Genomic DNA, 71,603 nt, shown 5'->3' with positions numbered 1-71,603 from the left:
TGGCGGGGATCTCTCAGGCTCCGATTTTGTGGGTGTGGCCCCTCAGGGTCCGATTTTGTGGGTGGGGCCCCTCAGGTTCCGATTTTGTGAGTGGGGCCCCTCAGGGTCCGATTTTGTGGCCGGGGCCCCTCAGGGTCTGATTTTGTGTCCGGATCCCCTCAGGGTCCAATTTTCTGGCCATGGCCTCTCAGGGTCCGATTATGTGGGTTGGGCCCCTCAGGGTCCGATTTTGTGGCCAGGGCCCCTCAGGGTCCGATTTTGTGGCCGGGGCCCCTCAGGGTCCGATTTTGTGGCCAGGGCCCCTCAGGGTCTGATTTTGTGGTTGGGACCAATCAGGGTCCGATTTTGTGGTTGGGGCCCCTCAGGGTCAGATTTGGTGGGTTGGGCTCCTTAGGGTCTGATTTTTTGGGCGGAGACCCTCTGGGTCCGATTTGGTCGGCGGGGCCACTATGGGTCCGATTTGGTTGGCGGGGCCCCACAGGGTCCGATTTAGTGGGCGGGGCCCCTCAGGGTCCGGTTTGGTGGGCGGGGCCTCTCTGGGTCCGATTTGGTGGGCGGGGCCACTCGGTAAGATTTGGTGGGCGGGGCCACTCTGGGTAAGATTTGGAGGCCGCGGTCGATGAGCTTCCGATTTGGAGGCCGAGGTCAAAGAGCCTCTGATTTGGAGGCCGGGGTGGCTCAGCCTCCGATTTGGAGGCCGGGGTGGCTCAGCCTCCGATTTGGAGGCCGGGGTGGCTCAGCCTCCGATTTGGAGGCCGGGGTGGCTCAGCCTCCCATTTGGAGGCCGGGGTGGCTCAGCCTCCCATTTGGAGGCCGGGGTGGCTCAGCCTCCCATTTGGAGGCCGGGGTCGATCAGCCTCCGATTTGGAGGCAGGGGTGGCTCAGCCTCCGATTTGGAGGCCGGGGTGGATCAGCCTCCGATTTGGAGGCCGGGGTGGCTCAGCCTCCGATTTGGAGGCCGGGGTGGCTCAGCCTCCGATTTGGAGGCCGGGGGGTCGATCAGCCTCCCATTTGGAGCCTGTGGTCACTCAGCTTTCGATTTGGCGTGTTGGCCCTTTAAGACTCATTTCGGTGCGCCGGCCCTTTAACAGTCACTTTTGCACTTCGGCCCTTTAAGAGCCAGTTTGGCTCACTGGGCTTCTAAATACACTTTGGCGCACATTCTCTCTCAGGGGCATGTGTCATGTGATGAAGCTAGATTTGCATTTGTGCTGTGGGTTTCGCTTTAAGAGCTGATATTATGTGGCAGAAGCTCTGTTCTGGAGATGTCATGTGACGTTCGTAGGCGTTGGCATAGTAACTGGTTCTGCCTGCGCATATCAATGAGCTCAACTGCCATTTCAATCGCCTCAGGGCACGTTTTGCCATTTCCCCATTCAAATGCATTGGAGACAGTGCATTCCAATGATGGGAAAAAAAATTTTCGAACGCAAATTGCGCAAAAACTACAAATCTGATCGACACGAAAAATACTTAGCACACCTCTCATGGGCGCTGGCTTCGAAACGACACCTCAACGGAGTCTGTGCGTGTAGCGGTTCGGGCTGTATTAATTGTGGAAATCAACTTAATAATAATAATAAGAAGAAGAATAAGTTAGCAGCGTTCGGATTACAATATAGTGGTTTTTTCAAACCACTATAATAAGAAGAATAAGTTAGCAGCATTCGGATTACAATATAGTGGTTTTTTCAAACCACAATAATAATAAGAAGAATAAGTTAGCAGCGTTCGGATTACAATATAGTGGTTTTTTCAAACCACTATAACTAGATGTGTATTTCCTGAAGGAAGTACAGATAGTGGTTTGAAATGGTGCCCGGGCTGCCCCTTTAAGAGAGACTTGCCTGCTGCCCCTGCAAGACTTTCAACTCAGGATCCGTTTTAACTGTGAGTGCCTCTCAGGGGCCACTTTGGCCTCAGGGTCTGATTTGGTGGGTGGGCCCCTCAGGATCTGATTCTTTGGCCTGGGCTCCTCAGGGCTTGAATTGTTGGTGGGGATCCCAGATTTTGTGGGTGTGGCCCCTCAGGCTCCGATTTTGTGGGTGTGGCCCCTCAGGGTCCGATTTTGTGTGTGAGGCCCCTCTAGGCCCGATTTTGTGGCCGGGGCCCCGCAGGGTCTGATTTTGTGGCAGTATCCCCTCAGGGTCCGATTTTGTGGGTGGTGCCCCTCAGGGTCCGATTTTGTGGTTGGGGCCCCTCTGGGTCCGATTTTGTGGGTGGGGCCAAACTGGGTCCGATTTGGTGGGTGGGGCCACTCTGGGTCCGTTTTGTTGGGCGGGGCTACTCAGGGTCCGATTTGGTGGGCGGGGCCCGTCAGGGTCCGATTTGGCGGGCGGGTCCCCTCAGGGTCCGATTTGGTGGGCGGGGCCCCTCAGAGTCCAATTTGGTGGGCGGGGCCCCTCAGAGTCTGATTTGGTGGGCGGGGCCCCTCAGGGTCCGATTTTCTGGCCGGGGCCCCTCAGGGTCCGATTTTGTGGGTTGGGCCCCTCAGGGTCCGATTTTGTGGCCGGGGCCCCTCAGGGTCCGATTTTGTGGCCGGGGCCCATCAGGGTCCGATTTTGTAACTGGGGTCGATCAGGGTCCGACTTTGTGGCCGAGGCCTCTCAGGGTCCGATTTTGTTGGGGCGCCTCAGGGTCTGATTTTGTGGCAGGGGCCCCTCAGGGTCCGATTTTGTGGGTGGGGCCCCTCTGGGTCCAATTTGCTGGGCGGGACCACTCTGGGTCCGATTTGGTGGGCGGGACCACTCTGGGTCCGATTTGGTGGGCGGGACCACTCTGGGTCCAATTTGGTGGGTGGGGCCTCTCAGGGTCCGATTTGGTGGGTGGGGCCACTCTGGGTCCGATTTAGTAGGCGGGGCACCACAGGGTCCGATTTGGTGGGCGGGGCCCCTCAGGGTCCGGTTTGGTGGGCAGGGGTCGATCAGCCTCCGATTTGGAGGACGGCTTGGCTCAGCCTCCGATTTGGAGGCCGGGGTGGCTCAGCCTCCGATTTGGAGGCCGGGGTGGCTCAGTCTCCGATTTGGAGGCCGGGGTGGCTCAGTCTCCGATTTGGAGGCCGGGGTGGCTCAGTCTCCGATTTGGAGGCCGGGGTGTCTCGGCCTCCAACTTGGAGGCCGGGGTCGATCGGCCTCCGATTTGGAGGCCGGGGTGGATCAGCCTCCGATTTGGAGGCCAGGTTGGATCAGCCTCCGTTTTGGAGGCCGGGGTGGATCAGCCTCCGATTTGGAGGCCGGGGTGGCTCAGACTCCGATTTGGAGGCCGGGGTCGATCAGCCTCCGATTTGGAGGCCAGGGTGGCTCAGCCTCTGATTTGGAGGCCAGGGTGGATCAGCCTCCGATTTGGACGCCGGGGTGGCTCAGTCTCCGATTTGGAGGCCGGGGTGGCTCAGCCTCCGATTTGGAGGCCGGGGTGGCTCAGTCTCCGATTTGGAGGCCGGGGTCGATCAGCCTCCGATTTGGAGGCCAGGGTGGCTCAGCCTCCGATTTGGAGGCCAGGGTGGATCAGCCTCCGATTTGGAGGCCGGGGTGGCTCAGCCTCCTATTTGGAGGCCGGGGTGGCTCAGTCTCCGATTTGGATGCCGGGGTGGATCAGCCTCCGATTTGGAGGCCGGGGGTGGATCAGCCTCCGATTTGGAGGCCAGGGTGGCTCAGCCTCCGATTTGGAGGCCAGGGTGGATCAGTCTCCGATTTGGAGGCCGGGGTGGCTCAGTCTCCGATTTGGAGGCCGGGGTGGCTCAGCCTCCTATTTGGAGGCCGGGGTGGCTCAGCCTCCTATTTGGAGGCCGGGGTCGATCAGCCTCCGATTTGGAGGCCGGGGTCGATCAGCCTCCGATTTGGAGGCCGGGGTCGATCAGCCTCCGATTTGGAGGCCGGGGTGGCTCAGCCTCCGATTTGGAGGCCGGGGTGGCTCAGCCTCCGATTTGGAGGCCGGGGTGGCTCAGCCTCCGATTTGGAGGCCGGGGTGGCTCAGCCTCCGATTTGGAGGCCGGGGTGGCTCAGCCTCCGATATGGAGGCCGGGGTGGCTCAGCCTCCGATTTGGTGTGTCGGCCCTTTAAGACTCATTTGGGTGCGCTGGCCCTTTAACAATCACTTTGGCGCGTTGGCCCTTTAAGAGCTAGTTTGGCTCACTGGGCTTCTTTTAAATCCACTTTGGCGCACACATTCTCTCTCAGGGGCATGTGTCATGTGATAAAGCTAGATTTGCATTTGTTCTGTGAGTTTCGCTTTAAGAGCTGATATTATGTGGCAGAGGCTCTGTGCTGGGGTTCAAGTGAAGTTCGTAGGCGTTGGCATAGTAACTGGGTCTGCCTGCGCATATCAATTAGCTCAACTGTCATTTCAATCGCCTCAGGGCACGTTTTGCCATTTCCTATTGAAATGCATTGGAGACAGTGCATTCCAATGACGGGAAAAAAAATTTTCAAACGCAAATTGCGCAAAAACTACAAATCCGATCGACACGAAAAATACTTAGCACACCTCTCATGGACGCTGGCTTCGAAACGACACCTCAACGGAGTCTGTGCGTGAAGCGGTTCGGGCCACATTAATTGCGGAAATCAACTTAATAATAATAATAATAATAAGAAGAAGAAGAATAAGTTAGCAGCGTTCGGATTACAATATAGTGTTTTTTTCAAACCACTATAACTAGATGTGTATTTCCTGAAGGAAGTACAGATAGTGGTTTGAAATGGTGCCCGGGCTGCGACTTTAAGAGAGACTTGCCTGCTGCCCCTGCACGACTTTCAACTCAGTTTTACCTGTGGGTGCCTCTCAGGGGCCACTTTGGCCTGTGGGGCCCCTCAGGGTCTGATTTGGTGGGTGGGGCCCCTCAGGATCCGATTCAGCCCATCCTCAGGGCTTGAATTGGTGGGCCGATTTGGTGGGCGAGACCCCTCAGGGTCCGGTTTGGTGGGCACGGCCCCTCAGGGTCTGATTTGGCGGGTGGGACCCCTCTGGGTCCGATTTGGTGGGCGGGGCCCCTCAGAGTTCGATTTGGTGGGTGGGGCACCACAGGGTCCGATTTGATGGGCGGGGCACCACAGGGTCTGATTTGGTGGGTGGGGCCCCTCTGGGTCCAATTTGGTGGGCGGGGCCCCTCTGGGTCTATATTTGGTGGGCGGGGCCCCTCTGGGTCCGATTTTCTGGCCGAGGCCTCTCAGGGTCCGATTTTGTTGGGGCCCCTCAGGGTCTGATTTTGTGGCAGGGGCCCCTCAGAGTCCGATTTTGTGGGTGGGACTCCTTAGGGTCTGATTTGGTGGGCGGGGCCCCTCAGGGTCCGATTTGGTGGGCGGGGGCCCTCAGGGTCTGATTTGGTGGGCGGCGGCCCTCAGGGTCCAATTTGGTGGGTGGGGCCCCTCAGGGTCCGATTTGGTGGGCGGGGCCCTTCAGGGTCTGATTTGGTGGGCGGGGCCCCTCAGGGTCCGATTTGGTGGGCGGGGCCACTCTGGGTCCGATTTGGTGGACGGGGCCACTCTGGGTCTGATTTGGTGGGCGGGGCCACTCTGGGTCCAATCTGGTGGGCGGGGTACTTCAGAGTCCAATTTGGAGGGCGGGGACACTGAGTCTGATTTTGTGGGTTGGGCCCCTCAAGGTCCGATTTTGTGGCCGGGGCCCCTCAGGGTCTGATTTTGTGTCCGGGGCCCCTCAGGGTCCGATTTTGTGGCCGGTGCCTCTCAGGGTCCGATTTTGTGGTTGGGGCCCCTCAGGGTCCGATTTTGTGGGTTGGGCCCCTCAGGGTCCAATTTTGTGGCCGGGGCCCCTCAGGGTCCGATTTTGTGGTTGGGGCCCCTCAGGATCCGATTTTGTGGCCGGAGCCCCTCAGGGTCCGAATTTGTGGCCGGGGCCCCTCAGGTCCAATTTTGTGGGTGGGGCCCCTCAGGGTCCAGTTTTTTGGCCGGGGCCCCTCAGGGTCCAATTTTGTGGGTGGGGCCCCTCAGGGTCCAATTTTGTGGGTGGGGCCCCTTAGGGTTCGATTTTGTGGTTGGGGCCCCTCAGGGTTCGATTTTGTGGTTGGGGCCCCTCAGGATCCAATTTTGTGACCGGGGCCCTCAGGGTCTGATTTTGTGGGTGGGGCCCCTCAGGGTCCGATATTGTGGTTGGGGCCCCTCAGGATGCGATTTTGTGGGTGGGGCCCCTCAGGGTTCAATTTTGTAGGCGGGGCCCCTCAGGGTCCGATTTTGTGGCCGGGGCCCCTCAGGGTCCGATTTTGTGGATGGAGCCCCTCAGGGTCCGATGTTGTGGCCGGGGCCCCTCAGGGTCTGATTTTGTGGCCGGATCCCCTCAGGGTCCGATTTTGTGGCCGGGGCCCGTGAGGGTCCGATTTTGTGGCCGGGGCCCCTCAGGGTCCAATTTTGTGGTTGGGGCCCCTCAGGGTCCGATTTTGTGGGTGGGGCCCCTCAGGGTCCGATGTTGTGGCCGGGGCCCCTCAGGGTCTGATTTTGTGGCCGGATCCCCTCAGGGTCCGATTTTGTGGCTGGGGCCCCTCAGGGTCCGATTTTGTGGCCGAGGCCCCTCAGGGTCCGATTTTGTGGGTGGGGCCCCTCAGGGTCCGATTTGGTGGGTGGGGCCACTCTGGGTCTGATTTGGTGGGCGGGGCCACTCTGGGTCCGATTTGGTGGGCGGGGCCATTCTGGGTCCAATTTGGATGCCAGGGTGGCTCAGCCTCCTTTTTGTAGGCCAGGGTCTATCAGCCTCCGATTTGGAGCCTTGGGTCACTCAGCTTTCGATTTGGCGCGCCGGCCCTTTAAGACTCATTTTGGTGCGCCGGCTCTTTAAGAATCACTTTGGCGCGTCAGCCCTTTAAGAGCCAGGGTGGCTCACTGGGCTTCTAAATCCACTTTGGCGCACATTCTCTCTCAGGGGCATGTGTCATGTGATGAAGCTAGATTTGCATTTGTGCTGTGGGTTTTGCTTTAAGAGCTGATATTATGTGGCAGAAGCTCTGTCTTGGAGAGGTCATGTGACGTTCGTAGGCGTTGGCATAGTAACTGGGTCTGCCTGCGCATATCAATGAGCTTAACTGCCATTTCAATCGCCTCAGGGCATGTTTTGTCTATAGCAAAATTTCCCCATTCAAATGCATTGGAGACAGTGCATTCCAATGATGGGAAAAAAAATTTTCGAACGCAAATTGCGCAAAAACTACAAATCCGATCGACACGAAAAATACTTAGCACACCTCTCATGGACGCTGTCTTCGAAACGACACCTCAACGGAGTCTGTGCGTGTAGCGGTTCGGGCCGCATTAATTGCGGAAATCAACTGAATAATAATAAGAAGAATAAGTTAGCAGCGTTCGGATTACAATATAGTGGTTTTTTCAAACCACTATAATAAGAAGAAGAATAAGTTAGCAGCGTTCGGATTACAATATAGTGGTTTTTTTCAAACCACTATAATAAGTTAGCACTGCAGCGTTCGGATTACAATATAGTGGTTTATTGAAAGCACTATAAATACTAGATGTGTATTTCCTGAAGGAAGTACAGATAGTGGTTTGAAATGGTGCCCAGGCTGCCCCTTTAAGAGAGACTTGCCTGATGCCCCTGCAAGACTTTCAACTCAGGATCCGTTTTAACTGTGGGTGCCTCTCAGGGGCCACTTTGGCCCCAGGGTCCGATTTTGTGGCTGGGGCCCCTCAGGGTCCGATTTTGTTGGTTGGGCCCCTCAGGATCCGATTTTGAGTGTGGGGCCCCTCAGGGTCCGATTTTGTGGCCGGGGCCCCTCAGGGTCCGATTTTGTAGTTGGGGCCCCTCAGGGTCTGATTTTGTGGCCGGGGCCCCTCAGGGTCCGATTTTGTAGTTGGGGCCCCTCAGGGTGCGATTTTGTGGGTGGGGCCCCTCAGGGTCCGATTTTGTGGCCGGGGCCCCTCAGGGTCCGATTTTGTGGGTGGGGCCCCTCAGGGTCCAATTTGGTGGGTGGGGCCACTCTGGGTCTGATTTGGTGGGCAGGGCCACTCTGGGTCTGATTTGATGGGCGGGGCCACTCTGGGTCCAATTTGGATGCCAGGGTTGCTCAGCCTCCTTTTTGTAGGCCATGGTCTATCAGCCTCCGATTTGGAGCCTTGGGTCACTCAGCTTTCGATTTGGCGCGCCGGCCCTTTAAGACTCATTTTGGTGCGCCGGCTCTTTAAGAATCACTTTGGCGCATCGGCCCTTTAAGAGCCAGTGTGGCTCACTGGGCTTCTAAATCCACTTTGGCGCACATTCTCTCTCAGGGGCATGTGTCATGTGATGAAGCTAGATTTGCATTTGTGCTGTGGGTTTTGCTTTAAGAGCTGATATTATGTGGCAGAAGCTCTGTCTTGGAGAGGTCATGTGACGTTCGTAGGCGTTGGCATAGTAACTGGGTCTGCCTGCGCATATCAATGAGCTTAACTGCCATTTCAATCGCCTCAGGGCATGTTTTGCCATTTCCCATTGAAAAGCATTGGAGACAGTGCATTCCAATGACGGGAAAAAAAATTTTCCTACGCAAATTGCGCAAAAACTACAAATCTGATCGACACGAAAATACTTAGCACACCTCTCATTTACGCTGGCTTCGAAACGACACCTCAACGGAGTCTGTGCGTGTAGCGGTTCGGGCCGCATTAATTGCGGACATCAACTGGAAAATAATAATAAGAATAAGTTAGCAGCGTTCGGATTACAATATAGTGGTTTTTTCAAACCACTATAATAAGAAATTGGATTACAATATGTTGCTTGAACCTAGAGGTTCAAGCACCATAAATATTGATAATAGTAAATTATTGATTTCCTCCAGGTAGGATAAAATTAGTATTAGAGACCTCAATCTAGGGAAAGGGAAGGCGTCAGCATGGGCTCGAAACGCAGAATGCTGTATTTTAGTCCCAGTCCATCCCAAGTCACAATATCCAGAAAAAGGAAATGTTTACAGAAGTGAAGAACATTTAGCGTCCAAACTCTGTTTAACATATTTTATGGGGAAAAGACAGATGTAAAAGCCTGCTTCACTGATCAAACCCATGAATCTTCCCTCCTGGCCTGAGTTTGGAACTGATGCTCAGCCTATGATGTGGCCACGTTATTGCTAGGCAATTTCCTTTTATGGTGAGATGCCCCTTTAAGATTCCATCCTCGGATTCCATTATGACATCACTGATGACATGTTAACATTCCACCACAAGATTCCATTATGACATCATAATGCACCGCCACTACTTAACCAAGTGCTTACTGCCTAGGTGTCATTATTGTCAGTGATTGGCTGCAAAGCTGGTGATATACTGACTGCGCTTGGATTTGTTGGAAATGCCTGGCATTTCTTCACATAAACGTGAAGTGTTAGCACTACTCCAGGGGATTCTTACCACCCATGCCCCTGACGATGTGCTACCACTACCCGATGGCGTCCTCAGCTTCACTTACCGGCTGGTTATGAAGCTAGTGAGCGACTGCCTGACCAAATACCAACAAGGTCGTATAAGCTCAGAATATCTTGAGCATTTACTGATGAACATCAGGACATTAGTACAACAGGTAAGTAACAGACAATCTGGGCAAAGCATATAAAACAATAATGGATAATATTCATAAAATACAAGCTGGGGAGGGGGGCGGTGATAGCGTGGGCCTGCGTGCTCTACAATGCCAGGGCTGAATCTTACTCTCAGTCCACCCTGGTCACAATATGCAAAAAAAAAAAGTAAATGTTTACACATGTAAAGAATATTTAGCATCCAAAACCTGGTTAAAATAATTTTGGGTGGGAAAGACAGATATAAAAGCCTTATCAGAAGAGCAAAGCCATGGCTTTCCCTCTTTCCCTGATTCTGGTTCTGATGCTTATCCCATAATGTTGCCAACCTAATTGTTCTTAGAATGTTGCTAGGCAACTTCCCGTTATGGTGAGATGCCCCTTTAACCCCTTCACCACCTTGCGATTTTCCGTTTTTGTGCTTTGGTCTTTTTGCTCCCCTTCTTCTCAGAGCCAGAACATTTTTTACCATCAATATAGCCGATGAGGGCTTGTTTTTTGCAGGCCGAGTTGTAGTTTTTAATGACACCATAGATTACATATATTGTTCTTGAAAACGGGAAAAAAAATTCAAATGCGGTGAAATTGCAAAAAAGTGCAATTCCACAATATTTATTTATTTATTTTTTAAATATTCACTAAATGCTAAAACTGACCTGGTAATATGATTCTACAGGACAGTACGAGAATGCAGATACCAAACATGTATAGGTCCTTTTTTTTTTTTAAACTTAAGTGGTGGAAAAAAAATCTGAACGCCGGCCATGAGTCGGTGTTCATAAAAGATGATCAATGGACAGGCACACTCGTCTTCTGCAGACCCCAGGCTGTCATGACAACCCATCGCAACCCCCAGAATCATGTGACAAGGGCTCTGATGAGCGAGACTTGAGACACTGTTTCGGTCCGAATGTCTTAAATGCCGTTGTTAGTGATTGACAGCAGCATTTAAGTGGTTGACAGCCAAAATCCATCTGCATCTATTTGCGGGACATGACAGCTGATCACACCATCAACTGTCATGTGTGGGTAGAGATGCAGGCTCTATCGCTGCCTAAAAAGACAGGCACATGACCATGGACGTACCTATACTTTCAAAGTTGTAAATGAGTTAAGATTCCGTCCCTGATTCCATGATGACATCACTGATAACATGCTAACATTCCACCACAAGATTCCACTATGACATCATAATGCACCGCCACTACCTACCCAAGTGCTTACTGCCAATCACTGTCATTGTTGTCAGTGATTGGCTGCGAAGCTGGTGATATACTGACTGTGCTTGGATTTGTTTGAAATGTCTGGAATTTCTTCAGATAAACTTGAGGAGTTGGCACTACTCCAGGGGATTCTTACCACCTATGCCCCTGACAATGTGCTACCAATACCTGATGGCGTCCTCAGCTTCACTTACCGGCTGGTTGTGAAGCTAGTGAGCGACTGCCTGACCAAATACGACCAAGGTCGTATAAGCTCAGAATATCTTGAGCATTTACAGAAGAACATCAGGACATTAGTACAACAGATAACAGACAATCTGGGCAAAGCATAAAACAATAATAATGAATAATATTCACAGCACATGAAACAATAATGAATAATATTTATAAAATGCAAGTTTCTTTACATGAAATATATATCTTGGCCAATAGCAATATAATTTATAGCTTATAAGAAATATCCATATATGTATTAATTGTAGCTGTAGAGTGCAGGAGTAAAATGGTGACATAAATAGCATCCTATATTCTCTACTTTCTCTCATGATTTTGCTTTTTTGTTTATTTCCATTTTTATAGGCTGAAGAAAGATCCCAATATGGAGATTTGGCCTTTTTTAAACAATTGGCCCAAGAGGTCCTGTATGTACTAGAGTTTATTGCCCGCCCACTGAAGCATTTGGTAAGAATCCGTCATCTTCTATATCTCAGGTCTTTCTTGTCTGATCTTCTCCAGATTACTAGTCATATATCAGATTGTCATATTTCTCATTTTAGAAGCCCCCTGTCCGCTCCAGGCAGATACAGGATCTTTTATGGCAGCCTGCCTCTGCTCCATCCTCTGTGGTGACAGTCTGTACTGTGCTCAGTGGTGCGGACATTTCATATCACATCGGTCTCGCTTTATCTTCACAATCTTCCTTCTTGTAAATGCTGCAGTTCTGGTAATAGATGTTATTGGAGAACTGTTGTATATACAAGCTCCTTATATATTAATGAGGATTTACTGGACGGAGCCGTCGTGTATATTCCCCGCCATTATGTAAATCCAGGTTTAGCCCATCCTGTCTTTTGTGTACTGTAATTTAGTATTTGTGAATTGTTATATTAATTGCACATATTATATCCATCAGGAAACACCGGCCGGTGACTCCAAAGAGGGGCAACACCAAAATATCGCTGACCCCAATACCAGTGAGCCAGGGCAAAAAAGCGATCTGATTGAAGGTAAGCTGATCATCTCGTATTCCTACAAATATTAATATTATGGAGACACCAGAGTATATATAAATTTACTCCTCTGTATGAGGCCGGTGACGGCTCCTGAACCTCCTATAGAATGTAATGGAGAGGGCTCATGCAATTCTGAAAACCCCTCTGGTTCTCTCTTCTGGGATCTTCTCAGCCGGAAAATACACAAAGAACCTCACAGGGTCCCCATCCAAGTCCTTGTCAGATCCCGAACAATCACACATTTATGGTAGAGTATATCTATCTATGGATGTGCCATAAGTATATACAGTATGTGCAGAATATTCATATAACTAGTATTATATCATTTACTTGTCTTTCCTTCCTTATATCGATGTGTTATATATTAAGTACTGATATCGTCTAATACATGATATCTCATTATTTTATCATTATATTAGAGACAACTGAGCCGGCAACTGCTGATGGTGGAATATCTGAGACACCAGAGATCCCCGAATCTGCCAGTGTAAGTATCAGAGAAAACATCTGTATATCATCAGATAACGGGGTATGAATTACACATCACATGTTACACCCCAGAGTACAGTGGGTTATCTCTATTCTTAATGTAGAGTGGACCTATTATTATTATTCCTGTCTCCTCTGTGTGATGTCCCTTACCATCCCCTCCATACAATGATATATGTGTATGGAGGATATCCCTATAATATAATAGTGTCTGGGGAGCGTCCTGCTGCTATCATGTCCTCTACATCTGCTGCAGGGTAATCAGCGGGGACAGAATGTGGAGAAGTTCCTGCATCTGCAGCTTTTATCTTCCTGCAACTTTTATGTCTTATTGTCATTTCTTATTCTTCTAGGCCATGCTCAGATCATTGACCCCTAAGAGAAAACCAAGTAAGAGCGACTATACCCAGATCAAAGAGATCGGCAGTGGATCTTTTGGGTGAGCGTTATGTATAATCTACATTTTTCCCAAACTCCTTATGATGATGCCTCTGTCTATATGTCCTGCCTTATGGAAATTCCTGTATCTGAGTCCATGTCTAAATGTTACTGTATTCCAAGATCTGTAACATTTTTATTTTCTCATCCCATAGAGCTTTGTAAGGACTTGTTTTTTGTGTGTCAAGCTGTTGTTATCGGTACCACTGTGCTCTAGATCTAATCTACATCTAGTCATCTAGTCCACATCTATTTGTCACGATTCAGCTCAGTTATCATGTGATATGGATGAAAACCTCCCATAAGTGATCATTTATGCTGAGTTATTTTGTGTATTTCCAGACATTGATTTCTAGTGACGGCCATACATCTAGTATTAACTATTAGTGATGAGCGACTATACTCGTTACTCGAGATTTCCAAGCATGCTCGGGTGTTCTCCGAGTATTGGATGTGCTTGGAGATTTAGTTTGTGTCACCGCAGCTGCATGATTTGTGGCTGCTAGACAGCCTGAATACATGTGGGGATTTCCTAACAAACACACAATCCTCCTCACATGTATTCAGGCTGTCCAGCAGCCACAAATCATGCAGCTGCGGTGACACAAACTAAATTTCCAAGCACGACCAAAGTATTCGGAGACCACCCGAGCATGCTCAGAAATCTCGAGTAACGAGCATACTCGCTCATCACTATTAATCACTATTAACTACTAGGACAGAAGATCATTTGACATATAGACAGTTAGTAAGAATTCTGTATAAATTATGGATTTTTCTCCTCTACAGGGCCATCAACTTAGTGCGTCATAAAGACACAAACAAGGTATTTGCCATGAAGAAACAAGACCGGAGTAACCTGGAACTTCCAAAGTATCTTGAAATGGCCTATCTGGAAAGGGACATCGCAATATTCGCTGATTGTCCCTTTGTTGTCTCCACGCTTTGTTCCTTCCCAACTAAACAACATCTTAGTATGGTCATGGACTTTGAAGCAGGTAAGACATATCCATTGTATATATATTCAGCCCATTTCTGCTTAAATATATAAAGGTACCAATGTATTTATATGTCATTAATCTACATGCTCATAAGAACGGTTTAGGAAGGTTGCCTCTTTCTGACAGATAATAATTTTCATTGCTTCTTATTGCATTTTTTTCTGATGTTGGGCGATCAAAAACACTGCAATTCCATCTGAGTTTATTTGTTTTTTTAATATTTATTTTGAATGGAGAAAAAGTGATTTTTATATTTATTTTCTTTCCCCAAATATTTTTATTAATATTTTATTTTTTAGTCTCCATAAGGGACCTGAACTTGCGATTATATAATCGTAATTACTATGTACTGCAATATGGGCATTGCAGAATATGGTGAAAATCTTGGTCCCCTATGAAGCCAAGTGACACACTGAGCTTCACAGAAGTACCATAATAGCAAGGATAGTAGTCTTCCGCAGACACTCAGCAGCCATAGCAAACCACTGACATGGAATGGGGGCGATGAGTGCTTAGAGCAGCTTACCTCCAGGTCACCTGCTGTAAATGCCGCTATCAGAGATTGACAGTGTCATGTAAGGGTTTACCAGCAGGGGGCACATCTCAGCTCTCTTTTTGTATAGGATTACTCTGCAGTATACAGTATATGCTCTACATCACACAGTGTATCTCTATGATTGACTCCCTGCCCCAGTGTCTCAGCTTATTTCTCATTCACACTCTTCATGTGTAATTTACATTGTAACAAACCCTCACCTGTCATATTTGCTTTCTGCTCTAGGAGGAGACTGTCACAGTCTCATTGATATATATGGTCGTTTACCCCTCGCCTTGACCCGCTTGTACATTGCAGAAACAGTTCTTGCTGTGGAATATCTGCACAGCTTTGGTGTGGTTCACCGAGACCTGAAGCCTGGAAAGTAAGTGAATGCCGCAGTATAAAAAAGGGAGAGACAGTTATAGTTTGGTATACAGTCTATGGGTTATTACTTAGGGCTGACAATATCTTTTCTTTCACAGCCTCATAATATCATCATCTGGACATATCAAAGTCACCGATTTTGGGCTTTCAAAACTCGGACTCATGAGACCAACATCAGACATTTACAAGGCTCAAACTAAAGACATCGCCAGAGAGTTCCGTGATAAAGAGGTTAGCTATAGATTGAAAACTTATTCTTTACAGATCTGATCTATTTCTGCTTCTCTCATATTTTTTCACATAGAAAACTTTTCCTCTGATATTATTTGTCACAGTAATTTTCATTGATCATCTTCTCATTGTTCTGTTGATTTCCAGAGGATAGGCACCTTGCAATATATGGCCCCAGAAGTCATCTTACAGAAGGGCTATGGAAGGCCTATTGACTGGTGGTCAATAGGGATCATCACATTTGAATTTCTTACCGGCTATTTGCCATTTAACGGAAGCTGCCAAAAAGAGATTTTGCGCAGAATTAAAAAGGGTAAGTAAAATAATCTGAATGCTGTGTGATGCCATAGTAATTTGGTTCAGTTGTTAGGTTCATACTTTGGTTTAGTTACTTGTTGTTTTTGATAGTTTTTTTAAATGATAGTAAATGTAGAGACTTTCTTTTCTGTAACATTTACTTTTTATATAACAGAAGACATCACTTTGAAATTTAAAAATCTTGCTGTTCATCCTGATGCTCAAAACTTCATTACTCAGCTGCTCAGAAAAGATCCAACACATAGACTCGGGACAGGTAATGTATATAGTAGTATTAATAATGACTTATAACTCCTCTGTGACCTGACAAATAGATAATTTCCATGAGGATCAGCACTGAGGTCTCTGCGTTACCTCCTTGTCTATTTCCCATTCTTCATGCCATGACTTACAGTATATTTTGGCTCTGCTCTGTCTTCAGTTTAGATTACCATAAAATGTACAGTCTTCCTAACATTGTCTGGATCACTTTTTTCTTGTCTTCCGTTTCCAGGAGGAGCAAATGAAATCAAGAGTCATCCATTCCTGAGTGAGTTAGATTTTGAGAATCTTGAAAATCAGGAGCCAGAGTTTAGGCCAATTCTTAGGTCAGAGGAGGACACCCACTACTTTCCCAGTAAGTAGAATGAGACATCATCTGGTTAAAGCTGCCGTTTGTCTTATCTTTTATTTTATGTGACAATATGTTTCCATCATTATTAGTAATAACATGGTGACTGTCTGTGATTATATTAATAATCTCTGATAATACTTGTATTTTGTAGCTGGCATTCAGAGACCCAAACATATGGATTCAGATGAGTGTGACACAAGTGAGGAGGTCAGTGATTGGCCAGAAAGCCTAAACTATGTGTCATCTTCTCAAAGACTTTCTAAGGTAAGTATGTGATCTGTAAATACACAAAACTATAACTAAAATAGTATGAAAATATTATATGTATATATATTTATATTTAATTTTACTCTGTGTATTTTAGCTATATGCAACCAATACCAGGATGATGAGCAATGAAGATAATGAGCCATCTCCAGATTGTTCTCTAGAGACCAGCACAAAACACTCAGATGTGTGAGTAGATTATTATTATGGGGTATAGTACTGACTTATCTTCAGAATACCAAATAGAAGACGCATATGACACAATACTAAATCCAGAACCTACCGCCCCATGATTGATCATCACTGTAATGTCTGGCTTGTCATAACGCTGGAGATAACAGCTGATCATTGTGACCAGCCTTTCATTTCCATTTCATTAAAGCCCTTTATTACTAGTTATTCTTCTCTCTTGCTGACAGAAGGCAGTCCTGTGCAAGGTATACCCTTCATTTTGTCCAAGTGTCCTAATTGCCCATAAAAAACGAGTCTTTTTATTTTTAATTGCTTTCACTTGTAATTTATTTATTTTTCTTCTACCAAACAGGCAGAAAGAATCTTCTCCTACTAGAAATGATGGTGATAATCAGTGTTTCATTACTGAAAACAACAAGTCACCCTCTCCCATATTGTCAGGTATGTGCAGGTCTATAGGACATCTTGTTGTCGTCACTGATCAAAAGGTGTAATGTAAATGTTACATGAGGGCTCAGAAAATCACTGCTTTTTTGTGCCTTTAAAATAAACAACAATCCAACACGTTAGTGTATAAAATTCTCACTCTTTTGTGCTGTGCATTAAAGGTAGAAGGGGCCATACAGTCTGGTGCCTGATACTGATCATGAATAATCTGCCCATGGCTCGATCAGGCCCCAAACTAACCCTATATATACCCTTAATGTGCCACAGATGTTTTAACCCCTTAACCCCCAAAGCTTTTTTCGGTTTTGCGTTTTCGTTTTTCGCTCCCCTTCTTTCCAGAGTCAAGGTCAATATGGCCGTGTGAAGGCTTATTTTTTGTGGGACGAGTTGTACTTTTGAACAATACCATTGGCTTTACGAAGTCGTGTAGCAGAAAATGGGAAAAAAATTCCAAGTGCTGTAAAATTGCAAAAAAAGTGCAATCCCGCGCTTAATTTTTGATTGGCTTCATTGCTAGGTTCACTAAATGCTAAAACTGACCTGCAATTTTGATTCTCCAAGTCATTACAAGTTTGTCTAGGTTCTTTTTTATCTAAGTGGTGAAGAAAAATTCCAAACTTTGCAAAAAAAATTGCGCCCTTTTCTGAGACCCGTAGCGTCTCCATTTTTCGTGATCTCTGGTTGGTTGAGGGCTTATTTTTTGCACGCCGAGCTGACGTTTTTAATGATAACACTTTTGTGCAGATACGTTCTTTTGATCGCCAGTTATTGCATTTTAATGCAATGTCGCGGCGACCAAAAAAACACAATTCTGGCATTTCGATTTGCTTTCTCGCTCAGTCATTTAGCGATCGGGTTAATCCTTTTTTTATTGATAGATCGGGTGATTCTGAACATGGTAATATCAAATATGTGTAAGATTTATTATTTTTTATTGTTTAATTTTGGATGGGGCAAAACAGGGGTGATTTAAACTCTTGCTTTTTTAATTTTTTTTTATTTTTAAAAACATTTTTTTTAATTTTGGCATGCATCAATAGCCTCCATAGGAGGCTAGAAACTGCCATAACTCGATTGCCTCTGCTACATAGAGGAGATGCATAGATCATCTCTATGTAGCAGAATTACAGGTGTGCTATGAACGCCGACCACAGGGTTGCGCTCATTGCAATCCGGCATCAGCAACTATAAAGATATGACTCTAATCTTATGACTTGATATGAATCTAATCTTATAGGAGTTTATCATTGACTTGTTTTTCTTACCTTTTTATATGATTTTCCAGTTGAGAACAAAAATAAATCTGCATTAAACCTGGGAGAAGAGAAAAACCCAGAAATAGCAGCAGAGACAGAACCTAGCAGAGGTAAGTGTAACAATAAGGTCTATGTTGTGTGATGTCGGCGACAGAGAATAATTCATGAGGAGGAGATGTTATATGTCAGTGGTGGATTGTCTCATCTATGACTGACAATGATCATTGACTTGTTTTTCTTTTTTTTATATGAATTTCCAGTTGAGATGAAAATTACATCTGCATTAAAACTGGGAGAAGAGCAAGACCCAGAAATTGTAGCAGAGACAGAATCTAGCAGAGGTAAGTGTGACAATAAGGTCTATTTTGTCTGATGTCGGTGACAGAATAATTCACGAGGAGGATATATTATATGTAGTGATGAGCAAGTGTGCTCTTTACTCGAGTTCTCCGAACATGTTTGGGTGTTCTCTGAGTAGTTTGGGCGTGCTCAGAAATCAAGTTTTAGTCCCCGCAGCTGCATCATTTGAGACTGCTAGACAGCCTGAATTCATGTGAGGATTTCCGAAGAAACGAGCAGTCATCCCCGCATGTATTCAGGCTGTCTAGCAGCTGCAAACCATGCAGCTGCGGGGACTAAAATTTAATTTCAGAGCACGCCCAAAATACTCGGAGAACACCCAGAGAACACCTGGGCATGCTTGGAAAATTCAAGTAACGAGCATACTTGCTCATCACTACATATAATATATCCTCCTCGGGAATTATTCTCAGTTGCCGACATCAAACAGTCAGTCCCTGCAGCTGCATGATTTGCGGCTGACAGCCTGAATACATGTGGGGAATTCCCGTTCTTTAGCAAAAATCCCCACATGTATTCAGGCGTTCCAGCAGCCACAAATCATGCAGCTGCAAGGACTAAAACTTAATTCACGAGTACGCTCAAAATACATGGAGAACACCCGAGCATGCTCGGAAAACTCCAGTAACGAGCACACTCGCTCATCACTATTAGTCAATGGTGGGATTTTCACATCTATGACTGACAATGATCATTGACTTGTTTTTCTTACTTTTTTATATGTATTTCCAGTTGAGACAAATACATCTGTATTAAAACTGGGAGAAGATCAAGACCCAGAAATAGTAGTAGAGACAGAGCCTAGCAGAGGTAAGTGTGACAATAAGGTCTTTGTTGTCTGATGTTGGCGACAGAATAATTCACGAGGATGATATATTATGTGTCAATGGTGGGATTTTCACATCTATAACTGACAATGATCATTGACTTGTTTCTCTTACTTTTTTACATGAATTTCCAGTTGAGACAAATACATCTGCATTAAAACTGGGAGACGATCAAGACCCAGAAATAGTAGTAGAGACAGAACCTAGTAGAGGTAAGTGTGACAATAAGGTCTATGTTGTCTGATGTCGGCGACTGAGAATAATTCACGAGGATGATATATTATATGTCAATGGTGGGATTTTCACATCTATAACTGACAATGATCATTGACTTGTTTTTCTTACTTTTTTACGTGGATTTCCAGTTGAGACAAATACATCTGTATTAAAACTGGGAGAAGAGCAAGTCCCAGTAATAGTAGTAGAGACAGAACCTAGCAGAGGTAAGTGTGACAATAAGGTCTATGTTGTCTGATGTCGGCGACAGAATAATTCACGAGGATGATATATTATATGTCAATGGTGGGATTTTCACATCTATGACTGACAATGATCATTGACTTGTTTTTCTTACTTTTTTACATGGATTTCCAGTTGAGACAAATACACCTGCATTAAAACTGGGAGAAGATCAAGACCCAGAAATAATTGTAGAGACAGAGCCTAGCAGAGGTAAGTGTGACAATAAGGTCTTTGCTGTCTGATGTCAGCGACAGAATAATTCATGAGGATGATATATTATATGTCAATAGTGGGATTTTCACATCTATGACTGACAATAATCATTGACTTGTTTTTCTTACTTTTTTACATGAATTTCCAGTTGAGAAGAAAAATACATCTGCAATGAAACTGGGAGACGATCAAGACCCAGAAATAGCAGCAGAGACAGAGCCTAGCAGAGGTAAGTGTAGCAATAAGGTCTATGTGGTCTGACGTTGGCGATTGAGAATTATTCACGAGGAGGAGATGTTGACTCCCAGTTATACGATTGCCACATGTATTATGATTGACAATGATCACTGACTTGTTTTTTTTTTTTACTTTTTATATGAATTTCTAGTTGAGAAGAAAAATAACTCTGCAATAATACTGGTAGAAGAGCAAAATTCCCAAATAGTAGAAGAGCGAAAACCTAGAAGATGTAAGTGTGATAATAAAGTCTATATTGTTTGATGTTGGCCAGTGAGAATAATTCATGTGGAGAAGATGCTATCTGTCAGTGGTGGGATTGTCACATGTATGATGACTGACAATGATCCTGTTCCTCTGCACGGATAAGATTTCTCTACCGTCCTGCCACAATGACACCAAAGCAGTATCCTCTAATATGGAGTTCCATTACTTACATTAGTTTTATATCTCTTCTCCTAGGTTCCATCTTCCGCCGAATTATATCATCCTGCCGGCGAGGATTATCCAGGGCCGCTCGCAGCATCAGAAGATGCATTTGTCCAATCTGTCATTAGGGCACCATATACATCTAGTACAGCAAGTCCATCATCAAAGCTGTACTTGGGCAGCACGGTGGCTCAGTGGTTAGCACTGTTGCTTTGCAGCACTGGGATCCTGGGTTTAAATGTCACTAAGGAAAACATCTGCAAGGAGTTTGTATGTTCTCCCCGTGTTTGCGTGGGTTTCCTCCGGGTACTCCGGTTTCCTCCCACACACCAAAGACATACTGATAGGGAATTCCTAATTTAAAAAAATAAAATAAAAATAATGTTCCTTTGTAATAGAATATTTCTGAAATATATGGCATACCAATACTGTACGTCGTACATGTTTGAAGCACCCTCATGAAGTTTTGTTTTTTCACTAAACGTGTATGTATTGTAGTGTGATGGGGTAATATACTTCCCTACTGCCGTCTTCTCTGGGATCAAGTTCTGTCTGGCTCCACTTTTGTGTGATGTCATAGCTACATAGTTACATACATAGGTTGAAAAAAGACCTAGGTCCATCAAGTTTAACCTTTCTCCACCAATTGTAAATTTTGTCACTAAATTAAATATAACTCACAATGTTATGTGTATTGAGGAAATCATCCAGCCCTTTTTAAAAGCTGCTGCAGTGTCTGCAATTACTAGTTCTTGTGGTCGGCATTCCACAGTGGGACTGCTCTAACTGTAAATAACCCTTTCCTATTTAGCTGTCGGAATCGCCTGTCATCGCTCTTTAGCTCACTGTATACTCTTGGTGTGAGCGAGAAGTTTCTTCTATAATGCAAGCCTATGGCGCCTTGTTCTGATGCTCCATAGGCTAACATTGTTAAAGGGAATCTGTCACCTCGTTTTTCAGCTATAAGCTGCGGCCACTGCCTTTCGGGGCTTATCTACAGCATTCTAGAAAGCTGTAGAAAGGCAGTGGCCGCAGCTTATAGTTGAAAAACGAGGAGACAGGTTCCCTTTACTCACTACATACTTGCCAATGTGGGAGATGATGTGACCTGGTCATCATCTAGCCGTGACAATTATTCCCTTATAAAAGCTAATAATAATATTTGTGGCCCATTATACTGTATACAGTAATATATGGGGCTCATTATACCGTATGAAGTAATATATGGGGCTCATTATACTGTATGAAGTAATATATGGTGCCCATTATGCTGTATATAGTAATATATGGGGCCCATTATGCTGTATGAAGTAACATATGGGGCCCATTATACTGTATGAAGTAATATATGGTGCCCATTATACTGTATGAAGTAATATATGGTGCCCATTATGCTGTATGAAGTAATATATGGGGCCCATTATACTGTATGAAGTAATATATGGGGCCCATTATACTGCATGCAGTAATATATGGTGCCCATTATGCTGTACGAAGTAATATATAGTGCCTATTATGCTGTATGAAGTATTATATGGGGCCCATTATACTGTATGAAGTAATATATGGTGCCCATTATACTGTATGCAGTAATATATGGTGCCCATTATGCTGTATGAAGTAATATATGGTGCCTATTATACTGTATGCAGTAATATATGGTGCTCATAATAGTGTACTAAGTAATATATGGGGCCCATTTTACTGTATGAAGTAATATATGGTGCCTATTATACTGTATGAAGTCATATATGGGGCCCATTATACTGTATGAAGTAATATATGGGGCCCATTATACTGTATGAAGTAATATATGGGGCCCATTATACTGTATGCAGTAATATATGGGGCCCATTATACTGTATGAAGTAATATATGGGGCCAATTATACTGTATGAAGTAATATATGGGGCCCATTATACTGTATGAAGTAATATATTGGGCCCATTATGCTGTATGATGTCATATATGGGGCCCATTATACTGTATGAAGTAATATATGGGGCCCATTATACTGTATGAAGCAATATATTGGGCCCATTATACTGTGTGAAGTCATATATGGGGCCCATTATACTGTATGAAGTAATATATGGGGCCCATTATACTGTATGAAGTAGTATATTGGGCCCATTATACTGTATGAAGTCATATATGGGACCTATTATACTATATGAAGTAATATATTGGGCCCATTATACTGTGTGAAGTCATATATGGGGCCCATTATACTGTGTGAAGTAATATATTGGGCCCATTATACTGTATGAAGTAATATATTGGGCCCATTATACTGTATGAAGTAATATATTGGGCCCATTATACTGTGTGGAGTCATATATGGGGCCCATTATGCTGTATGAAGTAGTATATGGTGCCCATTATACTGTATGCAGTAATATATTGGGCCCATAATACTGTATGGAGCATTATGTGGATACTAGATTAAGGCACGATGCTATCGCATCGGGAGGATAGTGATGTAGCGTTGACAATGTGTTGTGCGGCACTGTGAGTAGCACACCTTGAAAAGATGTGGTGAACAGCCATCCCGCCCATCTCTTTAGCTGTTCACAAAAACCCAGCCCTGTTAAAAGAGGAAATAACATATCTCAGCAGCAAATATGATGCTGGACCTTGACATCCGGGTTTATATCACCAAATGAAAGAATTTTGATGATATGCATCTCCCTTTTATACTTAATGTGTGTTGCAGTAATATTGAGAATTATGTGTAAATGTATCACACCTATGTTTTTATGTGGATAGGATATTTACATAGTGAGCCTCAAGAGGGACAGTATTACTGACGTATGTAAAGTGCTATTAAAATAATATTACTCAATAAATAAATAAAAAAATAATTATTATTACCTAAGTTGTGTAGGTATGTGTTAGCTATGTAGTTGAAATCTATGTATGTGTGCCTAAATTTTTTTTGTTTTTGTATTTTTATTTATTTATTTTTTTAATCTATATATACCTATACCTATGTATGTTTTTTATGGATTTAAATATGTCTATGACATATATGTGAAAGAGATAATTAGTGTATGATATATCTATCTGCTTAGAATATCTATATATATAACATATATCAAGCTATGTATAGAAGTCTTAGAAGTCTATTATCTATATCTATTTAGAATGTAACTATCATTTATAAATCTATAAATCTATCCATTCGAGGACCAACTTAAATAGTTTAAAGTAAGACATTTTTGTAAACGACATTTCTAGTGCAGATTTTTGGGCTATTAGGTAGCAATTGTCCTTGAAGTGGTGTATCCACCACTTTGACCCTAACGTTGCTGCGTTGCTTTACTCGGGAGAATGCAACCTACAATTGTCCATGGGCAAATACAGGTTCGGGCAAAAAAATGCCAACTCGATTGAGGGTCTGTCCTTGGGATTTGTTAATGGTCATAGCAAAAGCAGGTTTTAGAGGAAACTGTCGACGTTTTAATTTAAAAGGTAACCTAGTTTCTGAAGGACACAAATCGATGCGTGGAATAAATACAATGTCTCCTTCAGCTGAGCCAGTAATCACTTTAGCCTGTATGATTTTGTGGAGTAAGGCAGTGACAATGAGGTGAGTGCCATTGCAGAGACCTTTCTTGGTGTTTAGGTTTCTTAAAAGCATCACAATGGTGCCAATTTTAAGTTTTAAGAGATGTGATGGCATTCCTGGTGGTGTCAGAGAGTTTAAAAATTCAACTGGGTAGTTTTCACATTCCTCTGCCTCATCAGCATCGACAGAATCATCGCTTGTATATACAGTATAATCACCACTGATGCGATCCATTACTTAACAGTTCAGAAAATCTACGTCATCATTTTTTGGACATAGTATAGCATGTGATGCAGCAGTGTTGAGGCTTTGTTTGTCATTAACATCAATGCAAATATGGTCTCCAAAGATCTCGGTTACTATAGAGCCAGTGCAAAGCATGTCTGGAGGAATTTCAATGACATCTCCAAGGTTATGTTCATTAGACAGCTCACCATTTCCAAGTTTAAGCAACCAAGTGCTGTATTCAGGATCAGTGGGGCGCATGTTGTTGATTAGCGGTAGTCTGGTAAAATGCTGCCAATGTTGTGAATATTTAATGCAGGAATCTACAATGTCTATTCTTGTTCCATGAGCGATGACGGGAAGACATTGTCTGAAGTCTCCTCCAAGAACAATAACTTTACCTCCAAACGGTGTTTTATGTTTTTCAGCAACATTTGTTGTCATGATGTCACGTAGAAGTCTATCTATCACATTCAATGCATGTTTTTGGACCATAGTGCACTCATCAATAATAAAAAGTTTTGTACTCTGTAAATGTTTTCCTGCATTTGTATCGTTTTTAATCCTGGAAACGGATGTTTCGTTGATTGGAATAGGTATGCCATATAGAGAGTGGATTGTTCGGCCTCCTTGTATCAAGTTAGATGCTATTCCTGTAGTCGCTGCAGGTGAGACAGTTTCTCCTTGTCCTCTTAAATGATGTGTAAGTAGATGGTATAGGTAGGTCTTTCCACTGCCACCAGGTCCGTCGAGAAAAAAGCACTTTGGTGTTAAACTGCTATTTTGTAAAGCTTCAGTAATGACATCATAGGCAAAAAGTTGCTCCTGATTAAGAGTTTCTTTCATCGCTGCAGCTTTTTTTAACTCATAATCCTTATCATATTGTTTAAGGAGGTGTTTAATATTTTTTGCTGGGCGTGGTAAATTGAAATCAGCAAAAGTTTTTCCATGGACTATGAGGACATCTAGGACATCTTTCATAGCATATCCTTCACAATGGATACACTCTTCAGTGTCGCTGTGGTATGTATGACAGTAGTCTTGTAAAAAAATGGTCCTTAAGTTCATTCCACAATTCAAGTGGATTACTGGGGGGGCCAAAAATACAGATATAAGCAAACATGTCTCTAAGTACGGAAGGCATGTTAAGAATGCAAGCATCTCTTAAAGTGTCCCCAGATGCTATCATCAAATAATAATCTGAGTGCTAACGCAGCATCCTTAAAGGTTTCATGCATAACTCCATTGACGGTTTTAATGCTGTCAAAACTGGTAGCAGCTTTTACATGCAGTAACAACAAACGTAAATAATAGCGTTCTTGGTCTTTCATACTAACAGTATACATTCTTCCAATAACTGTGAGACCCCCTCGTTTTCTTTGTTCCCATGTGCCTTGTTTCCAAACGTAGTGTTCTGGAATTTTGCGGTAGAAATAGTTATGTGCATTGTGGTCGATCTTATTAAGGTTGAAATACGCCATAAGTGTAGAATTGGAATTGAGCTTTTGATGGATGCTGTCTGCAGAGTCATTCTCATGAAAATAGAGTGGTTGAGAAATAGGCAGATGTACGGCTAGGCGAATGATGGCATGAGATTGTTTATGCATAGGAAAGCAAATATCCGCCGTGCAGCCTCAGGTGCACTAACATATCTGGTATCCGTAAATTTGTGTGTTTCATCATGTTGGATGTTATTTTGGGAAATTTCAAGGTTGGCTTTGTCATGTCCTTTCTAAATGTATTTAAATAAATATTTTACACTTTGAATGGAAGCACATATTTCTACATTAATATGGCACTTGTATTTGGTTAGTAAAAATGGGTTATATGGAACAACCCATGAATTGTCAATCGTCTTAGAATGGTGTTCATATGTTTTGCCAATGGGTCTGCGGTAAGTGGGATAGCCGTCCTTTTCTTTGATGGTATATGGTTGGTATTGTTTAGGGAAACCTTTGCTACACTTTCCAAGATCCATACAGTGAGAATTAGGATTGTGTTCTCCACAGGGACCATGAATCATGTGTTGAAGAACAATGTTATGGAGCTGAGGGTAGATTGTTTCATCAGGTATTTCAGCCCAGACTATATTGTCTATGTCTGCCTCAGTCCGTAATTTAGACAGGCTGTCAAGAATAATTAAAATATGAGCGTGTGGGAGACCACGCTTCTGAAATTCAATGACATGGACCATTGCAGTGACGTTCCAAATAATCCACTGCTAATGTCTTTTAAGAGGGATTCCAGTTTAATTTTAAAGACGCGTGTAACTAAGTCTGGTCTTTGTTCAACACGCTGCTACGGTTCTAAATGTGTAGTAATCTCACTCCACTTAGGATTACATGTCATGGTGATAAATAGATCTGGTCGACCATACTTTGTAACAATAGCCATAGCATCCTGGTAGCGCTGCTGCATGTTTCTTGGACTGCCTTCAAAAGAAGATGGTAAAATGACGGTTTTTCCAATAGGGATGCCCTTTTGAACCGATTTTTTGAGTAGATGTTCTTGAAGGAGGCAGTAATCCTCCACTTCTTTTTGGTGGTTGTGGATGTAATGTAGGCGATTAGCTTCGATTTTGACATAAGCATCTACTAAATATTGCTGTGTTAGCTTACCACCATCATTGAGGAGTGGATTAAAGTAATTTCTGACAGATAACATATAGCAATAGTATTGGAGTTGTGTGATCCTCTTCGAACTTTTGCCTTGTTGTTTGAGTCCATCATGCCATCCTTGGTCTCCATAAGGGAAAAATATTGGATAGAGGAGGGCATCCAAATTGCTATGGAGAATGCTAATTTGTTGTGTTTTTGGAGCTATAGGGTTGTGGGGATCAGGTTTTAAATGAATTAATATGTCTCTATTGAAAGGTGGCTCACCATTGTCATTTTGAAACACGACTGCGACTTCACTGACAGTGGGATTATTGTAGCGTCGAGGGTCTTGCGTACGATCTTCTTTAATAGCCATAGTGATGTTTCGCATGACAGTTCCGTTTTGTAGAGAGTTAATTTTTTCTTGCTCTTCCACATCACGTAACATTTGATAAGCTGCCACAAAAGAATTAATAGTTTGGATTTGAAGGGCAATAATGTTCATCAATGTAGGATGACATTTTTGATTTTCTTTACATCGTAAGCGTTGTTAGTTTGCAGTAGCAGTATCGAGAATGCAAAGTTGGGCAAATGCGTGTTGCTGGTCATCTGAGGGATGTATTGTTCCAGTTCTATGATAGATCTGCCCATGTATGCGGAAACAGTATGGGGCATATCCAGGAGGTGGTGAAATATTTGCACCCATGGAGGCAAAAGCAAAGGAACTGTTAATACTTTGAATATTATCCATGACATTTTTGCTAAATTCACTTTGCCCTTTCAGCAAACATGTAAAGACATCAGGATATTGTAGTATAGGTACATGGACTTTACCCTTCTGACAGCAGAGCATAAAGTTGATATCAGAAGGTATCTCTGCTACAAAATGCAAAGCTTGGCAATGCTCACATACATGGGTCATGTCACCACAGCTGTGTAAAGTAATACTATTTTCATCGTTAGTGAAAATGTGAGGTTGTAGTAGAAGTGCATGTCCAACCGAGGGGATGCGCCTAGTTTTGAGACCAACATATATTTGTCTTGGCTGCACTTTCTGCGGGCTAACTGTTGCAGCTTGTATGTGAAGAAACGGTGCGTCGGTATTGACTAATGGTGGTATTGATAGGGCAGAAACAGATTGCTGATTAGTTATGTCAGTGAGCGGCATATAGGATGAAGTGTGGTAGTAACTTGTTCCACATGCTGATGTGGAAGCATCCTGTTGTGAGTCTACTAATAATGATGAGGAAGAAGCCATCTATTGTCGGCGGTGATGGTGTGCAGGGGCTTCTTCAGCCAATCTAATGGATTTAGAGTTAGGGGATTTGTGTGTGAGGGAACGGCATTTATAAGCCTTAATCTTGTCAAGGCGATGCTGTTTTTCCTCAGGAGTCTCATTAGCATGGCATTGTTTTTGACGTAGTGCTAAAGCGGCTTTCCTTTCACTGGCATTGCCATACTGTGCGTCGGTATTGACTAATGGTGGTATTGATAGGGCAGAAACAGATGGCTGATTAGTTATGTCAGTGAACGGCATATAGGATGAAGTGTGGTAGCAACTTGTTCCACATGCTGATGTGGAAGCATTCTGTTGTGAGTCTAATAATAATGATGAGGAAGAAACCATCTGTTGTTGGCGGAGATGGAGTGCAAAGGCTTCTTCAGCCAATCTAATGGATTTAGAGTTAGGGGGATTCGTGTGTGAGGCGACGGCGTTTATAAGCCTTAATCTTGTCAAGGCGATGGTGTTTTTCCTCAGGAGTCTCATTAGCACGGCGTTGTTTTTGTCGTAGTGCTAAAGCTGCTTTCCTTTCACTGGCATTGGCATACTTTTTGTTATGACTCATGTTGGCACAGGTAAAGGAGTCAATTTGGCAGTTATCTGGCAGTGAAGAAGGCATCCTGGAGTATTTTAGTGTAAACAGATACTAATTGGCCCTGTAACTGCCCAGCAGAAGTTATGAAGTGGTAGCGGCAAATTGGCCCTGTAATTGCCCAGCAGTAGTTATGATGTGGTAGCGGCAAATTGGCTCTGTAATTGCCCAGCAGTAGTTATGAAGTGGTAATGGCAAATTGGTCCTGTAATTGCCCAGCAGTAGTTATGAAGTGGTAGCGGCAAATTGGCCCTGTAATTGTCCAGCAGTAGTTATGATGTGGTAGCGGCAAATTGGCCCTATAATTGCCCAGCAGTAGTTATGAAGTGGTAGCAGCAAATTGGCCATGTAATTGCCCAGCAGTAGTTATGAAGTGGTAGAAGCAAATTGGCCCTGTAATTTCCCAGCAGTAGTTATGAAGTGGTAGAGGCAAATTGGCCCGGTAATTGCCCAGCAGTAGTTATGAAGTGATAGCGGCAAATTGGCCCTGTAATTGCCCAGCAGTAGTTATGAAGTGGTAGAGGCAAATTGGCCCGGTAATTGCCCAGCAGTAGTTATGAAGTGATAGCGGCAAATTGGCCCTGTAATTGCCCAGCAGTAGTTATGAAGTGGTAGCGGCAAATTGGCCCTGTAATTGCCCAGCAGTAGTTATGAAGTGGTAGAGGCAAATTGGCCCTGTAATAGACACCGGCAGTGTACAGGCAGAGGAGCAAGGAAGCAGTAGTTATGAAGTGGTAGAGGCAAATTGGCCCTGTAATTAGACACCGGCAGTGAACAGGCAGAGGAGCAAGGCAACACGTCCGCACAGCAAGTCGGCGTGAGGTAAATGACGACATTCTGCGGGATCCGAGTTGGCGTCAGCGAAATCTCGCGAGATTTCGCCGGCGCCATCCTGGATTCCGACATCGTCCACGCCGGCGACATGTTCTTGCGGCGACGCCATCTTGAGTATCGCGGGATTTCGCCGATCCAAGATGGAGTCACCGCAAGAACATGTCGCCGGCGTGGACTACAACGGTATCCAAGATGGCGCCGGCGGAAGAAGATGTCGGGGATCGTGGAGCAGCGGCGATGACGGTGTGAGTGTGAGAGATGGAGTGAGAGAAAGGGTCGTATGTGGAGTGAAAGAGGGGGGGACGTGAGTGGAGATGGTGAAAGGTGAGAGGAGTGTGTGTTGAGGAGGAGTGTGTGTTTAGGGTTAACATGGTAAGACGTGTGTGGTGGATGTGACGTCACCAAGATACAACCGGACGGAAGCTGCATTACAACCGGACGGAAGCTGCTTAGCGCATTTATTATTATAGATAGGGGATGTCTTTCTGTTTGTTGTGGACCAGACCGCTGGGACCCCCATGATTCTAGGAAACGTAGCTTTGAAGAGCACCATGTAAATGGAGCTGTGGGTGACCGGATCTCTTATGGGGGGAAAAAAATTTTGGAATCTTGTTCGTCTGGACCCCACAAAACGATTCCCCTTTCCAGATATTGAGATAGCCAAAATTTGAGTTCGATCAAACGACGTTAACCCGTGCCGCTCGTTGCTCAAAGTTTGAAAAAATCCAAATTTTTGGCCAAAAAGCTGACATATGGAGCCATAACTCCAGAACGGTAAATAATAAAAACATGCTTAATATCTCAAAAGAAAGCTAATGTTGTTCTTCAAAATTTATATTTTATACATAATTGTAGTTATTTTAAGTCAAACTGAGTTAGAACAGCTTTTAGCCCCAAGAACGTGACCTGGTACCACTAGGAGCAATGGAGCATACTTCGTATATTTTGTTATTAAGTGATAAATTTAGTTTTTTTTTGGTATATTTTTGAGTTTAAAGTAGAAATATAACAAAAAAACAAGTAATACTGACAAGTCTAATGACATTTTTTATTGAAATTAAAGTTTGTAATATATTTTGTTTCGTTTTTCTAGTTAACTGTTATTTACCTATTGGACTCTGAAATGGCATTCACATCAGGTGTACAAAGCCGGAACAAGGATAAATTATTTCTTGTGGGCTATCCCATTCACCAGATCACCGGTTGTAAACTACCCTCAAATCGTCAAGTCTTATGTGCTTTATTTTATAATTTACGTACTGTGAAATTAACTGTAAGAGAATCAGCAAAACTGACCATACGAGAAGTGTTCATTTTTTGGGGGAAAGCTCGAATCCCGACTAAATATGAGCAAGATGCAATTACTAAGCTGGAAAAACTTCACGCCGAGTGGAGAAGTCTTCAAAAAGACCGGAAGAAAACATCGGAAACGGCCAAGAACAAATTTAAACAGTTTGTTGAAAAGTTGAATGATCTCTTTGATATTGCTCAACAAGATGCCTTGGCTCTGATGAAATTGGAAGAAGATAAGGCATTTCTCGTGAAACAGGCAGAAGGGCCGCCCAGGTTCCATGGCTGGAGTGGATCTCAAGTTGTCTTGAGCTGAAGAAATCAAGGCGCAAAAGGAACTTGCAAAAATGAACCGACAAATCCAAGAAGAAACTTTTGATATTGGTGAGTTTATTTTATTATTATTATTATTATTATTATTATAAAAAGTAGATAAACAAATAAGTAAATAGTTTCATTATAATTGAAAGAAAATTGTACATGAGAGCATCATTTGGCATCTTTATGATTGAGTTTATATTCTTAAAATAATACCTATTGATAATTAGAAGTAGGTAATTTAGTACCTATGTATTATTACTATTCTGCTAAAACAACAAGTTTTTATAGTCTTTTTTTTCTCTTTCTTTTGTTGCTTCTTAGAGACGGATGATGAAGACAAGCTCGAAGAAGGAAAAGAAGAAGAAGATACTGAAGAGGACAGCATCTACCAGGAACTTGAGAGCTTGGAGGAAATGGACATCCCTGAAGAAGCTGCAGAAGATCCAGGACCATCTGAGAGCAAGAGGATGAAAGTTTCATTTGCAAGGGGCATTAAAGAGATTTTAAACATGAAATTATCCATTGTGTTAGATCGATGTAAGGTATCCGACAGAAATGCCACGAGAATTTTAATAGCTACTCTAGAAGCACTAAACCTTGACCCTCTTGAGTACAAAGTCTTGAAAACTTTATTACATTCTAGAAGGCAAATGTTCAGAGAACAATATACTAAAATTTTTTTAGATAAAGTAAACATTCCTGAAAAAGAGCCCGTGGTTGTCCATTGGGATGGTAAACTTTTACCGGGTGTTTTAAAACATGAGCAATGTGAGCGAATAGCTATTGCTATTTCATATAGCGAAAAGGAACAGCTGCTGGGAGTTCCTGTAACAGCAAGCAGCTCTGGAGAAGAGCAAGCCGTAGCCGTATATGAATGCCTACAGGAATGGGGTCTTCCCAACACCGTCAAGGCGATGTGCTTCGACACTGCAGCATCGAACACGGGAAGACTCAAAGGAGCATGCGTCCTATTGGAGCAAATGTTAGGAAGAGAATTTCTACACCTTGCTTGCCGTCACCATATCTTGGAAATTGTGTTAAGAGGCGTATTCGACACAAAAATGGGATCAACCACTGGACCTCATCGAGACATTTTCAAAAGATTCCTCACTGCGTGGCCCAAGATAGACAAAGGAAAATACGACACAGGTATCAGTGACAATCTAATACAAAAGCAGCTAACTCCAGAAGTAATTGCAAATGTTACTGCTGAATTCGAGACCAAATTAACTGAGAGCCACCCCAGAGATGACTACAAGGAACTGTTGCAGTTGGTTCTCGTATTTTTTGGATCACTAGACGGCAATGTTGTGGGTTTTAGAACTCCAGGAGCCATTCATCACGCTAGGTGGATGGCAAAGGCTATTTACTGCTTAAAAATGTTCATTTTTCGTCATCAATTTAAGATGTCTAAAGAAGAAGAAAGTTCTGTGCGTGCCATTTCTGTTTTCCTAGTTAAAATTTATTGTAAAGCTTGGTTCAATGCTCCAAAAGCTCATCTTGCGCCAAAGCAAGATTTAGGTATTTTGCATAGTCTGTTAGACTATAAAGAATGTGACAACGACATTGCAGAAATAGCCCTGACCAAATTTTCGAACCATTTGTGGTATTTGAATGCAGAGTTGGTGGGATTATCGTTTTTTGATCCCACCATTACAGACGATAAAAAGTTGTTAATGGCTAATAAATTGCTCAGTAGCACAGATGAACCATCAGAGCATGCTAGGGTTGTAAATCCAAAAGTTAGGAAAGAAAAATTAAAAGAGGTAGTTGATGGAGGATTGGTAAATTTACTTACCAAAGAAACATTTACATTCTTTGACCGATTTAATATAAAAACAGATTTCCTAAGACAAAATCCAAACACCTGGCCTCAAAATAATGACTTCCAAGAAGGATTGAAAATTGTCAAAACATTAAAAGTAGTTAATGATATGGCTGAGCGTGGTGTTAAATTAATAACCGACTTTAACGACCTTCTGACAAAAGATGAAGAACAAAAGCAATATGTCCTGCAAGTTGTAAGCAAATGCCGAACATTATATTCTGACGTTTCAAAAACTACTTTAACAAAAGCTCTAGAATAGATTAGATAACTATGTAAAATTATCAACTCATGTAGGTACTACGTCTGTATCTTTTCTGTGTCTGTTTTGTATGTATTATATACCTCATTTTTTTATTTTAAAATAAAAAATGTCATTAGACTTATCAGTATTACTTGTTTTTTTGTTATATTTCTACTTTAAACTCAAAAATATACCAAAAAAAACAAAACTTATCACTTAATAACAAAATATACGAAGTATGCTCCATTGCTCCTAGTGGTACCAGGTCACGTTCTTGGGGCTAAAAGCTGTTGTAACTCAGTTTGACTTAAAATAACAATTATGTATAAAATATAAATTTTGAAGAACAACATTAGCTTTCTTTTGAGATATTAAGCGTGTTTTTATTATTTACCGTTCTGGAGTTATGGCTCCATATGTCAGCTTTTTGGCCAAAAATTTGGATTTTTTCAAACTTTGAGCGACGAGCGGCACGGGTTAACGTCGTTTGATCGAGCTCAAATTTTGGCTATCTCAATATCTGGAAAGGGGAATCGTTTTGTGGCGTCCAGACGAACAAGATTCCGACATCGATTTTTTGTGGTCACCCTGACCACTGGTCAGTCATACGCACTGTGGTGCCATTCACATGTGGCTCTTCAAATAACTCCTTAACTCTTTAAGTGTTGAGGGGATGACAAAGTATAGTAAAAATTCACTGATCGGGGTTAGGAGTGCTATAGTTTGTGGGCTGGTGGGGTTTTTGTGGCAGTGCTACATTTTTGTCCCAGTCCAGCCCTGTGCCAGGCCTACCATTGCCATTATTGACCCTTGTACTAGATACTTACAAGTTGTTCTTGTACGTGCATGTGATGGCGCTGACATCCTTGTGTTTGGACACTTTTTTTCTATTTATCTAAATCAAAATGTCCACTATTGTACTCAGTTTTACAGGATAGATATGAAAATTTACTTTGTTTGCGGAGGGGCGTAATTTTGCTGCTTGCCTCAGGCAGCAGAGAGGCTAGGTTCACCCCATGCTTTGAACCCCCAGGTGCTTCACAAATTGATCCTTAAAAAAAAAAAAGGACTTTTTTTCACAAACATTTTCTTTTAGCTTCATTTTTTTCATTTTCATATGAGCAACAGGATAAAATGGATCCTAAAATTTGTTGGGCAATTTCTCCTTAGTACACCGATACCTCATATGTGGTCACAAACCACTGTTGGGGCACACGGCAGGGCCCAGAAGGGAAGGAGCACCATTTGACTTTTTGAATGGAAAATTAGCTCCAATCGTTAGCGGACACCATGTCGCGTTTGGAGAGCCCCTGTGTACCTAAACATTGGAGCTCCACCACAAGTGACCCCATTTTGGAAACTAGACCCCATAAGGAACTTATCTAGATGCATAGTGAGCACTTTGAACCCCCATGTGCTTCACAGAAGTGTATAACGCAGAGCAGTGAAAATAAAAAATCTTTTTTTTCCTCAAAAATGATTTTTTAGCCCGCTATTTTTTATTTTCACAAGGCTAACAGGAGAAATTGGACCACAAAAGTTGTTGTGCAATTTGTCCTGAGTACACCGATACCTCATATTTGGGGGGAACTACTGTTTGGGCGCATGGGAGAGCTAAGAAGGGAAAGAGTGCCATTTTGGAATGCAGACTTTGATGGAATGTTCTGCGGGCATCATGTTGCATTTGCAGAGCCCCTGATGTGCCTAAACAGTAGAAAGCCCCCACAAGTGACCCCATTTTGGAAACTAGATCCCCCAAGGAGCTTATCTAGATGTGTAGTGAGCACTTTGAACCCCAAGTGCTTCACAGAAGTTTATAAATGCAGAGCCATGAAAATAAAAAATCATTTTTTTCCCTCAAAAATGATTTTTTAGCCCGCCATTTTTTATTTTCCCAAGGGTAACAGGATAAACTGGACCCCTAAAGTTGTTGTCCAGTTTGTCCTGAGTACACCGATACCCCATATGTGGGGGGAACCATTGTTTGGGCGCACGGCAGGGATCAGAAGGGAAGGAGCGCCATTTGACTTTTTGAATGGAAAATTATCTCCAATCGTTAGCGGACACCATGTTGTGTTTACAGAGCCCCTGTGTGCCTAAACTTTGGCGCTCCCCCACAAATGACCCCATTTTGGAAACTAGACCCCCTAAGGAACTTATCTAGATGCATAGTGAGAACTTTGATCCCCCAGGTGCTTCACAGAAGTGTATAACGCAGAGCTGTGAGAATTTAAAAAAAAAATTTTTTTCCTCAAAAAATGATTTTTAGCCCACAATTTTTTATTTTCACAAGGGTAACAGGATAAATTAGACCCCAAATGTTTTTGTCCAGTTTGTCCTGAGTACGCTGGTACCCCATATGTGGGGGGGACCACTGTTTGGGCACACGACGGGGCTCGGAAGGGAAGTAGTGACGTTTTGAAATACCGACTTGATGGAATGGTCTGCGGGTGTCATGTTACGTTTACAGAGCCTCTGATGTGCCTAAACAGTGGAAACCCCCCACAAGTGACCCTATTTTGGAAACTAGACCCCCCAAGGAACTTATCTAGATGTGTGGTGAGCACTTTGAACGCCCAAGTGCTTCACAGAAGTATATAATGCAGAGCCGTGAAAATAAAAAATCATTTTTTTTCCACAAAAATATTTATTTTAGCCCCCAATTTTTTATTTTCCCAAGGGTAACAGGAGAAATTAGATCGCCAAAGTTGTTATGCAATTTTTCCTGAGTACGCTGATATCCCATATGTGGGGGTAAACCACTGTTTCAGCTCACATCGGGGCTCAGAATGGAGGGAGCACTGTTTGAATTTTTGAACGCAAAATTGGATGGAATAAATGGTGGCGCCATGTCGCGTTTGGAGGCCTCGTGATGTGCCTAAACAGTGGAAACCCCTCAATTCTAACTCCAACTCTAGCCCCAACACACCCCGAACCCTAATCCCAACTCTAACCCTAACCACAAGCCTAACCCTAATCCTAACCCCAACCCACACCTAACCCTAATCTTAACCCTAATTCCAACCCTAACCCTAATTACAATGCTAACCCTAATTCCACCCCTAACCCTAATTCTAACCCTAACCCTAATTCCAATCCTAACCCTAATTCCAACCCTAACCTTAATTCCAACCCTAACCCGAATTCCAACCCTAACCCTATTTCTAACCCTAGCCCTAATTCCAACCCTAACCCTATTTCTAACCCTAACCCTATATTTTTTTTATTTTATTATTTATGCCTGCCTATGGGGGTGATAAATGGGGGTGTACTTACTTTTTTATTTTGATCACTGTGAGAGTTTATCACAGTGATCACAGGAACGGAGGGAAGGGGGAGAGGAGCTCATGGTAATGGCGAGCTGATGGCAATGGTGGCGGCATATAGCCTCCGTCCGTCGGTGGCGGGGGCTTATCGCCCCCGCCAGTCGGTGTGGGGGGATCGGGTCTCGGTCTTCAGCCATGGCAGATGCTATTGTGCCCCCTGACGAAGGCAAAGGCAGAAACGTGCGTTGGGGCGAGCGCGCACACCCCCTGGATCACCACTGAAAGATGAGCCTCTTTCTGCATGTAGGTAATATGGCCATTCTCGGTATAACTTTTTATTTGCTGACCTACCATCATTAGAACATGTGATATAGACATTTGTCCTATATATCTCTATTTATAATATCTGGCTCTTCCCCATTAGGAATATTTTCTTAGTAATTTTGTAATTTCTTTATGTGGTTTTTCATTGGAGTGTAGCGCCTTTTCTACAGCTACATATTGTGCACTATTTCCATAATTTTCCTCATGTCCTTCCCTGTGTTTTTTCTGAGCGTACTTTGTTAATGAAATTTTTAAACAATAACATTTTCTACATTATTTGTAATTATTTTGGACTAGTACATCTCTTTTTTGCCATCTATGCATGTTTTGATGTGTCCAGTACTATGACCAAGCACACGGGTTGTGCTATGTTAAGATCACTATGAAATGCAATAAATGTGTGCGTTGGAGGAATTTTCTGTTTTTTTATCATAGGAAGCATGCATATGACGGGAGGGGGGAGCCATGCATACCAGGACAGCGACGAGGGAGTAATGCATACAAGGACTAGAGGGGGGTTTGATTTTGTGGGCGGAGCCCCTCTGGGTCCAAGTTGGTGGGTGGGGCCTCTCCGGGTCCAATTTGGTGGGTGGGGCCCCTCAGGGGCTGATTTTGTGGGTGGGAACCCTCAGGATCTGATGCAGTGGCCTGGGCTCCTCAGGGCTTCAATTGGTGGATGCGATCTGATTTGGTGGGCAGGGCCCCTCAGGGTCCAATTCTGTGGACGGGGCCACTCTGGGTCCAATTTGGTGGGCGGGGCCCCTCAGTGTCTGATTTGGTGGGCGGGGCCCCTCAGGGTCCAATTTGGTGGGCGGGGCCCCTCAGAGTCAGGTTTGGTTGGTGGGTCCACTCTGGGTCCGATTTGGTGGGCGGGGCCCCTCAGGGTTCGAATTGGTGGGCGGGGCCCCTCACGGTCCGATTTGGTGGGCGGGGCCCCTCAGGATCCGATTCGGTGGGCGGGGCCACTCAGTGTCCAATTCGGTGGACGGGACCCCTCTGGGTCCGATTCGTTGGACGGGGCCCCTCTGGGTCTTATTCGGTGGGCGGGGCCTCTCAGGGTCCGAATTGGTGGGCTGGGCTCCTCAGGGTCCGATTTGGTGGGCGGAGCCCCTCAGAGTCCTATTTGGTGGGCGGAGCCACTCTGGATCTGATTTGGTGGGCGGGGCCACTTTGGGTCCGATTTGGTGGGCGGGGCCACTCTGGGTCTGATTTGGTGGGCGGTGCCACTCTGGGTCCGATTTGGTGGGCGAGGCCACTCTGGGTTGATTTGGTGGGCGTGGTCACTCTGGGTCCAATTTGGTGGGCAGGGCCACTCTGGTTCCGATTTGGTGGGCGGGGCCCCACAGAGTCCGATTTGGTGGGCGATGCCACTCTAGGTCCGATTTGTAGGCCGTGGTCAATCAGCCTCCGATTTGGAGCCTGGGGTCACACAGCTTTCGATTTGGCGCGCCGGCCCTTTAAGACTCATTTTGGTGCGTCGGCCCTTTAAGAATCACTTTGGCGTGTCGGCCCTTTAAAAGCCAGTTTGACGCACTGGGCTTCTATATCCACTTTGGCGCACATTCTCTCTCAGGGGCATGCGTCATGTGATGAAGCTAGATTTGCATTTGTGCTGTGGGTTTCGCTTTAAGAGCTGATATTATCTGGCAGAATCTGTGTCCTGGGGCGTCATGTAAAGGTCGTAGGCGTTGGCATAGTAACTGGGTGTGCATGTGCATATCAATGAGCTTAACTGCCATTTGAATCGCCTCAGGGCATGTTTTCTCTGTGGCAAAATTTCCCCATTGAAAAGCATTGAGACAATTCATTCCAATGACGGGAAAAAAAATTTTCAAACGCAAATTGCGCAAAAACTACAAATCCAATTGACACGAAAAATACTTAGCACACCATTCGTGGATGCTGGCTTCGAAACGACACCCCAACGGAGTCTGTGCGTGTAGCGGTTCGGGCCGCATTAATTGCGGAAATCAACTGAATAATAATAATAAGAAGAACTAGATGTGTAGTTCCTGAAGGAAGTACAGATAGTGGTTTGAAATGGTGCCAGGGCTGCCCCTTTAAGAGAGACTTGCCTGCTGCCCCTGCAAGACTTTCAACTCAGGATCCGTTTTAACTGTGGGTGCCTCTCAGAGGCCACTTTGGCCTCAGGGTCCGATTTTGTGGGTGGGACCCCTCAGGGCCCGATTTTGTGGGTGGAGCCCCTCTGGGTCCGATTTTGTGGCTGGGGCACCTCAGGTTCCAATTTTGTGGGTGGAGCCCCTTAGGGTCCGATTTGGTGGGCGGGGATACTCAGGGTCCGATTTGGTGGGCGGGGCCACTCAGGGTCCGATTTGGTGGGCGGGGCCACTCAGGGTCCGATTTGGTGAGTGGGGACCCTCAGAGTCCAATGTGGTCAGCGGGGCCCCTCAGGGTCCGATTTGGTGGGTGGGGCCCCTCAGGGTTCAATTTGGTGGGCGGGGCCACTCTGGGTCTGATTTGGTGGGCGGGGCCACTCTGGGTCCAATTTGGTGGGCGGGGACACTGAGTCTGATTTTGTGGGTGGGGCCCCTCAGGGTCCGATTTGGTGGGCTGTGCCACTCTGGGTCCGTTTTGGTGGGCGGGGCCACGCTGGGTCCGATTTGGTGGGCGGGGCCCTTCAGGGTCCAATTTGGTGGGCGGGGACACTGAGTCTGATTTGGTGGGTGGGGCCCCTCAGGGTTCGATTTGGTGGGCTGTGCCACTCTGGGTCCGTTTTGGTGGGCGGGGCCACTCAGGGTCTGATTTTTTTAGCGGGGCCACACTGGGTCCGATTTGGAAGCCAGGGTGGATCGACCTCCGATTTGGAGGTCGGGTGGCTCAGCCTCCGATTTGGAGCCCGGGGTCACTCAGCTTTCGATTTGGCGCGCCGGCCCTTTAAGACTCATTTCGGTGCGCCGGCCCTTTAAGAATCACTTTGGCGCGTCGGCCCTTTAAGAGCCAATTTGGCTCACTGGGCTTCTAAATCCACTTTTGCGCACATTCTCTCTCAGTGGCATGCGTCATGTGATGAAGCTAGATTTGCATTTATGCTGTTGGTTTCACTTTAAGAGCTGAAATTATCTGCCAGAAACGCTGCCCTAGAGAGGTCATGTGAAGTTCGTAGGCGTTGGCATAGTAACTGGGTGAGCCTGCGCATATCAATGAGCTTAACTGCCACCTCACGACTGTCCCATGTTTTCCCTATGGCAACATTTTCCCATTGAAATGCATTGAGGAAAATGTTTTTTCAAACTCAAATTGCGCAAAAACTCCAAATCCGATCTACATGAAAAATACTTAGCACACCACTCGTGGACGCTGGCTTTGAAACGAGGCCTCAACGGAGTCTGTGCGTATAGCGGTTCGGGCCGCATTAATTGCGGAAATCAACTGAATAGTAATAATAATACGAGATGTGTATTTCCTGAAGGAAGTACAGATAGTGGTTTGAAATGGTGCCTGGGCTGCCCCTTTAAGAGAGACTTGGCTGCTGCCCCTGCAAGACTTTCAACTCAGGATCCGTTTTAAATGTGGGTGCCTCTCAGGGGCCACTTTGACCTCAGGGTCTGATTTGGTGGGTGGGGCCCCTCAGGATCCGATTTGGTGGCCTGGGCTCCTCAGGATTTGAATTAGTGTCCAGGATTCCTCAGGGTCCAAATTGTGGGTGGGGCCCCACAGGGTCTGATTTTGTGGGTGTGGCCTCTCAGGGTCCGATTTTGTGGGTGTGGCCCCTCAGGGTCCGATTTTGTGGGTGGGTCCCCTCAGGGTCCGATTTTATGGGTGGGGCCCCTCAGGGTCCGATTTTGTGGCCGGGGCCCCTCAGGGTCCGATTTTATGGCCGGGGCCCCTCAGGGTCTGATTTTATGGCCGGGGCCCCTCAGGGTCTGATTTTGTGGGTGGGGCCCCTCGGCCTGATTTTGCGGCCAGGACCCCTCAGGGTCCGATTTTGTGGCCGGGGCCCCTCAGGGTCCGATTTTGTGGCCGGGGCCCCTCATGGTCCGATTTTGTGGCCAGGGCCTGATTTTGTGGCTGGGGCCCCTCAGGGTCAGATTTTGTGGTTGGGGCCCCTCAGAGTCTGATTTGGTTGGCGGGGCCCCTCAGGGTCCGATTTGGTGGGCGGGGCCCCTCAGGATCCGATTTTGAGGGCGGGGACCCTCAGGGTCCGATTTATGGGTGGGGCCCCTCAGGGTCCGAATTTGTGGCCGGGGCCCCTCAGGGTCCGATTTTATGGCCGGGGCCCCTCAGGGTCTGATTTTATGGCCGGGGCCCCTCAGGGTTTGATTTTGTGGGTGGGGCCCCTCAGGGCCTGATTTTGTGGCCAGGACACCTCAGGGTCCGATTTTGTGGCCGGGGCCCCTCAGGGTCCGATTTTGTGGTTGGGGCCCCTCAGGGTCCGATTTTGTGATTGGGGGGCCTCAGCGTCCGATTTTGTGGGTGGGGTCCTCAGAGTCCGATTTGTTTGGCGGGGCCCCTCAGGGTCCGATTTGGTGGGCGGGGACTCTCAGGGTCCGATTTTGAGGGCGGGGCCCCTCAGGGTCCGATTTTGTGGGCGGGGCCCCTGAGGGTCCGATTTGGTGGGCGGGGCCCCTCAGGGTCCAATTTTGTGGGTGGGGCCCCTCTGGGTTCGATTTTGTGGCCGGGTCTCTCAGGGTCCGATTTTGTGGCTGGGGCCCCTCAGGGTCCGGTTTTGTGGTTGGGGGCCCTCAAGGTCCGATTTTGTGGCCGGGGCCCCTCAGGGTCTGATTTCGTGGTTGGGGCCCCTCAGGGTCCGATTTTGTGGCCAGCACCCCTCAGTGTCCGATTTCGTGGCCGGGGCCCCTCAGGGTCCGATTTCGTGGCCGGGGCCCCTCAGGGTCCGATTTTGTGGATGGGCCGCTCAGGGTCCGATTTTGTGGCCGGGGCCCTTCAGGTTCTGATTTTGTGGCTGGGGCCCCTCAGGGTCCGATTTTGTGGGTGGGGCCCCTCAGGGTCAGATTTTGTGGCCGGGGCCCCTCAGGGTTTGATTTTGTGGTTGGGGCACCTCAGGGTCTGATTTTGTGGCCGGGTCTACTCAGGGTCCGATTTTGTGGGTGTGGCCCCTTAGGGTCTGATTTTGTGGGTGGAGCCCCTTGGGTCCATTTTGGTGGGCGGGGCCACTCTGGGTCCGATTTGGTGGGCGGGGACCCTCAGGGTCTGATTTGGTGGGCGGGGCTCATCAGGGTCCGATTTGGTGGGCGTGGCCTCTCTCGGTCCGATTTAGTGGGCAGTGCCCCTCAGGGTCCGATTTGGTGGGCGGGGCCCCTCAGGGTCCGATTTGGTGGCCAGGGCCCCTCAGGGTCCGATTTTGTGGCCGGGACCCCTAAGGGTCCGATTTTGTTGCTGGGGCCCCTCAGGGTCCGATTTTGTGGCAAGGGCCCCTTAGGGCCTGATTTTGTGGCTGGGGCCCCTCAGGGTCCGATTTTGTTGGTTGGGCCCCTCTGGGTCCGATTTTGAGGGTGGGGCCCCTCAGGGTCCGATTTGGTGGGCGGGGCCCCTCAGGGTCCGATTTGGTGGCCGGGGCCCCTCAGGGTCTGATTTTGTGGCCGGGACCCCTCAGGGTCCGATTTTGTGGCCAGGACCCCTCAGGGTCCGATTTTGTGGCCGGGGCCCCTCAGGGTCCGATTTTGTGGCCGGGGCCCCTCAGGGTCCGATTTTGTGGCCAGGGCCCCTTAGGGCCCGATTTTGTGGCTGGGGCCCCTCAGGGTCCGATTTTGTTGGTTGGGCCCCACTGGGTCCGATTTTGAGGGTGGTGCCCCTCAGGGTCCGATTTTGTGGCCTGGGCCCCTCAGGGTCTGATATTGTGGCCGGGGCCCCTCAGGGTCCTATTTTTTGGCCGGGGCCCCTCAGGGTCCGATTTTGTGGCCAGGGCCTCACAGGGCCCGATTTTGTGGCTGGGGCACTTCAGGGCCCGATTTTGTGGCTGGTGCCCCTCAGGGTCCGATTTTGTTGGTTGGGCTCCTCAGGGTCCGATTTTGAGGGTGGGGCCCCTCAGAGTCCAATTTGGTTGTCGGGGCCCCTCAGAGTCCGATTTGGTTGGCGGGGTCCCTCAGGGTCCGATTTGGTGGGCGGGGCCCCTCAGGGTCCAATTTTGTGGGTGAGGCCCCTCAAGGTTCGATTTTGTGGTTGGGGCCCCTCAGGGTCCGATTTTGTGGTTGGGGCCCCTCAGGGTCCGATTTTGTGGCCAGGACCCCTCAGGGTCCGATTTTGTGGCCGGGGCCCCTCAGGGTCCGATTTTGTGGCCGGGGCCCCTCAGGGTCCGATTTTGTGGCCAGGGCCCCTTAGGGCCCGATTTTGTGGCTGGGGCCCCTCAGGGTCCGATTTTGTTGGTTGGGCCCCACTGGGTCCGATTTTGAGGGTGGTGCCCCTCAGGGTCCGATTTTGTGGCCTGGGCCCCTCAGGGTCTGATATTGTGGCCGGGGCCCCTCAGGGTCCTATTTTTTGGCCGGGGCCCCTCAGGGTCCGATTTTGTGGCCAGGGCCTCACAGGGCCCGATTTTGTGGCTGGGGCACTTCAGGGCCCGATTTTGTGGCTGGTGCCCCTCAGGGTCCGATTTTGTTGGTTGGGCTCCTCAGGGTCCGATTTTGAGGGTGGGGCCCCTCAGAGTCCAATTTGGTTGTCGGGCCCCTCAGAGTCCGATTTGGTTGGCGGGGTCCCTCAGGGTCCGATTTGGTGGGCGGGGCCCCTCAGGGTCCAATTTTGTGGGTGAGGCCCCTCAAGGTTCGATTTTGTGGTTGGGGCCCCTCAGGGTCCGATTTTGTGGTTGGGGCCCCTCAGGGTTCAATTTTGTGGGTGGGGCCCCTCTGGGTTCGATTTTGTGGCCGGGGTCCCTCAGGGTCCGATTTTGTGGCCGGGGCCCCTCAGGGTCCGATTTTGTGGCCGGGGCCAGTCAGTGTCCGATTTTGTGGTTGGGGCCCCTCAGGGTCCGATTTTGTGGGTGGGGCCTCTCAAGGTCCGATTTTGTGGGTGGGGCCCCATCAGGGTCCGATTTTGTGGGAGGGGCCCCTCAGGGTCCAATTTTGTGGGTGGGGCTCCTCAGGGTCCAATTTGGTGGGCGGGGCCACTCTGGGTCTGATTTGGTGGGCGAGGCCACTCTGGGTCCAATTTGGTGGGCGAGGCAACTCTGAGTCCGATTTGGATGCCAGGGTTGCTCAGCCTCCTTTTTGTAGGCCAGGGTCTATCAGCCTCCGATTTGGAGCCTTGGGTCACTCAGCTTTCGATTTGGCGCGCCGGCCCTTTAAGACTCATTTTGGTGCGCCGGCTCTTTAAGAATCACTTTGGCGCGTCGGCCCTTTAAGAGCCAGGGTGGCTCACTGGGCTTCTAAATCCACTTTGGCGCACACATTCTCTCTCAGGGGCATGCGTCATGTGATGAAGCTAGATTTGCATTTGTGCTGTGGGTTTTGCTTTAAGAGCTGATATTATGTGGCAGAATCTCTCTCCTGGGGTCGTCATGTGACGTTCGTAGGCGTTGGCATAGTAACTGTGTGTGCCTGCGCATATCAATGAGCTCAACTGCCATTTCAATCGCCTCAGGGCACGTTTTAAGCTTCCCATTGAAAAGCATTGGAGACAGTGCATTCCAATGACGGGAAAAAAAATTTTCAAACGCAAATTGCGCAAAAACTACAAATCCGATCGACACGAAAAATACTTAGCACACCTTTCATGGACGGTGGCTTCGAAACGACACCTCAACGGAGTCTGTGCGTGTAGCGGTTCGGGCCGCATTAATTGCGGAAATCAACTGAATAATTATAATAAGAAGAATAAGTTAGCAGCGTTCGGATTACAATATAGTGGTTTTTTCAAACCACTATAACTAGATGTGTATTTCCTGAAGGAAGTACAGATAGTGGTTTGAAATGGTGCTCGGGCTGCCCCGGCAAGACTTTCAACTCTTGATCCGCTTTAACTGTGAGTGCCTCTCAGGGGCCAATTTGGCCTCAGGGTCTGATTTGGTGGGTGGGGCCCCTCAGGATCTGATTCCTTGCCTGGGCTCCTCAGGGCTTGAATTGTTGGTGGGGATCCCTAAGGCTCCGATTTTGTGGGTGTGGCCCCTCAGGGTCTGATTTTGTGGGTGTGGCCCCTCAGGGTCCGATTTTGTGGGTGGGGCCCCTCAGGGTCCGATTTTGTGAGTGGGGCCCCTCAGGGTTCAATTTTGTGGCTGGGCCCCTCAGGGTTTGATTTTGTGGCCGAGGCCCCTCAGGATCCAATTTTGTGGGTGAGGCCCCTCAGGGTCCGATTTTGTGGGTGGGGCTACTCTGGGTCCGATTTGGTGGGTGGGGCTACTCAGGGTCCAATTTGGTGGGCGGGTCCCCTCAGGGTCCGATTTGGAGCCCGGGGTGGCTCAGCCTCCGATTTGGAGGTCGGGGTGGCTCAGCCTCCGATTTGGAGGTCGGGGTGGCTCAGCCTCCAATTTGGAGGTCGGCGTGGCTCAGACTCCGATTTGGAGGCCGGGGGTGCTCAGCCTCCGATTTGGAGGCCAGGGTGGCTCAGCCAACGAATTGGAGGCCGAGGTCGATCAGCCTCCGATTTGGAGGCTGGGGTCGATCAGCCTCCGATTTGGAGGCCGGGGTGGCTCAGCCTCCGATTTGGAGGCCGGGGTGGCTCAGCCTCCGATTTGGAGGCCGGGGTGGCTCAGCCTCCGATTTGGAAGCCGGGGTGGCTCAGCCTCCGATTTGGAAGCCGGGGTGGCTCAGCCTCCGATTGGAGGTCGGGGTGGCTCAGCCTCCGATTTGGAGGCCGGGGTCGATCAGCCTCTGATTTGGAGGCTGGGGTGGCTCAGCCTCTGATTTGGAGGCTGGGGTGGCTCAGCCTCCGATTTGGAGGCCGGGGTCGATCAGCCTCTGATTTGGAGGCCGGGGTGGCTCAGCCTCTGATTTGGAGGCCGGAGTGGCTCAGCCTCCGATTTGAAGGCCGGGGTGGCTCAGCCTCCGATTTGGAGGCCGTGGTGGCTCAGCCTCTGATTTGGAGGCCGGGGTAGCTCAGACTCCAATTTTGATGCCGGGTTCAATCAGCCTCCGATTTGGAGCCTGGGGTCACTCAGCTTTCGATTTGGCGCGCCGGCCCTTTAAGAATCACTTTGGCGCGTCGGCCCTTTAAGAGCCAGTTTGGCTCACTGGGCTTCTCAATCCACTTTGGTGCACATTCTCTCTCAGGGGCATGCGTCATGTGATGAAGCTGCCCCATGTCTTAATATGGCAACATTTTCCCATTGAAATGCATTGAGACAATGCACTCCAATGACGAGAAAAAAATGTTTCAAATGCAAATTGCTCAAAAGCTACAAATCCGATTGACACGAAAAATACTTAGCACACCTCTAGTGGACGGTGGCTTCGAAACAACGCCTCAACGGAGTCTCTGCGTGTAGCGGTTCGGGCCGCATTAATTGCGGAAATCAACTCAATAAAGATAACAAAATTAACACTAGATGTGTATTTCCTGAAGGAAGTACAGATAGTGGTTTGAAATGGTGCCCGGGCTGCCCCTTTAAGAGAGACTTGCCTGCTGCCCCTGCAAGACTTTCAACTCAGGATCCGCTTTAACTGTGGGTGCCTCTCGGGCCACCTTGGTCTCAGGGTCCGACTTGGTGAGTGGGGCCCCTCAGGGTCCGATTTGATGGCCGGGGCCCCTCAGGGTCTGATTTGGTGGCCGGGGCCCCTCAGGGTCCGATTTTGTGGCCGGGGTGCCTCAGGGTCCGATTTGGTGGGTGGGGCCCCTCAGGGTCTGATTTGGTGGCCAGGGCCCCTCAGGGTCCGATTTTGTGGCCGGGGTGCCTCAGGGTCTGATTTTGTGGCCGGGGCCCCTCAGGGTCCGATTTGGTGGGCGGGGCCCCTCAGGGTCCGATTTGGTGGGTGGGGCTCCTCAGGGTCTGACTTTGAGGTTGGGGCCCCTCAGGGTCTGATTTTGTGGGTGGGGGCCCTCAGGGTCCGGTTTTGTGTCCGGGGCCCCTCAGGGTCCGATTTTGTGGTTGGGGCCCTTCAGAATCTGATTTGGTGGGTGGGGCCCCTCAGGGTCCGATTTGGTGGGCGGGGCCTCTCAGGGTACTAATTGGTGAGCGGGGCCCCTCAGAGTTCAATTTGGTGAGCGGGGCACCTCAGGGTCCGATTTGGTCAGTGGGGCCCCTCAGGGTCCGATTTGGTGGGCGGGGCCTCTGAGGGTCTGATTTGGTGGCAGGGGCCCCTCAGGGTTCGATTTGGTGGGTGGGGCCCCTCAGGGTCCGATTTGGTGGGTGGGGCCCCTCAGGGTCCGATTTTGTTGCCGGGGCCCCTCAGGGTCCGATTTGGTGGGCGGGGCCCATCAGGGTCTGACTTTGTGGTTGGGGCCCCTCAGGGTCTGATTTTGTGGGTGGGGCACCTCAGGGTCTGATTTTGTGGTTGGGGCCCCTCAGGGTCCTATTTTGTGACTGGGGACCCTCTTGGTTCGATTTTGTGGCCGGGGTCTCTCAGGGTCCGATTTTGTGGTTGGGGCACCTCAGGGTCTGATTTTGTGGCCGGGCTCACTCAGGGTCCGATTTTGTGGGTAGGGCCCCTTAGGGTCTGATTTTGTGGGTGGAGCCCCCTGGGTCCATTTTGGTGGGCGGGGCCACTCTGGGTCCGATTTAGTGGGCGGTGCCCCTCATGGTCCGATTTGGTGGGCGGGGCCCCTCTGGGTCCGATTTGGTGGGCGGGGCCCTTCAGGGTCCGATTTGATGGGTGGGGCTCCTCAGGGTCCGATTTGGTGGGCGGGGCCCCTCAGGGTCCGATTTGATGGGCAGGGCTCCTCAGGGTCCAATTTGGTGGGTGGGGCCCCTCAGGGTCCGATTTGATGGGCGGGGCCACTCTGGGTCCGATTTGGTGGGCGGGGCCACTCTGGGTCCGATTTGGTGGGCGGGGCCCTTCAGGATCCGATTTGGTGGGCGGGGTCACTCTGGGTCCGATTTGTGGACGGGGCCCTTCAGGGTCGGATTTGGTGGGTGGGGCCATTCGGAGTCTGATTTGGTGGGCGGGGCCCCTCAGGATCCGATTTGGTGGGCTGTGCCACTCTGGGTCTGATTTTTTGAGCGGGGCCACACTGGGTCCGATTTGAAGGCCAGGGTGGCTCAGCCTCCGATTTGGAGGCCGGGGTGGTTCAGCCTCCGATTTGGAGGCCGGGTTCACTCAGCTTTCGATTTGGCTCGCCGGCCCTTTAAGACTCATTTCGGTGCGCCGGCCCTTTAAGAATCACTTTGGCACGTCGGCCCTTTAAGAGCCAGGGTGGCTCACTGGGCTTCTAAATCCACTTTGGCGCACATTCTCTCTCAGGGGCATGTGTCATGTGATGAAGCTAGATTTGCATTTGTGCTGTGGGTTTCGCTTTAAGAGCTGATATTATGTGGCAGAAGCTCTGTACTTGGGATGTCATGTGACGTTCGTAGGCGTTGGCATAGTAACTGGGTGTGCCTGTGCATATCAATGAGCTTAACTGCCATTTCAATCGCCTCAGGGCATGTTTTGCCATTTCCCATTGAAAAGCATTGGAGACAGTGCATTCCAATGACGGGAAAAAAAATTTTCCTACGCAAATTGCGCAAAAACTACAAATCTGATCGACACGAAAAATACTTAGCACACCTCTCGTGGACGCTGGCTTCTAAACGACACCTCAACGGCGTCTGTGCGTGTAGCAGTTCGGGCTGTATTAATTGCGGAAATGAACTTAATAATAATAATAATAATAATAATAAGAAGAACTAGATGTGTATTTCCTGAAGGAAGTACAGATAGTGGTTTGAAATGGTGCCCGGGCTGCCCCTTTAAGAGAGACTTGCCTGCTGCCCCTGCAAGACTTTCAACTCAGGATCCGTTTTAAATGTGGGTGCCTCTCAGGGGCCACTTTGGCCTCAGGGTCTGATTTGGTGGGTGGGGCCCCTCAGGATCCGATTCGGTGGCCTGGGCTCCTCAGGATTTGAATTAGTGGCCGGGATTCCTCAGGGTCCAATTTTGTGGGTGGGGCCCCTCGGTCTGATTTTGTGGGTGTGGCCCCTCAGGGTCCGATTTTGTGGGTGTGGCCCCTCAGGGTCCGATTTTGTGGGTGGGTCCCCTCAGGGTCCGATTTTATGGGTGGGGACCCTCAGGGTCCGATTTTGTGGGTGGGGCCCCTCATGGTCTGATTTTGTGGGTGGGGCCCCTCAGTATGATTTTGTGTCCGGGGCCCCTCAGGGTCCGATTTTATGGCCGGGGCCACTCAGGGTCTGATTTTATGGCCGGGGCCCCTCAGAGTCTGATTTTGTGGGTGGGGCCCCTCAGGGTCCGATTTTGGGCCGGGGCCCCTCAGGGTCCGATTTTGTGGCCGGGGCCCCTCAGGGTCCGATTTTGTTGGTTGGACCCCTCAGGGTCCGATATTGAGGGTGGGGCCCCTCAGGGCTTGAATTGTTGGCCGGGATCCCTCAGGCTCCTATTTTGTGGGTGTGGTCCCTCAGGGTCCAATTTGGTGGGCAGGGCCCCTCAGGGTCCGATTTTGTGGATTGGGCCCCTCAGGGTCCGATTTTGTGGCCGGGGCCCCTCAGGGTCCGATTTTGTGTCAGGGGCCCCTCAGGGTCCGATTTTGTGGTTGGGTCCCCTCAGGGTCCGATTTTGTGGTTGGGGCCCCTCAGGGTCCGATTTTGTGGCCGCGGCCCCTCAGGGTCTGATTTTGTGGCCGCGGCCCCTCATGGTCCGATTTTGTGGCAGGGGCCCCTCTGGGTCCGATTTTGTGGGTGGGGCCCCTCTGAGTCCAATTTGGTGGGCAGGACCACTCTGGGTCCAATTTGGTAGGCGGGACCTCTCAGGGTCCGATTTTGTGGTTGGGTCCCCTCAGGGTCCGATTTTGTGGTTGGGGCCCCTCAGGGTCCGATTTTGTGTCCGGGGCCTTTCAGGGTCCAATTTTGTGGCCGCGGCCCCTCAGGGTCTGATTTTGTGGCAGGGGCCCTCTGGGTCTGATTTTGTGGGCAGAGCCCCTCTGGGTCCAATTTAGTGGGCGGGACCACTCTGGGTCCAATTTAGTGGGCGGGACCACTCTGGGTCCAATTTGGTGGGCGGAACCACTCTGGGTCCAATTTGGTGGGCGGGGCCTCAGGGTCCGATTTGGTGAGCGGGGCCCCACAGGGTCCGATTTGGTGGGTGGGGCCACTCTGGGTAAGATTTGGAGGCTGGGGTCGCTCAGCCTCCAATTTGGAGGCCGGGGTCGTTGAGCTTCCGATTTGGAGGCCGAGGTCAAAGAGCCTCCGATTTGGAGGCCGAGGTCAAAGAGCCTCCGATTTGGAGGCCGGGGTGGCTCAGCCTCCGATTTGGAGGCCGGGGTGGCTCAGCCTCCGATTTGAAGGCCGGGGTGGCTCAGCCTCCGATTTGGAGGCCGGGGTGGTTCAGCCTCCGATTTGGAGGCCGGGGTGGCTCAGCCTCCGATTTGGAGGCCGGGGTGACTCAGCCTCCGATTTGGAGGCCGGGGTCGCTCAGCCTCCGATTTGGAGGCCGGGGTGGCTCAGCCTCCGATTTGGAGGCCGGGGTGGATCAGCCTCCGATTTGGAGGCCGGGGTGGATCAGCCTCCGTTTTGGAGGCCGGGGTGGATCAGCCTCCGATTTGGAGGCCGGGGTGGCTCAGCCTCCTATTTGGAGGCCGGGGTGGCTCAGCCTCCGATTTGGAGGCCGGGGTGGCTCAGCCTCCGATTTGGAGGCCGGCGTGGCTCAGCCTCCGATTTGGAGGCCTGGGTCGATCAGCCTCCGATTTGGAGGCCTGGGTGGATCAGCCTCCGATTTGGAGGCCGGGGTGGATCAGCCTCCGATTTGGAGGCCGGGGTGGATCAGCCTCCGATTTGGAGGCCGGGGTGGATCAGCCTCCGATTTGGAGGCCGGGGTGGATCAGCCTCCGATTTGGAGGCCAGGGTGGCTCAGCCTCCGATTTGGAGGCCGGGGTCGATCAGCCTCCGATTTGGAGGCCGGGGTGGCTCAGCCTCCGATTTGGAGGCCAGGGTGGCTCAGCCTTCTATTTGGAGGCTGGGGTGGCTCAGCCTCCGATTTGGAGGCCGGGGTGGCTTAGCCTCCGATTTGGAGGCCGGGGTGGCTCAGCCTCTGATTTTGAGGCCTGGGTCGATCAGCCTCCGATTTGGAGGCCGGGGTGGATCAGCCTCCGATTTGGAGGCCGGGGTGGATCAGCCTCCGATTTGGAGGCCGGGGTGGATCAGCCTCCGATTTGGAGGCCGGGGTGGATCAGCCTCCGATTTGGAGGCCAGGGTGGCTCAGCCTCCGATTTGGAGGCCGGGGTCGATCAGCCTCCGATTTGGAGGCCGGGGTGGCTCAGCCTCCGATTTGGAGGCCAGGGTGGCTCAGCCTTCTATTTGGAGGCTGGGGTGGCTCAGCCTCCGATTTGGAGGCCGGGGTGGCTTAGCCTCCGATTTGGAGGCCGGGGTGGCTCAGCCTCTGATTTTGAGGCCTGGGTCAATCAGCCTCCGATTTGGAGGCCGGGGTGGATCAGGCTCTGATTTGGAGGCCGGGGTGGATCAGTCTCCGATTTGGAGGCCGGGGTGGCTCATTGTCCGATTTGGAGGCCGGGGTGGCTCAGTCTCCGATTTGGTGTGTCGGCCCTTTAAGACTCATTTGGGTGCGCTGGCCCTTTAACAATCACTTTGGCGCGTTGGCCCTTTAAGAGCTAGTTTGGCTGACTGGGCTTCTTTTAAATCCACTTTGGTGCACACATTCTCTCTCAGGGGCATGTGTCATGTGATGAAGCTAGATTTGCATTTGTGCTGTGGGTTTCGCTTTAAGAGCTGATATTATGTGGCAGAGGCTCTGTGCTGGGGTTCAAGTGAAGTTCGTAGGCGTTGGCATAGTAACTGGGTCTGCCTGCGCATATCAATGAGCTCAACTGTCATTTCAATCGCCTCAGGGCACGTTTTGCCATTTCCTATTGAAAAGCATTGGAGACAGTGCATTCCAATGACGGGAAAAAAATTTTTCAAACGCAAATTGCGCAAAAACTACAAATCCGATCGACACGAAAAATACTTAGCACACCTCTCATGGACGCTGGCTTCGAAACGAAACCTCAACGGAGTCTGTGCGTGTAGCGGTTCGGGCCGCATTAATTGCGGAAATCAACTTAATAATAAGAAGAATAAGTTAGCAGCGTTCGGATTACAATATAGTGGTTTTTTCAAACTACTATAATAAGTTAGCAGCGTTCGGATTACAATATAGTGGTTTTTTCAAACCACTATAATAAGAAGAAGAACTAGATGTGTATTTCCTGAAGGAAGTACAGATAGTGGTTTGAAATGGTGCCCGGGCTGCCCCTTTAAGAGAGACTTGCCTGCTGCCCCTGCAAGACTTTCAACTCAGGATCCGTTTTAACTGTGGGTGCCTCTGAGGGGCCACTTTGGCCTCAGGGTCCGATTTTGTGGGTGGGGCCCCTCAGGGTCCGATTTAGTGGGCGGGGCCCCTGAGGGTCCGATTTGGTGGGTGGGATCTCTCAGAGTCTGATTTGGTGGGTGGGGCCCCTAAGGGTCCGATTTTGTGGCCGGAGCTCCTCAGGGTCCAATTTTGTGGTCGGGGCCCCTCAGGGTCCGATTTGGTAGCCGGGGCCACTCAGGGTCCGATTTTGTGGGTGGGGCCCCCTGGGTCTGATTTGGTGGGCGGTGCCCCTCAGGGTCCGATTTGGTGGGCGGGGCACCTCAGGGTCCTATTTGGTGGGCGGGGACACTCAGGGTCCGATTTGGTGAGCGGGGCCCCTCAGGGTCTGATTTGGTGGGCGGGGCCCCTCAGGGTCTGATTTGGTGAGTGGGGCCCCTCAGAGTCCGATTTGCTGGGCGGGGGCCATTCTGGGTCTGATTTTGTGGCCGGGGCCCCTCAGGGAATGATTTTGTGGCCGGGGCCCCTTTGGTCCGATTTTGTGGGTGGGGCCCCTCAGGGTCCGATTTTGTGGGTGGGGCCCCTCAGGGTCCGATTTAGTGGGCTGGGCCACTCTGGGTTCGATTTTATGGTTGGGGCCCCTCAGGGTCCGATTTTGTGGGTGGGGCCCCTCAGGGTCCGATTTTGTGGTTGGGGCCTTTCAGAATCCGATTTGGTGGGCGGGGCCGCTCAGGGTCCGATTTGGTGGGCAGGGCCGCTCAGGGTCCGATTTGGTGGGCAGGGGCGCACTTTGGCGCACATTCTCTCTCAGGGGCATGCGTCATGTGATGAAGCTAGATTTGCATTTGTGCTGTGGGTTTCACTTTAAGAGCTGATATTATGTGGCTGAAGCTCTGTCCTGGGGGCGTCATGTGACGTTCGTAGACGTTGGCATATTAACTGGGTGTGCCTGCGCATATCAATGAGCTTTACTGTCATTTCAATCGCCTCAGGGCACGTTTTAAGTTTCCCATTCAAATTCATTGAGACACTGCATTCCAATGACTGTAAAAAAAATTTTCAAACGCAAATTGAGCAAAAACTACAAATCCGATCGACACGAAAAATAATTAGCACACCTCTAGTGGATGCTGGCTTTGAAACGACACCTCAACGGAGTCTGTGCGTGTAGCGGTTCGGGCCGCATTAATTGCGGAAATCAACTGAAAAATAAGAATAAGTTAGCAGCGTTCGGATTACAACATTAATACTAGATGTGTATTTCCTGAAGGAAGTACAGATAGTGGTTTGAAATGGTGCCCAGGCTGCCCCTTTAAGAGAGACTTGCCTGATGCCCCTGCAAGACTTTCAACTCAGGATCCGTTTTAACTGTGGGTGCCTCTCAGGGGTCACTTTGGCCCCAGGGTCCGATTTTGTGGGTGGGGCCCCTCAAGGCCCGATTTGGTGGGTGGGGACCCTCAGGGTCCGATTTTGTGGCCGGGGCCCCTCAGGGTCCGATTTGGTGGGTGGGGCCCCTCAGGGTCCGATTTGGTGGCCGGGGCCCCTCAGGGTCCGATTTGGTGGGTGGGACCCCTCAGGGTCCGATTTTGTGGCCGGGGCCCCTCAGGGTCCGATTTGGTGGGTGGGGCCCCTCAGGGTCCGATTTTGTGGCCGGGGCCCCTCAGGGTCCGATTTTGTGGCCGGAACCACTCAGGGTCCGATTTAGTGGGTGGGGCCCCTCAGGGTCCGATTTGGTGGATGGAGCTCCTCAGGGTCCGATTTGGTGGGCGGGGCCACTCAGGGTCCGATTTTGTGACTGGGGCCCCTCTGGGTTCAATTTTGTGGCCGGGGTCTCTCAGGGTCCGATTTTGTGGCCGGGGCCCCTCAGGGTCTGATTTTGTGGTTGGGGCCCCTCAGGGTCCGATTTTGTGGTTGGGGCCCCTCAGGGTCCGGTTTTGTGGTTGGGGGCCCTCAGGGTCCGATTTTGTAGCCGGGGCCCTTGAGGGTCTGATTTTGTGGTTGGGGCCCCTCAGGGTCTGATTTTGTGGCCGGCGCCCCTCTGGATTCAACTTTGTGGACGGGGTCTCTCAGGGTCCAATTTTGTGGTTGGAGCCCCTCAGGGTCCGATTTTGTGGCCGGGGCCCCTCAGGGTCCGGTTTGGTGGGCGGGGCCCCTCATGGTCCGATTTTGTGGCAGGGGCCCCTCTGGGTCCGATTTTGTGGGTGGGGCCCCTCTGAGTCCAATTTGGTGGGCAGGACCACTCTGGGTCCAATTTGGTAGGCGGGACCTCTCAGGGTCCGATTTTGTGGTTGGGTCCCCTCAGGGTCCGATTTTGTGGTTGGGGCCCCTCAGGGTCCGATTTTGTGTCCGGGGCCTTTCAGGGTCCAATTTTGTGGCCGCGGCCCCTCAGGGTCTGATTTTGTGGCAGGGGCCCTCTGGGTCTGATTTTGTGGGCAGAGCCCCTCTGGGTCCAATTTAGTGGGCGGGACCACTCTGGGTCCAATTTAGTGGGCGGGACCACTCTGGGTCCAATTTGGTGGGCGGAACCACTCTGGGTCCAATTTGGTGGGCGGGGCCTCAGGGTCCGATTTGGTGAGCGGGGCCCCACAGGGTCCGATTTGGTGGGTGGGGCCACTCTGGGTAAGATTTGGAGGCTGGGGTCGCTCAGCCTCCAATTTGGAGGCCGGGGTCGTTGAGCTTCCGATTTGGAGGCCGAGGTCAAAGAGCCTCCGATTTGGAGGCCGAGGTCAAAGAGCCTCCGATTTGGAGGCCGGGGTGGCTCAGCCTCCGATTTGGAGGCCGGGGTGGCTCAGCCTCCGATTTGAAGGCCGGGGTGGCTCAGCCTCCGATTTGGAGGCCGGGGTGGTTCAGCCTCCGTTTTGGAGGCCGGGGTGGATCAGCCTCCGATTTGGAGGCCGGGGTGGCTCAGCCTCCTATTTGGAGGCCGGGGTGGCTCAGCCTCCGATTTGGAGGCCGGGGTGGCTCAGCCTCCGATTTGGAGGCCGGGGTGGATCAGCCTCCGATTTGGAGGCCGGGGTGGATCAGCCTCCGTTTTGGAGGCCGGGGTGGATCAGCCTCCGATTTGGAGGCCGGGGTGGCTCAGCCTCCTATTTGGAGGCCGGGGTGGCTCAGCCTCCGATTTGGAGGCCGGGGTGGCTCAGCCTCCGATTTGGAGGCCGGCGTGGCTCAGCCTCCGATTTGGAGGCCTGGGTCGATCAGCCTCCGATTTGGAGGCCTGGGTGGATCAGCCTCCGATTTGGAGGCCGGGGTGGATCAGCCTCCGATTTGGAGGCCGGGGTGGATCAGCCTCCGATTTGGAGGCCGGGGTGGATCAGCCTCCGATTTGGAGGCCGGGGTGGATCAGCCTCCGATTTGGAGGCCAGGGTGGCTCAGCCTCCGATTTGGAGGCCGGGGTCGATCAGCCTCCGATTTGGAGGCCGGGGTGGCTCAGCCTCCGATTTGGAGGCCAGGGTGGCTCAGCCTTCTATTTGGAGGCTGGGGTGGCTCAGCCTCCGATTTGGAGGCCGGGGTGGCTTAGCCTCCGATTTGGAGGCCGGGGTGGCTCAGCCTCTGATTTTGAGGCCTGGGTCGATCAGCCTCCGATTTGGAGGCCGGGGTGGATCAGCCTCCGATTTGGAGGCCGGGGTGGATCAGCCTCCGATTTGGAGGCCGGGGTGGATCAGCCTCCGATTTGGAGGCCGGGGTGGATCAGCCTCCGATTTGGAGGCCAGGGTGGCTCAGCCTCCGATTTGGAGGCCGGGGTCGATCAGCCTCCGATTTGGAGGCCGGGGTGGCTCAGCCTCCGATTTGGAGGCCAGGGTGGCTCAGCCTTCTATTTGGAGGCTGGGGTGGCTCAGCCTCCGATTTGGAGGCCGGGGTGGCTTAGCCTCCGATTTGGAGGCCGGGGTGGCTCAGCCTCTGATTTTGAGGCCTGGGTCGATCAGCCTCCGATTTGGAGGCCGGGGTGGATCAGGCTCTGATTTGGAGGCCGGGGTGGATCAGTCTCCGATTTGGAGGCCGGGGTGGCTCATTGTCCGATTTGGAGGCCGGGGTGGCTCAGTCTCCGATTTGGTGTGTCGGCCCTTTAAGACTCATTTGGGTGCGCTGGCCCTTTAACAATCACTTTGGCGCGTTGGCCCTTTAAGAGCTAGTTTGGCTGACTGGGCTTCTTTTAAATCCACTTTGGTGCACACATTCTCTCTCAGGGGCATGTGTCATGTGATGAAGCTAGATTTGCATTTGTGCTGTGGGTTTCGCTTTAAGAGCTGATATTATGTGGCAGAGGCTCTGTGCTGGGGTTCAAGTGAAGTTCGTAGGCGTTGGCATAGTAACTGGGTCTGCCTGCGCATATCAATGAGCTCAACTGTCATTTCAATCGCCTCAGGGCACGTTTTGCCATTTCCTATTGAAAAGCATTGGAGACAGTGCATTCCAATGACGGGAAAAAAATTTTTCAAACGCAAATTGCGCAAAAACTACAAATCCGATCGACACGAAAAATACTTAGCACACCTCTCATGGACGCTGGCTTCGAAACGAAACCTCAACGGAGTCTGTGCGTGTAGCGGTTCGGGCCGCATTAATTGCGGAAATCAACTTAATAATAAGAAGAATAAGTTAGCAGCGTTCGGATTACAATATAGTGGTTTTTTCAAACTACTATAATAAGTTAGCAGCGTTCGGATTACAATATAGTGGTTTTTTCAAACCACTATAATAAGAAGAAGAACTAGATGTGTATTTCCTGAAGGAAGTACAGATAGTGGTTTGAAATGGTGCCCGGGCTGCCCCTTTAAGAGAGACTTGCCTGCTGCCCCTGCAAGACTTTCAACTCAGGATCCGTTTTAACTGTGGGTGCCTCTGAGGGGCCACTTTGGCCTCAGGGTCCGATTTTGTGGGTGGGACCCCTCAGGGTCCGATTTAGTGGGCGGGGCCCCTGAGGGTCTGATTTGGTGGGCGGGATCTCTCAGAGTCTGATTTGGTGGGTGGGGCCCCTAAGGGTCCGATTTTGTGGCCGGAGCTCCTCAGGGTCCAATTTTGTGGTCGGGGCCCCTCAGGGTCCGATTTGGTAGCCGGGGCCACTCAGGGTCCGATTTTGTGGGTGGGGCCCCCTGGGTCTGATTTGGTGGGCGGGGCACCTCAGGGTCCTATTTGGTGGGCGGGGACACTCAGGGTCCGATTTGGTGAGCGGGGCCCCTCAGGGTCTGATTTGGTGGGCGGGGCCCCTCAGGGTCTGATTTGGTGAGTGGGGCCCCTCAGAGTCCGATTTGCTGGGCGGGGGCCATTCTGGGTCTGATTTTGTGGCCGGGGCCCCTCAGGGAACGATTTTGTGGCCGGGGCCCCTTTGGTCCGATTTTGTGGGTGGGGCCCCTCAGGGTCCGATTTTGTGGGTGGGGCCCCTCAGGGTCCGATTTAGTGGGCTGGGCCACTCTGGGTTCGATTTTATGGTTGGGGCCCCTCAGGGTCCGATTTTGTGGGTGGGGCCCCTCAGGGTCCGATTTTGTGGTTGGGGCCTTTCAGAATCCGATTTGGTGGGCGGGGCCGCTCAGGGTCCGATTTGGTGGGCAGGGCCGCTCAGGGTCCGATTTGGTGGGCAGGGGCGCACTTTGGCGCACATTCTCTCTCAGGGGCATGCGTCATGTGATGAAGCTAGATTTGCATTTGTGCTGTGGGTTTCACTTTAAGAGCTGATATTATGTGGCTGAAGCTCTGTCCTGGGGGCGTCATGTGACGTTCGTAGACGTTGGCATATTAACTGGGTGTGCCTGCGCATATCAATGAGCTTTACTGTCATTTCAATCGCCTCAGGGCACGTTTTAAGTTTCCCATTCAAATTCATTGAGACACTGCATTCCAATGACTGTAAAAAAAATTTTCAAACGCAAATTGAGCAAAAACTACAAATCCGATCGACACGAAAAATAATTAGCACACCTCTAGTGGATGCTGGCTTTGAAACGACACCTCAACGGAGTCTGTGCGTGTAGCGGTTCGGGCCGCATTAATTGCGGAAATCAACTGAAAAATAAGAATAAGTTAGCAGCGTTCGGATTACAACATTAATACTAGATGTGTATTTCCTGAAGGAAGTACAGATAGTGGTTTGAAATGGTGCCCAGGCTGCCCCTTTAAGAGAGACTTGCCTGATGCCCCTGCAAGACTTTCAACTCAGGATCCGTTTTAACTGTGGGTGCCTCTCAGGGGTCACTTTGGCCCCAGGGTCCGATTTTGTGGGTGGGGCCCCTCAAGGCCCGATTTGGTGGGTGGGGACCCTCAGGGTCCGATTTTGTGGCCGGGGCCCCTCAGGGTCCGATTTGGTGGGTGGGGCCCCTCAGGGTCCGATTTGGTGGCCGGGGCCCCTCAGGGTCCGATTTGGTGGGTGGGACCCCTCAGGGTCCGATTTTGTGGCCGGGGCCCCTCAGGGTCCGATTTGGTGGGTGGGGCCCCTCAGGGTCCGATTTTGTGGCCGGGGCCCCTCAGGGTCCGATTTTGTGGCCGGAACCACTCAGGGTCCGATTTAGTGGGTGGGGCCCCTCAGGGTCCGATTTGGTGGATGGAGCTCCTCAGGGTCCGATTTGGTGGGCGGGGCCACTCAGGGTCCGATTTTGTGACTGGGGCCCCTCTGGGTTCAATTTTGTGGCCGGGGTCTCTCAGGGTCCGATTTTGTGGCCGGGGCCCCTCAGGGTCTGATTTTGTGGTTGGGGCCCCTCAGGGTCCGATTTTGTGGTTGGGGCCCCTCAGGGTCCGGTTTTGTGGTTGGGGGCCCTCAGGGTCCGATTTTGTAGCCGGGGCCCTTGAGGGTCTGATTTTGTGGTTGGGGCCCCTCAGGGTCTGATTTTGTGGCCGGCGCCCCTCTGGATTCAACTTTGTGGACGGGGTCTCTCAGGGTCCAATTTTGTGGTTGGAGCCCCTCAGGGTCCGATTTTGTGGCCGGGGCCCCTCAGGGTCCGGTTTGGTGGGCGGGGCCCTTCAGGGTCCGATTTTGTGGGCGGGGCCCCTCAGAGTCTGATTTTGTGGGCGAGGCCCCTCAGGGTCCGATTTCGTTGGCGGGGCCCCTCAGGGTCGGATTTCGTGGTTGGGGCCCCTCAGGGTCCGATTTTGTGGCCTGGGCCCCTCAGGGTCTGATTTAGTGGTTGGGGCCCCTCAGGGTCTGATTTGGTGGGCGGGGCCCCACATGGTCCGATTTGGTGGACGGGGACCCTCAGGGTCCGATTTCTTGGGGCGGGTCCCCTCAGGGTCCGATTTGGTGATCGGGGCCCCTCAGGGTACGATTTGGTGGGCGGGGCCCCTCAGGGTCTGATTTTGTGGGTGGGGCCCCTTAGGGTCTGATTTGGTGGATGGGGCCACTCAGGGTCCGATTTGGTGGGCGGGGCCACTCAGGGTCCGATTTTGTGGGTGGGGCCCCTCAGGGTCCGATTTTGTGGTTGGGGCCTTTCAGAATCCGATTTAGTGGGTGGGGCCCCTCCGGGTCTGAATTGGTGGGCGGAGCCCCTCAGGGTCCGATTTGGTGGGCGGGGCCCCTCAGGGTCCGATTTGGTGGGTTGTGCCCCTCAGGGTCCGATTTTGTGGGTTGGGCCCCTCAGGGTCTGATTTTGTATCCGGGGTCCCTCAGGGTTTGATTTTGTGGCCGGTGCCTCTCAGGGTCCAATTTTGTGGGTGGGGCCCCTCAGGGTCCAATTTTGTGGGTGGGGAACCTCAGGGTCCGATTTTGTGGTTGGGGCCCCTCAGGATCAAATTTTGTGACCGGGGCCCTCAGGGTCTGATTTTGTGGGTGGGGCCCCTCAGGGTCCGATATTGTGGGTGGTGCCCCTCAGGGTTCAATTTTGTAGGCGGGGCCCCTCAGGGTCCGATTTTGTGGCCGGGGCCCCTCAGGGTCCAATTTGGTGGGTGGGGCCACTCTGGGTCCGATTTGGTGGGCGGGGCCACTCTGGGTCCAATTTGGACGCCAGGGTGGCTCAACCTCATTTTTGTAAGCCAGGGTCTATCAGCCTCCGATTTGGAGCCTTGGGTCACTCAGCTTTCGATTTGGCGCGCCGGCCCTTTAAGACTCATTTTGGTGCACTGGCTCTTTAAGAATCACTTTGGTGCGTCGGCCCTTTAAGAGCCAGGGTGGCTCACTGGGCTTCTAAATTCACTTTGGCGCACACATTCTCTCTCAGGGGCATGCGTCATGTGATGAAGCTAGATTTGCATTTGTGCTGTGGGTTTTGCTTTAAGAGCTGATATTATGTGGCAGAAGCTCTGTCTTGGAGAGGTCATGTGATGTTCGTAGGCGTTGGCATAGTAACTGGGTCTGCCTGCGCATATCAATGAGCTTAACTGCCATTTCAATCGCCTCAGGGCATGTTTTGCCATTTCCCATTCAAATGCATTGAGACAGTGCATTCCAATGCCGGGAAAAAAAATTTTCAAACGCAAATTGCGCAAAAACTACAAATCCGATCGACACGAAAAATACTTAGCACACCTCTCATGGACGCTGGCTTCGAAACGACACCTCAACGGAGTCTGTGCGTGTAGCGGTTCGGGCCGTATTAATTGCGGAAATCAACTTAATAACTAGATGTGTATTTCCTGAAGGAAGTACAGATAGTGGTTTGAAATGGTGCCCGGGCTGCCCCTTTAAGAGAGACTTGCCTGCTGCCCCTGCAAGACTTTCAACTCAGGATCCGTTTTAACTGTGAGTGCATCTCAGGCGCCACTTTGGCCTCAGGGTCCGATTTTGTGGGTGGGGCCCCTCAGGGTCCGATTTAGTGGCCGGGGCCCCTCAGGGTCTGATTTGGTGGGTGGGGACCCTCAGGGTCCGATTTTGTTGCCGGGGCCCCTCAGGGTCCGATTTGGTGGTTGGAGCCCCTCAGGGTCTGACTTTGTGACCAGGTGCCCTAAGGGTCCGATTTTGTGATTGGGGACTCTCATGGTCCGATTTTGTGGCCGGGGCCCCTCAGGGTCCAATTTGGTAGGTAGGGCCCCTCAGGGTTCGATTTTGTGGGTGGGGCCCCTCAGGGTTCGATTTGGTGGATTGGGCCCCTCTGGGCCCGATTTTGTGGCCGGTGCCCCACAGGGTCCGATTTTGTGGGTTTAGCCCCTCAGGGTTCGATTTGGTGGCTGGAGCCCCTCAGGGTCCGATTTGGTGGGCGGGGACACTCAGGGTCCGATTTGGTGGGCGGGGCCCCTAACGGTCCGATTTGGTGGGCTGGGCCCCTTAGGGTCCGATTTGGTGAGCGAGGCCCCTCAGAGTTCAATTTGGTGAGCGGGGCCCCTCAGGGTCCGATTTGGTCAGCATCGCACCATAGGATCAGATTTGGTGGGCGGGGCCCCCCAGGGTCTGATTTTGTGGTTGGGGCCCTTCAGGGTCCGATTTTGTGGGTGGAGCCCCTTAGGGTCCGATTTTGTGTCCGGGGCCCCTCAGGGTCCGATTTTGTGTCCGGGGCCCCTCATGGTCCGATTTTGTGGTTGAGGCCTTTCAGAATCCGATTTGGTGGGCGGGGCCCCTCAGGCTTCGATTTGGTGTGCGGGGCCCCTCAGGGTTCGATTTGGTGAGCGGGGCCTCTCAGAGTTCAATTTGGTGAGCGGGGCCCCTCAGGGTCCGATTTGGTGAGCGGGGCACCTCAGGGTCCGATTTTGTGGTTGGGGCCTTTCAGAATCAGATTTGGTGGGCGGGGCCCCCCAGGGTCTGATTTTGTGGTTGGGGCCCTTCAGGGTCCGATTTTGTGGGTGGAGCCCCTTAGGGTCCGATTTTGTGTCCGGGGCCCCTCAGGGTCCGATTTTGTGTCCGGGGCCCCTCATGGTCCGATTTTGTGGTTGAGGCCTTTCAGAATCCGATTTGGTGGGCGGGGCCCCTCAGGCTTCGATTTGGTGTGCGGGGCCCCTCAGGGTTCGATTTGGTGAGCGGGGCCTCTCAGAGTTCAATTTGGTGAGCGGGGCCCCTCAGGCTTCGATTTGGTGTGCGGGGCCCATCAGGGTCCGATTTGGTTTGTGGGGACCCTCATTTTCCGATTTGGTGGGCAGGGCCCCTCAGGGTCTGATTTGCTGGGCGGGGTCCCTCAGGGTCCTATTTGGTGGGCGTGGCCCCTCAGGGTCTGATTTGGTGGGCGGGGCCACTCAGGGTCCGATTTGGTGGGCGGGGCCCCCAGGGTACGATTTGGTGGGCGGGGCCCATCAGAGTCAGATTTGGTGTGCGGGGACCCTCAGGGTCCGATTTGCTGGGCGGGGTCCCACAGGGTCCTATTTGGTGGTTGGGGCCTTTCAGAATCCGATTTGGTGAGTGTGGCCCCTCAGGGTCCGATTTGGTGAGCGGGGCCCCTTAGGGTCCGATTTGGTGAGCGGGGACCCTCAGGGTCTGATTTGGTGGGCGGGGCCACTCAGGGTCCGATTTGGTGGGCGGGATCTCTCAGAGTCCGATTTGGTGGGTGGGCGGGGCCCCTCAGGGTCCGATTTGGTGGGCGGGGCCCCTAAGGGTCCGATTTGGTGGGCAGGGCCCCTCAGGGTCCGATTTGGTGAGCGGGGCCCCTCAGAGTTCAATTTGGTGAGCGGGGCCCCTCATGGTCCGATTTGGTGAGCGGGGCCCCTCTGTGTCCGATTTGGTGGGCGGGGCCCCTCAGGGTCTGATTTGGTGGGTGGGGCCCCTCAGGGTCCGATTTGGTGGGCGGGGGCACACTTTGGCGCACATTCTCTCTCAGGGGCATGCGTCATGTGATGAAGCTAGATTTGCATTTGTGCTGTGGGTTTCGCTTTAAGAGCTGATATTATGTGGCAGAAGCTCTGTCCTGGGGGCGTCATGTGATGTTTGTAGGCGTTGGCATAGTAACTGGGTGTTCCTGCGCATATCAATGAGCTTAACTGCCATTTCAATCGCCTCAGGGCACGTTTTGCCATTTCCCATTCAAATGCATTGAGACAGTGCATTCCAATGACGGGAAAAAAAAATTTCAAACGCAAATTGCGCAAAAACTACAAATCCGATCGACACGAAAAATACTTAGCACACCACTCGTGGACGCTGGCTTCAAAACAACACCTCATCGGAGTCTGTGCGTGTAGCGGTTCGGGCCGCATTAATTGCGGAAATCAACTGAATAGTAATAATAATACTAGATGTGTATTTCCTGAAGGAAGTACAGATAGTGGTTTGAAATGGTGCCCGGGCTGCCCCTTTAAGAGAGACTTGCCTGCTGCCCCTGCAAGACTTTCAAATCAGAATCCGTTTTAACTGAGTGCCTCTCAGTGGCCACTTTGGCCTCATGGTCCGATTTTGTGGGTTGAGCCCCTCAGGGTCCGATTTGGTAGGTGGGGCCACTCTGGGTCCGATTTGGTGGGTGTGGCCCCTCAGGGTCCGATTTGGTGGGCGGGGTCACTCTGGGTCCGATTGGGTGGGCGGTGCTCCTCAGGGTCCGAATTGGTGGGCGGGGCCACTCTCGGTCCGTTTTGGTGGGCGGGGCCACTCAGGGTCTGATTTTTTTAGCGGGGCCACGCTGGGTCCGATTTGGAGGCCAGGGTGGATCAGCCTCCGATTTGGAGGTCGTGGTGGCTCAGCCTTCGATTTGGAGCCTGGGGTCACTCAGCTTTCGATTTGACGTGCCGGCCCTTTAAGACTCATTTCGGTGAGCTGGCCCTTTAAGAATCACTTTGGTGCGTCGGCCCTTTAAGAGCCAGTTTGGCTCACTGGGCTTCTAAATCCACTTTGGCGCACAATCTCTCTCAGGAGCATGAGTTATGTGATGAAGCTAGATTTGCATTTATGCTGTTGGTTTCACTTTAAGAGCTGAAATTATCTGCCAGAAACGCTGTCCTAGAGAGGTCATGTGAAGTTCGTAGGCGTTGGCATAGTAACTGGGTGAGTCTGCGCATATCAATGAGCTTAACAGCCACCTCACGACTGTCCCATGTTTTCCCTATGGCAACATTTTCCCATTGAAATGCATTGAGGAAAATGTTTTTTCAAACGCAAATTGCGCAAAAACTCCAAATCCGATCTACATGAAAAATACTTAGCACACCACTCGTGGACGCTGGCTTCGAAGCGTGGCCTCAACGGAGTCTTTGCGTGTAGCGGTTCGGGCCGCATTAATTGCGGAAATCAACTGAATAGTAATAATAATACTAGATGTGTATTTCCTGAAGGAAGTACAGATAGTGGTTTGAAATGGTGCCCGGGCTGCCCCTTTAAGAGAGACTTGCCTGCTGCCCATGCAAGACTTTCAAGTCAGGATACGATTTAACTGTGGGTGCCTCTCAGGGGCCACTTTGGCCTCAGGGTCTGATTTTGTGGGTGGGGCCCCTCAGGGCCTGATTTTGTGGGTGGGGCCCCTCAGGGTCCAATTTTGTGGGTGGGGCCCCTCAGGGTCCGATTTTGTGGCCGGGGCCACTCAGAGTCCGATTTAGTGGCCGGGGCCCCTCAGGATCCGATTTTTGTGGCTGGAACCCCTCAGGGTCCAATTTTGTGGGTGGGGCCCCTCAGGGTCCGATTTTGTGGCCGGGGCCCGTCAGGGTCCGATTTTGTGGGTGGGGCCTCTCAGGGTCCGATTTGGTGGGCGGGGCCCCTCAGGGTCCAATTTGGTGGGCTGGGCCCCTCAGGGTCCGATTTTGTGGGCTGGGCCCCTCAGGGTCCGATTTTGTGGCCGGGGCCCCTCAGGGTCCGATTTTGTGTCAGGGGCCCCTCAGAGTCCGATTTTGTGGTTGGGTCCCCTCAGGGTCCGATTTTGTGGTTGGGGCCCCTCAGGGTCCAATTTTGTGGCCGCGGCCCCTCAGGGTCCGATTTTGTGGCCGCGGCCCCTCGGGGTCCGATTTTGTGGCAGGGGCCCCTCAGGGTCCGATTTTGTGGGTGGGGCCCCTCAGGGTCCAATTTGGTGGGCGGGACCACTCTGGGTCCAATTTGGTGGGCGGGGCCTCTCAGGGTCTGATTTTGTGGTTGGGTCCCCTCAGGGTCCGATTTTGTGGTTGGGGCCCCTTAGGGTCCGATTTTGTGGTTGGGGCCTATCAGGGTCCAATTTTGTGACTGGGGCCCATCAGGGTCCGATTTTGTGGCCGCGGCCCCTCAGGGTCTGATTTTGTGGCAAGGGCCCCTCTGGGTCTGATTTTGTGGGCGGAGCCCCACTGGGTCCGATTTGGTGGGCGGGACCACTCTGGGTCCAATTTGGTGGGCGGGACCACTCTGGGTCCAATTTGGTGGGCGGGGCCTCTCAGGGTCCAATTTGGTGGGCGGGGCCCCACAGGGTCCGATTTGGTGGGCGGGGCCCCACAGGGTCCGATTTGGTGGGCAGGGCCTCTCTGGGTCAGATTTGGAGGCTGGGGCCACTCTGGGTAAGATTTGGAGGCTGAAGGACCACCAAATAGGACCCTGAGGGGCCCCACCCACCTAATAGGACCCTGAGGGACCCCGCCCAGCAAATCGGACCCTGAGGGTCCCCGCCCACCAAATCGGACCCTGAGGGGCCCCACCCACCAAATAGGACACTGAGGGACCCCGCCCAGCAAATCGGACCCTGAGGGTCCCCGCCCACCAAATCTGACTCTGATGGTCCCCGCCCACCAAATCAGACCCTGGGGGGCCCCGCCCACCAAAACGGACTCTGAGTGGCCCCGCCCACCAAATAGGACCCTGAGGGGCCACGCCCACCAAATAGGACCCTGAGGGACCCCGCCCAGCAAATCAGACCCTGAGGGTCCCCACAAACCAAATCGGACCCTGGGGGTCCCCACAAACCAAATTGGACCCTGATGGGCCCCGCCCACCAAATCGGACCCTGAGGGGCCCCGCTCACCAAATCGGACCCTGAGCAGCTCCACCCACCAAATCGGATTCTGAAAGGCCCCAACCACAAAATCGGACCCTGAGGTGCCCCGCTCACCAAATCGGACCCTGAGAGGCCCCGCTCACCAAATCGAACCCTGAGGGGCCCCGCTCACCAAATCGGAGCCTGAGGGGCCCCGCCCACCAAATCGGATTCTGAAAGGCCTCAACCACAAAATCGAACCCTGAGGGGCCCCGGACAAAAAATCGGACCCTAAGGGGCTCCACCCACAAAATCGGACCCTGAGGGGCCCCAACCACAAAATCAGACCCTGGGGGCCCCGCCCACCAAATCTGATCCTATGGGGCGATGCTGACCAAATCGGACCCCGAGAGGCCCCGCTCACCAAATTGAACTCTGAGGGGCCTCACTCACCAAATCGGACCCTGAGGGGCCCAGCCCACCAAATCGGACCGTTAGGGGCCCCGCCCACCAAATCGGACCCTGAGTGTCCCCGCCCACCAAATCGGACCCTGAGGGGCCCCAGCCACCAAATCGGACCCTGAGGGGCTAAACCCACAAAATCGGACCCTGTGGGGCCCCGGCCACAAAATCGGACCCAGAGGGGCCCCATCCACCAAATCAGACCCCGAGGGGCCCCGCTCACCAAATTGAACTCTGAGGGGCCTCGCTCACCAAATCGAACCCTGAGGGGCCCTACCTACCAAATTGGACCCTGAGGGGCCCCGGCAACAAAATCGGACCATGAGGGTCCCCAATCACAAAATCGGACCCTTAGGGGCCTTGGTCACAAAGTCAGACCCTGAGGGGCTCCAACCACCAAATTGGACCCTGAGGGTCCCCACCCACCAAATCAGACCCTGAGGGGCCCCGGCCACTAAATCGGACCCTGAGGGGCCCCACCCACCAAATCAGACCCTGAGGGGCCCTGGACACTAAATCGGACCCTGAGGGGCCCCACCCACAAAATCGGACCCTGAGGCCAAAGTGGCGCCTGAGATGCACTCACAGTTAAAACGGATCCTGAGTTGAAAGTCTTGCAGGGGCAGCAGGCAAGTCTCTCTTAAAGGGCAGCCCGGGCACCATTTCAAACCACTATCTGTACTTCCTTCAGGAAGTTTGTGGTTGGGGCCTTTCAGAATCCGATTTGGTGGGTGGAGCCGCTCAGGGTCCGATTTGGTGAGCGGGGCCCCTCAGAGTTCAATTTGGTGAGCGGGGCCCCTCAGGGTCCGATTTGGTGAGCGGGGCACCTCAGGGTCCGATTTTGTGGTTGGGGCCTTTCAGAATCCAATTTGGTGGGTGGAGCCGCTCAGGGTCCGATTTGGTGAGCTGGGCCCCTCAGAGTTCAATTTGGTGAGCGGGGCCCCTCAGGGTCCGATTTGGTGCGCGGGGCCCATCAGGGTCCGATTTGGTAGGTAGGGCCCCTCAGGGTTCGATTTGGTGAGCGAGGCCCCTCAGAGTTCAATTTGGTGAGCGGGGCCCCTCGGGGTCTGATTTGGTGGATGGGGCCACTCTGGGTCCGATTTTGTGGCCGGGGCCCCACAGGGTCCGATTTTGTGGGTTTAGCCCCTCAGGTTCCGATTTGGTGGCTGGGGCCCCTCAGGGTCCGATTTGGTGGGCGGGGACACTCAGGGTCCGATTTGGTGGGCGGGGCCCCTAACGGTCCGATTTGGTGGGCTGGGCCACTCAGGGTCCGATTTGGTGAGCGAGGCCCCTCAGAGTTCAATTTGGTGAGCGGGGCCCCTCGGGGTCCGATTTGGTCAGCATCGCCCCATAGGATCAGATTTGGTGGGCGGGGACCCCAGGGTCTGATTTTGTGGTTGGGGCCCCTCAGGGTCCGATTTTGTGGGTGGAGCCCCTTAGGGTCCGATTTTGTGTCCGGGGCCCCTCAGGGTCCGATTTTGTGGTTGAGGCCTTTCAGAATCCGATTTGGTGGGCGGGGCCCCTCAGGCTCCGATTTGGTGAGCGGGGCCCCGCAGGGTTCGATTTGGTGAGCGGGGCCTCTCAGGGTCCGATTTGGTGAGCGGGGCACCTCAGGGTCCGATTTTGTGGTTGGGGCCTTTCAGAATCCGATTTGGTGGGTGGAGCCGCTCAGGGTCCGTTTTGGTGAGCGGGGCCCCTCAGGGTCCGATTTGGTGGGCGGGGCCCATCAGGGTCCAATTTGGTTTGTGGGGACCCGCAGGGTCCGATTTGGTTTGTGGGGACCCTCAGGGTCTGATTTGCTGGGCGGGGTCCCTCAGGGTCCTATTTGGCCTATTTGGTGGGCGTGGCCCCTCAGGGTCCTATTTGGTGGGCGGGGCCACTCAGAGTCCGTTTTGGTGGGCGGGGCCCCCCAGGGTCCGATTTGGTGGGCGGGGCCCATCAGAGTCAGATTTGGTGGGCAGGGACCCTCAGGGTCCGATTTGCTGGGCGGGGTCCCTCAGTGTCCTATTAGGTGGGTGGGGCCCCTCAGGGTCCTATTTGGTGGTTGGGGCCTTTCAGAATCCGATTTGGTGGGTGGAGCCGCTCAGGGTCCGATTTGGTGAGCGGGGCCCCTCAGAGTTCAATTTGGTGAGCGGGGCCCCTCAGGGTCCGATTTGGTGAGCGGGGCACCTCAGGGTCCTATTTTGTGGTTGGGGCCTTTCAGAATCCGATTTGGTGGGTGGAGCCGCTCAGGGTCCGATTTGGTGAGCTGGGCCCCTCAGAGTTCAATTTGGTGAGCGGGGCCCCTCAGGGTCCGATTTGGTGGGCGGGGCCCATCAGGGTCCGATTTGGTTTGTGGGGACCCTCAGGGTCCGATTTGGTGGGCAGGGCCCCTCAGGGTCTGATTTGCTGGGCGGGGTCCCTCAGGGTCCTATTTGGTGGGTGGGGCCCCTCAGGGTCCGATTTGGTGGGCGGGGACCCTCAGGGTCCGATTTGCTGGGCGGGGTCCCTCAGGGTACTATTAGGTGGGTGGGGCCCCTCAGGGTCCTATTTGGTGGTTGGGGCCTTTCAGAATCCGATTTGGTGAGTGGGGCCCCTCAGGGTCCGATTTGGTGAGCGGTGCCCCTTAGGGTCCGATTTGGTGAGCGGGGACCCTCAGGGTCCGATTTGGTGGGCGGGGCCACTCAGGGTCCAATTTGGTGGGCGGGATCTCTCAGAGTCCGATTTGGTGGGCGGGGCCCTCAGGGTCCGATTTGGTGGGCGGGGCCCCTCCGGGTCCGATTTGGTGGGCGGGGCCCCTTAGGGTCCGATTTGGTGAGCGGGGCCCCTCAGAGTTCAATTTGGTGAGCGGGGCCCCTCATGGTCCGATTTGGTGAGCGGGGCCCCTCTGTGTCCGATTTGGTGGGCGGGGCCCCTCAGGGTCTGATTTGGTGGGTGGGGCCCCTCAGGGTCCGATTTGGTGGGCGGGGGCACACTTTGGCGCACATTCTCTCTCAGGGGCATGCGTCATGTGATGAAGCTAGATTTGAATTTGTGCTGTGGGTTTCGCTTTAAGAGCTGATATTATGTGGCAGAAACTCTATCCTGGGGGCGTCATGTGACGTTCATAGGCGTTGGCATAGTAACTGGGTGTTCCTGCGCATATCAATGAGCTTAACTGCCATTTCAATCGCCTCAGGGCATGTTTTGCCATTTCCCATTCAAATGCATTGAGACAGTGCATTCCAATGACGGGAAAAAAAAAATTTCAAACGCAAAATTGCGCAAAAACTACAAATCCGATCGACACGAAAAATACTTAGCACACCACTCGTGGACGCTGGCTTCAAAACAACACCTCAACGGAGTCTGTGCGTGTAGCGGTTCGGGCCGCATTAATTGCGGAAATCGACTGAATAGTAATAATAATACTAGATGTGTATTTCCTGAAGGAAGTACAGATAGTGGTTTGAAATGGTGCCCGGGCTGCCCCTTTAAGAGAGACTTGCCTGCTGCCCCTGCAAGACTTTCAACTCAGGATCCGTTTTAACTGTGAGTGCCTCTCATGGGCCACTTTGGCCTCAGGGTCTGATTTTGTGGGTGGTGCCCCTGAGGATCTGATTCCTTGGCCTGGGCTCCTCAGGGCTTGAATTGTTGGCGGGGATCCCTCAGGCTCTGATTTTGTGGGTGTGGCCCCTCAGGGTCCGATTTTGTGGGTGTGGCCCCTCAGGGTCCGATTTTGTGGGTGTGGCCCCTCAGGGTCCGATTTTGTGGGTGGGGCTCCTCAGGGTCCGATTTTGTGAGTGGGGCCCCTCAGGGTCCGATTTGGTGGCCGTGGCCCCTCAGGGTCTGATTTTGTGGCCGGATCCCCTCAGGGTCTGATTTTGTGGGTGGGGCCCCTCAGGGTCCAATTTGGTGGGCGGGGCCCCTCAGGGTCCAATTTGGTGGGCGGGGCCCCTCAGGGTCCAATTTGGTGGGCGGGCCCCCTCAGGGTCCGATTTGGTGGGCTGTGCCACTCTGAGTCTGATTTTTTGAGCGGGGCCACGCTGGGTCCGATTTGGAGACTGGGGTGGCTCAGCCTCCGATTTGGAGGCTGGGGTGGCTCAGCCTCCGATTTGGAGGCCGGGGTGGCTCAGCCTCCGATTTGGAGGCCGGAGTGGCTCAGCCTCCGATTTGGAGGCCGGGGTGGCTCAGCCTCCGATTTGGAGGCCGGGGTGGCTCAGACTCCGAATTGGAGGCCGGGGTGGCTCAGCCTCCGATTTGGAGGCCGGGGTGGCTCAGCCTCCGATTTGGAGGCCGGGGTGGCTCAGCCTCTGATTTGGAGGCCGGGGTCGATCAGCCTCCGATTTGGAGGCTGGGGTCGATCAGCCTCCGATTTGGAGGCCGGCCCTTTAAGACTCATTTCGGTGCGCCGGCCCTTTAAGAATCACTTTGGCGCGTCGGCCCTTTAAGAGCTAGTTTGGCTCACTGGGCTTCTAAATCCACTTTGGCGCACATTCTCTCTCAGGGGCATGCGTCATGTGATGAAGCTAGATTTGCATTAGTACTGTGGGTTTCACTTTAAGAGCTGAAATTATCTGGCAGATACTGTGACCTGGTCAGGTGAAGTTCGTAGGCATTGGCATAGTAACTGGGTGAGCCTGCGCATATCAATGAGCTTAACTGCCACCTCACGACTGTCCCATGTTTTCCCTATGGCAACATTTTCCCACTGAAATGCATTGAGGAAAATGTTTTTTCAAATGCAAATTGTGCAAAAACTACAAATCCGATCGTCACAAAAAATACTTAGCACACCACTCGTGGACGCTGGCTTCGAAACGAGGCCTCAACGGATTCTGTGCATGTAGCGGTTCGGGCCGCATTAATTGCGAAAATCAACTGAATAGTAATAATAATACTAGATGTGTATTTCCTGAAGGAAGTACAGATAGTGGTTTGAAATGGTGCCCGGGCTGCCCCTTTAAGAGAGACTTGCCTGCTGCCCCTGCAAGACTTTCAAGTCAGGATACGATTTAACTGTGGGTGCCTCTCAGGGGCCACTTTGGCCTCAGGGTCTGATTTTGTGGGTGGGGCCCCTCAGGGCCTGATTTT

Source organism: Dendrobates tinctorius, unplaced genomic scaffold (assembly GCF_039654945.1).
Source record: "Dendrobates tinctorius isolate UK_male_01 unplaced genomic scaffold, ASM3965494v1 ptg000171l, whole genome shotgun sequence".
NCBI lineage: Eukaryota > Metazoa > Chordata > Amphibia > Anura > Dendrobatidae > Dendrobates > Dendrobates tinctorius.
This window is presented reverse-complemented; position numbering follows the sequence as displayed.